The following is a 72089-nucleotide window of genomic DNA, read 5'->3' as shown; positions in this document are numbered from 1 at the left end:
CAACACATATGGCTCCTGCCGTGTTGCCGTACGCGTGACACGCAGGTCACGAATGAGTTACACACATGCATCACATACACAAGGGGGCCATACTGATCACAAGATATAAACATACATCCTGAAAAACAGAGTTAGGCGTCCTAACGTTCCAAACTTGGGAGGCCCGAAACTCCATCTTCCAAGCCGAATTTGGGAAATCTAATTTCGCCGAAAACGGCGAAGCGGTTGAATTTCATGTGTAACTTTTTCTGTAGATCAATTTTCGTATAAAAATCGCCCCGATCCGAGATCGTACCGAAAAGTTACGGCTGATTTACCGAAGCATATGCATACGGCAAAAATCCCGACCCCGGCAGTAGATCACATCTACTATTGCACATCTAATGCGCCTGGCGTATGACCCTGGATCTCGATTTGACCAATCATATTGATCTTCCCTCACTGCAACTGGGTTTACGTGTATCACTTAACTCCGATGGCGGAAACCGACCGGTAGGAGTATGTCGTTACACTACCAATGCAGCAAGGGCACGAAATCAGGACATAGATCAAACAGAGAACTCGCATATCTCCATATGCACACATCCCGAATCCAAAACTAAGCAGCTACGGCTCTGATACCACTGTTGGGATACGAGGTAGGCTACACTAGCGCAAATCAAAATTTCTACCGCGTATAACCAGGAAGAACTGCCGTATAAGGATCACGGGATTACCACTCGACGCACTACTGGTGCGGAAGATGTAGATATGCGTCGGTGCAGTGAAGACGATCACGTAGTCGTACGTAGTCGATCAACGTAGTCGTACGTAGTCGATCACGTCCAGCAGCTCCTCAGCAGCTCATCCACGTGCACAGCAAGATCGCCTCCGGTACCGCGGCTCGTCGTCGGCTCGTCGGCGGCTCGTCGGCGGCTCGTCCATGTGCTGCAGGCGCAACACCTCCAAGGTATCCACACGTGCAGGGAGGAAGCGTCGCAAGCCGGATTGCTAGATCCGCGAGTTGCAACAGGTGAGGGCGTGGGAGGCGCGGCAGGTGTGTTTCGCCAAAAGGTGTAAACCCTAGGGCGCCCCCACCCCTCTATTTATAGAGGTTCCTGATGGGCCTCTGGATCCGAGGCCCATTAGTACTCCTAAACCTAATCCAACTCGGATCAGATCCGAATTGGGCTTCCAGCCGCTTAAGTGTGTGACCCTATGGGTTCGGATACGTATAGACATGGCCCGAGTACTCCTACTCGGCCCAATAGTCGGTAGCGGCCTCTAGCAAGACGTGCCAACTCCTATACGCACACGAAGATCATATCAGACGAACCATCACAACATAATATACATGCTATTCCCTTTGCCTCACGATATTTGGTCTAGCTTCAAGCCGACCGCTCTTTCTCGATCCTGTGATTTGGAATCCCTTTGTAGGTTAACTGTTAACCGTACGTAGCATGGTCATGCATTTTCGGATCCGATCACTCGAGGGGCCCAGAGATATCACTCTCAATCAGAGAGGGGCAAATCCCATCTTGATTGACCATGTCTCATAGCATGCTTCTTGACAAACCCGAAAGCTACCTTTATAACTACCCTGTTACGGTGTAGCGTTTGATAGCCCCTAAGTAGGTCGATCCACATCTAGAATACATGCGACAATCTCAGGTCTAAGGACAAAGCGTATACGTTGTTTAAAGAGAGAACTACTTCTCGTGTTGGGTCAGTCCTAACACATGTCTCCACATGTGTCCACATTATTAGTTCAACATCTTCATGTCCATGACTTGTGAAACATAGTCATCAACTAATACATGTGCTAGTCTAATATTCATGTGTGTCCTCACATGAACTCCGACTAGGGACAACTTTAGAATAACCATACAAGTAAAGAGTTTCACATACAATTCACATAATTGCAAATCAATTCAAGTAGCCTTCAATGGATATTCAATGAACACAACATACAAATCATGGATACAAATGGAATACCATCATCTCTATGATTGCCTCTAGGGCATACCTCCAACAGCACTAATGTACGTCGGCCTTGGTTTGGTGCCATCACCTAAATCTATCATCTCTAATGAATCGGCTGACGTAAACCTGTGCCCCAGCTTCCCGTCTTCTCGGACGAATTGATCCATCTAATCTGAATCTTCAGAGCCGACTGCTCGGATCGGCTGTAGGCCAAAATTGGACACTTTCAGAAAATCGGTGTCCCAAGTTCTTCCGGATATGCACTTGACGTGTTCGCAGCTCCATTGTTGCATATCGACCGCAGCAACACTGTAGGCGGAATCGGCGGTGACTATTTTGATGTTGTCGCCAACCCATTGTACGAGGCATTGATGCATTGTGGACAGGATGCAACAATTTGCGTGTATCCAATTGTGACCGAGCAACATATTGTACGACCCTTTATCATTAATAATAAAGAAAGTGGTGGGAAGGGTGAGCTCGACGCAAAGCACGCCGCGGGCGGGAGACATGTTGCCTTCGAAGTCTTTAGCATCATGTCCGTCTTGGTCAGATCTTCGTCGCTTTTACCCAACTTTCAGAACATGGCGTACGGCATGATGTTGACTGCAGCGCCTCCATCTACCAATAGCCTGGTGATAGGTTGGCCGTTGACGTGCCCTTTGAGGAACAGTGCCTTGAGGGTTGTTGTTTTTCATCTTTGGGTTTCTCAAAAGTGGCTGTCATTGGCTCCAAAGCCAATTGCGCCATCTGTTTCTCCATCTTTGACGTGTCATACCGATCGGCGGGAGCCATGAACTCCATCGGCAAGATGAAAACCATGCTGACATCAGCTGCCGATTCCTGGTTGCCGTCGCCTTCCCTGTCGTTTCTTTTGGGGCACCAAACCCGACATATGTCGTTCTTCTTATCCACTATATGTCGCTGCTCTTCTTCCTGTTCCTCCCATTGGCGCAGACGTTGGATCCTTCTTTTTTGGGATTTGGTCAATCCATCAGGGCACCAGCTAGGGTTCACCAGTTTAGCTGGCGGTCTGGCGCATTCCCAGTCCGGTTCCCAACCTAGGGGGTTTTCATCTGACACCCGAGCATCGGCCAACTCCTCTAGCTGATCGTGTGTGCTGACTTTGCCCCCCGGGCGGTCGTGTTGGTCAGATCTGCCCCCCGGCCTATCATATTGCTCGCGTCTGCCCTTTGGCCAATCATATCGGTCACTTCTGCCCCCCAGCTAATCATGCACTGAAAGGCGCCGATTCTCTTGCTCGCGCCAGTTTCTGCTGATTGGCTCTGATCCTCTGTCCCTGGAGCGAGATCTCCTGAACAGGCGATTGTTGCGATATGGACCGCTGCACTCTGGGCAGTTATCGGCTGATGGCAGCCTGAGGTTATTTTCCCAGCAATGGATGAAGAACGGACATCGCCAATGATCTTCGTGCCGTCGCATCATTTCTTCGTGATATCTTGAACTTTCCTGCTACCGCTGGTATTTGTTGAGCAAGAATTGGGAAGTGATGGGTCTACGCGGTCCTTCCGATCCTTCGCCTTCATCATCCATCCGTCTCTTCCCTTTGACGTCTTCGAGCGTATCTTGATTCCTGGGGTCCACTGCGCCACTCTTTTTAGCCGATTCCGATGTCAGCACTTTGGTTTGAAGCACATTTCTTCCCGTATCAACCATGTTGGTGGGGAAAGGATGTTGATCAATCTTCATTGACTTTGCTGGCTTTGTTGGGACCTCGAACTTGAGCCTGCCTTGCTCGATGGCCGATTGTATCTGCTGACGAAAGATCTTGCACTCGTTTGTGTCGTGGGATGTGGCATTGTGCCATTTGCAATACTTCATCTTTTTTGGCTGCTCGGCCAATGGGATCGTATGATAGGGTGAGAGCTTGATTTGCCCTTCTTGGAGGAGTAGGTCAAAAATTTTGTCGGCCTTTGACGTGTCAAAACCGAAAGCCTCATGTTCCTTTTTCCTGAAAGGACACGATATCGGCTTCTTCCCCTTAACCCATTCTGCTAGGCCAATTTCCGCCTCCTCCTCGGATTCAGATCCCTCAAGATATGCCACCTTCTTCTAAAAATTTCTTCGTCGATCAAAGGGGCGTACTTCCTATCCGAGCAATCGGTGAATGATTTGACTCAAGCTTTCGAACTCCTGGGAAGCGTACTTCTCTTTGATGTGCGGCAGTAGACCTTGGAAGGCAATATCGGCTAGCTGCGCATCGGTCAGGACTAGGGTGTAGCACTTGTTTCGGACTTCTCTGAACCTCTGCACATAAGTGGACACTGGCTCGTCACTCCTTTGCCTGAGGCTGGTCAGATCTGAGAGTTTCATCTCATGCACTCCCACGTAGGAGTACTTATGGAACTGCTTCTCCAAGTCGGCCCAAGTAACTATTGAGTTGGGTGGCAGCGTAGTAAACCACTGAAAAGCCGACCAAGACAGGGACGATGAGAACAGCCGTATGCGCAAAGCATCCTGTGTAGCCGTTTCTCCACATTGGATGATGAATCTGTTCACGTGTTACACAGTGGAGGTGTCATCGAGCCCCGAAAACTTGGTGAAGTCGGAAACTTTGTACCGATAGGGAAACGGCAGTAGATCATAGGCGGGCAGGTATGGCGTTCTGTACGTGTAGGTCTGTACTTTTGGCTTTAAACCGAACTATTCTTGGATCACCTCTGCTATCCTTGCCATCCAGTCTACTTGCTGCTGATGAATTACCGGCTGGGGAACAGGTATATGTTGGTGGATCGGCGACGGGATGACCGGGTGATGAACGAAAGCGTGCGGCGGATTCTGCGGTAACGTGGCCGGCTGAGTGGTCAGCATCTGGTGGCGTAGAGAACCAGCCATCTCATCGTATAGTATTATCAGCGCCGCACCTCGGAGGATCTCAGCAGCGTCTGCCCCCTGCCGATTTCTAACGTGGTGGGTTGGTACTGCGGAACCATCGGCCGGGTGGCCGATTGGAGTGGTGCTTGGAGCGGAGAGCCCCCAAAGCCAGCCAGTTGATCCAGAATGGCCGCTGTCGATGGTGCCCCCCAAGGCTCTGAGTTTAATGGCTGAGGTGGCGCTTGTGGCTGGAAGCATGGCGCACCATTGTATCCTGGATGCATTGGTAGCAAAGAAACGTTGGGTCCTCCATGTTGAGTTTGCATCGGCTGGGGAGCCGAGTAAGATGTGCTTGGAAAACTCCTAACTGGGGCCATAATGGGTGGGGCGTATGCTGGCCCCTGATATCCTTGAGATACGTCATTGTCCAGGGAGCTGATGACGGCATTGTATACCGTGTTGGTTATCACCGGGGATTGATCGATGAAAGCCTGGTAGACGGACTGCTGAACCATATCGGACATTTTGTCCAAGTCCTTAGTGATGGTGATCTGATGGGGAGTTGGGAAAGGAGCCTTCTTGACGGTCTCCCCACTCCTGGTATGATTGAAAGATTGCAGGAATGTTTTTCTGTATTGTTCCACTTGCTTTGCCAACTCTTCTTTCTGGTCGTCCTTAAGATCTGCTTCCGTCACTTCGATGACGTTGTCTTCGAAGATTTCGGCAGCTTTTGACATAGTAGAGGTTGAAGTGGTCCCACCAGGCGTGCCAAAAGTGTGGTGGCGCTAAAAGTCAGCCGATTGACTCTCAGCGTCGAACACACGACTCGGAAGAATCTGCTTAGCTCGTGTTCGGGTAATCGCCCTGGTGCGGTTCGCGTGGCGTGCCAGCCAATCTGACCTGTTGATTGGCAAGGAAGAAATGTGTCAAATTCCAGGGGTTGCGATCGGCTAAGGTTCCGATCTCGAGGAAGCGTATCAGCGAATCAGCCGATTTGCTATAAAAATATAATCGGCTATGATACAGCCGACAACCACATAGCAATTATCAAGTAAACTAGATAACGCTACAACAGCAACACTTGAAATAGATCTAATCGGCTATATATGAAAATAATAAATAAAGAATAACAATAATAAAGCCGATAGCTCAAACCTCAAGCTGGATAACTGGTGATAAAACTAGAACTACAGGTAAAACCTATAATCTAGTAAATATCGATAACTGGTGAATAAATCTAAATGAAACGACAGCGATGCGCCCGAAGTTAAAGCTTAGATATTACTCGATAAACGGAACTTACAGAATCGGTCGGAGATCGTGTCGATGCAGCCCTGCCAACCCGTACGAACTCGTGAAAGAAGAAAAATATTGGTGAAGTCGCCGACTTAATAGTAAAGTACGAGGAAATAGTAGATTGTTGTATTGGTTGATGTGTTGTTTACAGATCTCTAAAGATGGCTATTTATAGCCTGTTACAACCAATTTCCTAACCGACTAGAATCTATCTCTAATTTTAAACAAAAATGAATATCTACAAGTACAACTCGTAATGGAGTTGGTTATTGTATTCCCGTGGGCCAATCCTCCTTCATCTTCTCTTTTTGATCCACTTTAAGCCCATATTGGACCAATTGCTCCAGCCTTTCAATCGACCAATCTCTACCAACTCCGTCCGCCAAAACACTGCAGCGCCAATCGGCTGATCTCTAACTGTAGCACCAATCGGCTGATTCCCAATCGTTACCTTTCAACTCGCCACATCGGCTAGTCCTTTCTCCTCTTTGATGCCGATTCCATATGTGTCAAAATCTAGCGTCAACAAACTGCATCTAATATTTTTATAGTGTATATCTAATCAACATCAAGCTAATTTTTTTTTTTGCAATTTTATGAATGTTATTTGACTTACTACGCAATAATGAATACAATAGCAATTGTAAGATAAAGAAAATAAAAAGATATTTAGGTGGGAAGCCAAACCAAATGCCTACTAATTTTTAGAATAATTCTTTTTATATTATATAATTTACAAGAAATTTTATGATGGTTGTGAATAACTAGCAATTCTCTAAAGAAATTTTTTTATACATTCATTGTAACAAATTGTATAAGTGTTTCATTCTTTTTTGTAGTCCTTTATTGTTGGAAAATGTATAACTATTAGTCATTCATTTTTGTAGTCATTTCTTGTAATTATATGTATAAGTTATAGTCATTCTTTTTATAATAATTGTGCATAAAATATTATAAAATTGTTGATGCCTACTAATTATTAGAATAATCCTTTTTATATTATATTAGTTACAAGAAATTTATGATGGTTGTGAATGTCGAGCAATTCAGTGTATCAAATTGTAACAAAATATTTTGATATTAGATAAGTTACAATGGCAATATCACACGATGAGCTGGCCCGATTGGATGAGGAATACCTGATGGACTTGATTGCTCAAGGTTGCACGAACGATCAGCCAAATGAAGAGGTCGATCATAGCAATACTGACATCTACCTCAACATGTCTGGTGATGGTAATGAGGAGGAACCAATTGCCGAGGGAGGCAATGATGGGCAACAAGGCGAGTAGCAATTATTATATATAAACATGATTTGAATTCTCTGCTTATCAAGATTATTAGGAATTAATAGTTCTTTCATTTTAAGCCATCTAGATCGAGCAGGCCTAAATGGAAATGAGGCAAGAAGAAAAAGCTAGAGGAATGTATCATCATCACAGAACTTAACGAAGAGGGTAAACTAATTGCTCGAGACAATGCTAAGACCAAATTGGTGAATCAAATTGGATTTCTTGTTAGGGATAACATCCCAATAAGCTTTTAGAATTGGAAAAGCCCTGAAAACGATGAGAGCGTGGTCCCCATAAGTGAGGTTCCCAAAAGCGTGGTCCTTGAGCAAGAGAATAAAATGATATGGGAGCAGATAAAAGAAAACTTCACATTCACAGGTGTAGATGAAGCACAGGTGAAAGATTGGGGATTTAGGAAGCCTGCAATTGCTTTTCAGATCTACAAGAAGAACCTGCACATGGACTACATAAAGAAGGGTCTAACACTAGATTCACGAAGCACCTGAAGTTAAGAGATCACTGGGATTCATTTGTGTAGTACAAGCAATCGTAAAAGACTGCAAAGGCAACTAAAACCAATACCGATAGTGCTCGTCGAAAGAAATACTTTCATCGCCTTGGGCTAGGATGTTACAAGAAGGGACTCATCAAATGGCACAGGATAGAAGATGACATTATTGCTATGGGAATCGTATTGACACCTCTCGAATGGCCGGATAGAGCAAAGCATTGGTATCATGCTCATGCCAACACACTCAATCCCGAAGATGGATCATTTGTGTTCGGCCAAGAATTAAGAGATGCGGCTCAACATGAAGCCACTTGATCTTGCCAAGGATGATGAGTCATGCCTTGTTGCCTACCTTGACACCCTCCCGTACTAGGAGGGAACCCCTCTAACACCCATCTAAGAAGTAGACGGCTCCATAGAGATCGTCATGCCAAGTTTGGTAAGTTATTCTCCGGAGCAGGAACTCCTCGCCATCATTGCTGCACAAGAAGGTGAAGGTGAAGATCCACTAGAAAGGAATCCGCAATGCGAACATCACCCAGATGATGTCTCACAAGATGAGCTCACCGCCAACATAGAAGGAGAAGAAACTGAAGCTCAAAGGAATCGACGGCGAGCAAGAAACGCTGCAAGAGCAGAAGATCGCCGCCGCCTTGCAGCTGACCTACCCATCATAAACTTGGATCACGCATTTGAAGCAGTTCAGACGTGTCAACATCATTCTCCTCTCGCCACTATCGCATCCATTGACCTCATTACCCGGGCAATGCCGCAAACCAAATACACTAGGCAATTGGCTCAGCTGGCGGAATGTGCATACGAGCAACTCAATCAACAAAGCCCAATACATTTGGTTCAACACACCTCATCCCAGCATGGCAGTAGCCATAGGTGACCAAGTCAAAATAAGGGTGCCAGACCAAGCCAAGTCAGAGTAGAGGGTAGTCGGGTAGAACCATCGAGAGGCCGTGGCCACCGTGGACCAGAGCCCGAATGCCTAGCACGTGACCTCCGTCAAAAGATCAACGCCAGCCACGATGCTCATACAGTCATTGATGGATGACATCATGAGCGCGATTAGGAAGTCGAGTACAAAAGGCAGTTCTTCCCGACAAGTTCAAACCTCCAGGTATCACCATGTACGATGGAAAGCAGGACCTAGTTCAATGGCTGCGGTGCTACTCACTATGAGTACAAGTAGTGGGAGGAAATGTCGACACAAAGGTCATTTACTTCCCCATCTGCATGGAGATAGCACCACTCACATGGCTTGAGTCATTATACAACAACTCCATCGACATGTGGAAGGACCTCAAGGCGGCATTCACAAACAACTTCGTAGGGGCAATGCAGCATCCTATCAACAACATCAACTTTTATCAAGTCAAGTAGCAACAAGGCAAGACCATGCGCAGTTATCTACGTCATTTCTTCGATAAGAAAGCCACTATTGTGGACATCATGGAGCATGACGCCATAGATTGCTTCCAGAACGGTCTCTATGACCATTAGCAAATGAAGTCAATATCAAAGCCATTGACCTTGAAACTGGTGATAGCTCTAAGACAGCCCTGATTGGATCAGGGCTGGATCCTAAATAGGAAACCGTGCTTGTCAGCTTCCTCCAGGCCAACCAAGACATCTTCACATGGAAACCATTAGATATGTCAGGGGTGCCCAGGAAGTTGATCGAGCACTCACTAAATGTGGATCCCAAAGCTACGCAAAAACAACAATGACTACATCGATTCACCTAAGATAGAAGAGAAGCAATAAAAAATGAGTTGGCCAAGCTACTCGCGGCTAGCTTCATAAAGAAAGTCTATCATCCAAAGTCATTGGCTAACCCCGTCTTGGTGCAAAAGAAAAATAACAATGAGTGGAGGATGTGTGTCAACTACACAAACCTCAACAAGCACTATCCTAAGGATCCCTTCGAGCTCCCTAGGAATGATCCAGTCATTGACTCAACGGCTAGATGCACTCTACTCTACTTCCTTGATTGCTACTCGGGGTATCACCAGATAGGTCTCAAGGAAGAAGACCAAATCAAGATCGCGTTCATCACCCCATACGGAGCTTTCTGCTACACTACAATGTCCTTCGGGTTGAAGAATGAGAGCGCCACCTATCAACGGAGAATCCATGAGTGCGTCAATAAACAACTACACCACAACTTAGAGGCGTACGTGGATGACGTGGTTGTAAGGACCAGAAATCCAGATGACTTGATTGCGGATCTGGAAGAAACTTTCGCAAGCTTGCGAGAATTCTAGTGGAAGTTAAACCCAAAAAAGTGAGTGTTCAGCGTACCCTCTAGAAAACTACTCGGGTTCATCATCAGTCACTGAGGGATTGAGACAATCCTTGAGAAGATCTTTGCCATCACCAACTTGCACGCCCCATCGTGCATCAAGGACGTGAAGAAGCTGACTGGATGCATGGCGGTCCTTAATAGATTCATCTCAAGGCTTGGAGAACGGGGACTACCCTTCTTCAAATTACTCAAGCGGCAAGATAAACTCCAGTGGACTGAGGAGGCAGATCATGCCCTACAACAGTTGTAGGACTTCTTATCAAAGCCATCGGTCCTCACGGCGCCAAATCCCAATGAAGACTTACTGCTCTACATCGCCACGACTACCAATATCTTCAGCACGGCGATAGTGGTCGAAACACTAGAATCAGGCCATGTATACAAAGTACGAAGGCACATCTACTTTGTCAGCGAGGTGTTGTCGGATTTCAAAGCCAGGTACCCGCTAGTTCAGAAGCTACCATATGCAATACTACTCACCTTGTGAAAGCTACAACACTACTTCCAGGAACACAACATCTCCGTCATCACAGACTACCCCTTGGGAGAAATTCTCCACAATCGAGATGAAATAGGAAGAATCTCCAAGTGGGTGGTAGAACTCGGAGCATTGTCTTGGAAATTCAAGTCAAGGACTGCCATCAAGTGACAAGCACTAGTTGATTTTATGGCAGAGTGCCGGGAAAATCAAGTACCAATGCCGGTAGAGCGCCTAGAGCATTGGATCATGTATTTTGATGGGTCACTCAAGCTCGAGGGCGCCGGCGTAGGAGTACTCTTAATCTCTTCCAAAGGCGAAAAACTCAAATATGTTTTGCAAATCATCTGGGAGGTGTCCAACAATGAAGCTGGATACAAAGTGCTTCTGCACGAGCTCCACCTGGCAATCTTGCTGGAAATCAAGTGATTGTTGGTCTGTGCGACTCAATGGTGGTCTCAGTGGTGGTCATCAATCAAGTCAACGACGAGTGGGATAGCCACAAGGGCAACATAGATGCGTACTGCCTGGAAGTCCGCAAGCTAGAGAACAAGTTCTCTGGTCTGGAGTTCCATCACATGGCTCGTGATAACAATGTAGCCGCAGATGTCTTATCCAAGCTTGGATCTACTCGTGCTCAAGTTCCAGCTGGGGTCTTTATTTATGAGCTACGCAAGCCATCCATAGTGGAGCCGGTGCCATCAAAAACCATCGATCAATGTCATGATACACCAGACCGGGAGTTGTGATGAACGATGGAGACTGCAGAACCCCCTTAATCGACTATATTAAGGAGCACAAGTTACCTCCAGACACGGAAGGGTTTTTTATAATAAAATGATGTTTTGTTAACCGTGAGTTAAGATGAAGACCCCTAAAATACTGATCGTCCATTATACTTGTGGACAAATTTTGAAAGTAAAGATTTGTTCATCCGTCCCAAATTGTAAGTCGTTTTGGTATTTTTAGTTTGATACATAGTTTTTACTATTGATCTAGATATACACTATGTCTAGATACATAGTGAAAATTATTAATCTAGAAATACCAAAACGATCTACAATTTGGGATGGAGGAAGTATTTCATAACGGACAGAGTACAATTATCAGGCACTGTGCAAGATAAGCAACTAAAGGTAAGTCCACGAAAAGTCAACGGCCATGACAAGCTAGAGAAAACGGCACTTGTTTTTGGAGAGGAAGTCAGACTCAGAAGAAGAATCCGCTGAGGAAATTTCTCACTGCCCAGATATATCCCCGCTCGGCGCTACCGCGAGGCACTACAACCAAGCCTGCGACCCTGGAAATTCCACGAATGAAATCCACTGCCGAAACCAAATTTTCCAGAAGACCTGACCTGACGTGCAGGTTGATTCGTTGAATGCATGGATGGTATCCCGACGCGGACGGCCGTTGATTTGTGATGAGTGCGTAGGTTGCCTAGTCAACGCTGCTGGATTATAGCATCGGTTAGGTACACCAATACTATTCACGCGTTGGCAAGTACTGCTCCGTTCCAAATTATAAGTCATATAATTTTATTAGATTCCTAGATTTTTTCTATGCACTTAGATGCATAATAATATCTATGCATTTAGCAAAGTCAAAACGCCCTATAATTTGGGATGGGAGGAGTATAATTTGGGATGGGAGTAGCTTTAGCATGATCACTAGATTGGCTAAGTACCCCTCAAATGATTATAATTTTTTTTTCAAACTAGTGTATATGTTCGCATAAACTTGGTTACGTATGCTGATGTGGCATGGTGACGTGGATTGCCAACTCTTCACTCTGCGCGCGCCTCTCTGTCACTCGGTCAGACTCTACTCATTCACCTCTCTCCATGTCTCTTCATCAACGATAACTACGCTGACTAAGGCCGTCCAAAATTGCAAGATATCAGTCCGATCAAGACCCTATATATGTATGTAGACGTGAAAAAGATGGCAACTTTTATCTCTCTCCTTCACTGACAAGGATGGCCCACACGTTATTGATGGAGCCACTGCTATGTCATTGTCAATGTAATGCACCACAACAGCAATAATATGTGGACTGATTCGTTCTGATGCCGATATTCTATCCATCGTCTTTAAAAAAATTGCACCACATTAACAAAACCACGCCCTCCAAAAAGCACCGAGGGTAGACATTTTCATTGTTACAGCATTTGCAAGAAACACAATTATACTCGAGACAAGAGTGGGCATGGAAAAGAGATGGAAGCCTTACCGGTGCGCTGGCAAGGATGGTGTCCGTATTGAGGCTATAATTTCAGTTGTGCCTCAGAATATTTCTAAAATCTAGCCGTTGGTAAAAGTAAAGCGTAATTGTATCTTGAGGCAGTTCAACTCCCTAAATAGAGGGTAACTATAACTGATGGGACACCTGATCCGAAATTAATACAAGCTATTTATTGCTTTTTGTCTCATGTTCATTTATTCTCTTGTCATAATTTCGAGCAGTTAAAGGAGAAGGTAGAAGTAGGTTAACTGCTTAAGATGAAATGGGATCGGGCCGAGGGGCTGGACTCATTTTTCCCTTAGGTCTTGATTCGGGGGCTGTTGTGATGGAGCCTGCTCAGGGCCATTGTACACCAACATGACCCACTTCAACGTGCATGGTTAAGTATGCAAGGCTATCCCATAAGCTGGGAATCGAGTGGTGCTCAGCTTGTATGATAACTTGGTTGTGGTGGACCTGCTTACTTGGGTCTAAGTTTTCAACTCGGCACGGGTGCTCGGTCACCCTTTGTTAGATATATTTCAGGAGTTAATCACACTTTTCTTTCAGTGGTGGACGACGAGCAACATCAAGGGTAAGGCGCATGTGGTGACTTTGTTGATCTCGAGATCTGCCATCTCAGTCTCTTGAAGGTGCTTATAGGGATAGAGTTGTTCGAGGTATGTCCTAGAGGCAATCATAGAGATGATGATATTCCATTTGTATCCATGATTTGTATATTGTGTTCATTGAATATCCATTAAAGGCTACTTGAATTGATTTGCAATTATGTGAATTGTATGTGAAACTCTTTACTTCTATGGTTATTCTAAAGTTGTCCCTAGTCGGAGTCCATGTGAGGACACACATGAATATTAGACTAGCACATGTATTAGTTGATGACTATGTTTCACAAGTCATGGACATGGAGATGTTGAACTAATAATATGGACACATGTGGAGACATGTGCTAGGACTGACCCAACACGAGAAGTAGTTCTCTCTTTAAACAACATATACGCTTTGTCCTTAGACCTGAGATTGTCGCATGTATTCAAGATGTGGATCGACATACTTAGGGGCTATCAAACGCTACGCCGTAACAGGGTAGTTATAAAGGTAGCTTTCGGGTTTGTCAAGAAGCATGCTATGAGACATGGTCAATCAAGATGGGATTTGCCCCTCTTTGATTGAGAGTGATATCTCTGGGCCCCTCGAGAAGAAGGGCAATTCTTGGAAGAAGAAGGGCAAGGCTGGAACGTCCAAGCCAAACCCAGCGCCCAAGGTTAAAGCTGAACCTGGACCTGCTCCAGACAAAGAGTGCTTTTACTGTCATGAACTTGGTCGCTGGAAGAGAAACTGCAAGCAGTACCTAGCTTCGTTGAAGAATGACGGAAGTAAGAGTACTTCTACCTCAGGTACGCTTGTTGTTAATGTTATAGACAACATTTTTCTCGCTGATACAATTATTAATTCTTGGGTATTTGATACCGGATCGGTTGCTCATATTTGCAATTCGATGCAGGGAATGATAAGAAGTAGAAGCGTGGAAAGAGGAGAAGTTGATTTTCGTGTGGGCAATAATGCAAGAGTTGCTGCGTTGATCGTCGGGACGATGCAACTCCACCTCCCGTCAGGATTTATTATGGAGTTGAATAATTGTTATTTCGTTCCTAGTTTAAGTCGAAACATTTTGTCTCCTTCATGCTTGATGAAGGATGAATATTCATTTGCGAGTGAAAACAATGGTTGTGTGATCTCTAAGAATGATATGTTTATGGCTTTTGCACCCATTGTGAATGGATTATTTGTTTTAAATCTTGATGGTTCACCTATCTGTAACGTAAGTGCTAAAAGGCCTTGGCCTAATGATTTGAGTCCTACCTACTTGTGGCATTGTCGTTTGGGTCATATAAGTGAAAAGCGCATGAAGAAGCTCCATTCTAATGGACTTCTAACTTCGTTTGATTTTGAATCATACGAGACATGTGAGGCTTGCTTGCTAGGCAAGATGACCAAGACGCCTTTCACAGGATTTCCTGAGAGAGCAGTAGACTTGTTGGAACTCGTACATAGTGATGTATGCGGACCAATGAGCACGACGGCTAGAGGAGGATTCCAATACTTCATAACTTTCACTGATGATTTTAGTAGATATGGCTATGTCTACTTGATGAGGCACAAGTCTGAAACCTTTGAAAAGTTCAAGGAATTTCATAATGAAGTTGAAAATCAGTGTGGCAAGAAAATTAAGGCCTTATGATCTGATCGTGGAGGCGAGTATTTGAGCCACGAGTTTAGCAATCATCTAAAGAGTTGCGGAATTGTTCCACAACTTACGCCGCCTGGAACACCTCAGAGAAACGGTGTATCCGAGCGACGTAATCGAACTTTGTTAGACATGGTTCGATCAATGATGAGCCAGTCGGACCTACCATTGTCATTTTGGGGATACGCTCTAGAAACAGCAGCTTTCACACTTAATAGGGTACCATCTAAATCCGTAGTCAAGACACCATATGAAATATGGACTGGAAAGGTTCCTAGTTTGTCTTTTCTAAAGATTTGGGGATGTGGAGTGTTTGTCAAGCGACTTCAGTCGGATAAGATCACACCCAAGTCGGATAAGTGCATTTTCATGGGATATCCAAAGGAAACTTTGGGATATTATTTCTACAACCGATCAGAAGGCAAAGTGTTTGTCACTCCGAATGGGGTTTTCCTAGAGAAAGAGTATCTCAAAGGAGAAAAGAGTGGAAAGACAGTGCATCTTGAAGAAGTTCAAGATGAGCCGATCGGGCAAGAATCAATGAGTGATGCTAACGTAGCAGAACAAATTGAAATACCCATGGCAAGAGAAGCACCGCCACAACCACGAAGGTCGGCAAGGCTTCGCCAAATGCGAGAAATATTATTGTTGGACAATGATGAGCCTGCGACATATGCAGAAGCAATGATGGACCTAGACTCCGAAAAATGGCAGAGTGCCATGCAATTCGAAATAGAGTTCATGGGAGACAATCAAGTTTGGAACTTGGTTGACCCGCCTGATGGTGTTAAAACCATAGAGTGCAAGTGGATCTATAAGAAGAAAAAGGACATGGATGGAAATGTTCACATCTATAAAGCATGACTTGTCGCAAAAGGTTTTCGACAAGTTCAAGGAGTTGACTATGACGAGACCTTCTCACCCGTAGTCATGCTTAAGTCCATTCAGATTATTCTAGCTATAGCTGCATATTTATGAGATATGTCAGATGGATGTCAAGACAGCTTTCCTGAATGGAAAGCTAGCTGAGGACGTGTATATGATACAGCCCGAGGGTTTTGTCGATCCAAAAAATGCTGGAAAGGTATGCAAGCTTCAGAGATCCATTTATGGATTGAAGCAAGCATCTAGGAGTTGGAACATTCGTTTTGATGAAGTGGTCAAAGGGTTTGACTTCACCAAGAACGAAGAAGAGTCTTGTGTTTACAAGAAGGTTTGTGGGAGCTCTGTAGTATTTCTAATCTTATATGTGGATGACATATTACTGATTGGAAATAACATGCCTATGCTTGAGTCCGTAAAGACTTCACTGAAAAATAGTTTTTCGATGAAGGACTTAGGGGAAGCGGCATATATTCTGGGCATTAAGATCTATAGAGATAGATCGAGAAGGCTTATAGGTTTAAGCCAAGATACTTACATTGACAAAGTGTTGAAGCAGTTTAGCATGGAAGAGGCAAAGAAAGGGTTCTTGCCTATGTCACATGGCATACATCTCAGCAAGACTCAGTGTCCTTCGACTGCTGATGAGCGGGATCGCATGAGTAGAGTGCCATATCCTTCGGGCTATTGTATCTATCATGTATGCAATGATAAGTACTCGCCCAGATGTTTCATATGCGCTAAGTATGACAAGCAGACACCAATCTGATCCAGGTGAGAGTCACTGGATAGCGGTGAAAAACATTCTTAAGTACTTGAGAAGGACTAAAGATATGTTCCTCATCTATGGAGGTGAGGAGGAGCTCGTTGTAACAGGTTACACCGATGCTAGTTTCCAAACCGACAGAGATGATTCAAAGTCACAATCAGGATTTGTGTTCACGCTAAATGGTGGTGCTGTTAGTTGGAAGAGTTCCAAGCAGGAGACGGTGGCCGATTCTACGACAGAAGCCGAGTACATCGCGGCTTCGGAAGCCGCGAAGGAAGGTGTTTGGATAAGGAATTTCTTCATTGCGCTTGGTGTGTTCCCGAATGCGTCCAGCCCATTGAATCTCTACTGTGATAATAATGGAGCAATTGCGCAAGCAAAGGAGCCAAGGGAATACCAGAAGAACAAACACGTAACGCGGCGATTTCATCTCATTCGAGACTTCGTTAACCGGGGTGAGATCAAGATATGCAAAATACACACGGATCTAAACATTTCTGATCCGTTGACAAAACCACTCCCGCAGGCTAAGCATGATGCGCATGTAAGAGCTATGGGTATTAGGTACCTTCTAGATTGAGTCTAGTGCAAGTGGGAGACTGTTGGAGGTATGCCCTAGAGGCAATCATAGAGATGATGATATTCCATTTGTATCCATGATTTGTATATTGTGTTCATTGAATATCCATTAAAGGCTACTTGAATTGATTTGCAATTATGTGAATTGTATGTGAAACTCTTTACTTGTATGGTTATTCTAAAGTTGTCCCTAGTCGGAGTTCATGTGAGGACACACATGAATATTAGACTAGCACATGTATTAGTTGATGACTATGTTTCACAAGTCATGGACATGGAGATGTTGAACTAATAATGTGGACACATGTGGAGACATGTGCTAGGACTGACCCAACACGAGAAGTAGTTCTCTCTTTAAACAACATATACGCTTTGTCCTTAGACCTGAGATTGTCGCATGTATTCAAGATGTGGATCGACATACTTAGGGGCTATCAAATGCTACGCCGTAACAGGGTAGTTATAAAGGTAGCTTTCGGGTTTGTCAAGAAGCATGCTATGAGACATGGTCAATCAAGATGGGATTTTGCCCCTCTCTGATTGAGAGTGATATCTCTGGGCCCCTCAAGTGATCGGATCCGAAAATGCATGGCCATGGTACGTACGGTTAAGAGTTAACTTACAAAGGGATTCCGAATCACAGGATCGAGAAAGAGCGGTCGGCTTGAAGCTAGACTAAATATCGTGAGGCAAAGGGAATAGCATGTATATTATGTTGTGATGGTTCATCTGATATGATCTTCGTGTGCGTATAGGAGTTGGCACGTCTTGCTAGAGGCCGCTACCGACTATTGGGCTGAGTAGGAGTACTCGGGCCATGTCTATACGTATCCGAACCCATAGGGTCACACACTTAAGGGGCTGGAAGCCCAATTCGGATGTGATCCGAGTTGGATTAGGTTTAGAAGTACTAATGGGCCTCGGACCTAGAGGCCCGTTAGGAACCTCTATAAATAGAGGGGTGGGGGCGCCCTAGGGTTTACACCTTTTGGCGAAAACACATCTGTCGCGCCTCCCACACCCTCGCCTGTTGCAACTCGCGGATCTAGCAGTCCGGTTTGTGACACTTCCTCCCTGCACGTGTGGATACCTTGGAGGTGTTTCTCCTGCAGCACTTGGACGAGCAGCCGACAAGCCACGACGAGCTGCCGATGAGCCACGACGAGCCACGACGAGCCGACGACGAGCCGCGGCATGAGGGCGATCTTGCTACACGTGGACGAGCTGCTGAGGAGTTGCTGGACGTTGACGTGATCGACTACGTACGACTACGTTGATCGTCTTCGCTGCATCGACGCAAATCTACATCTTCCGCACCAGTAGTGCGTCGAGTGGTAATCCCGTGATCCTTATACGGCAGTTCTTCCTGGTTTTATGCGGTAGAAATTTTGATTTGCGCTAGTGTAGCCTACCTCGTATCCTAACAAGAGTTACCTACACTACAGGAAAACTGAGCATTCGTCCCAATGATCAATACAGGTTGCATTTTGACATGGTACTAATGTGAGCATTAGTACCAGGCCTAACGGCTAGTCCCTCTGGAGGCCCCCATGAGGGCCTTTAGTACCAGATGGAGGCTTCACCAGGTACTAAAGGTAACTCATTAGTACCGATACTAATGTGCTTGGAGCCTTTAGTACTGGGTGGAGGCTTCACCCGGTACTAATTGGCAACCTTTAGTACCGGGTGAAGCCTCCACCCGGTACTAACATCCATCCTATAAATCCAGCTTCTTCCTACTCCTACCCGAGCCACCCACCACAACTCGGGCTTCGTCCATTCCATGGCAATAGGGGAGGTGCTACTGGATTTTTTACCATTTTGTGGGGATTTCACTCATTCAAGTGCTCTAAAGGTTAGAAACTTCATCCTCCCTTGTTACATGGTTAGTATACTAAGTTTTATGTTTACGTTGCAATGGATTGGATGCTATGTAAAGAAATTGATCAATATGAGCTTAGAAGAATAATAGATAGATTAATTTCATAGTTTAGTCCCTAACAAATATGATCTAAATAAATTGTGGCAAAAAATATAATTTGTTCATAGTTTAGCATTTGCAAATATGATCTAAATAAATTGTGGTACATTGTGATAATACGATTAAATAGAAGTTTGTGATTAGTCATTTTTAGAATAAGATACAATGGAGAAAATTTTCATTTATATGTTATGTTTGAGCTAAATAAATTGCGAGGAAAAATATAATTTGTTCATAGTTTAGTCATTTGCAAATATGAGCTAATAAATAACTTGTGGTACATAGAGATAATAAAATTTGGATGTTCGTAATACTAATTTATTATTGTCAAATTTAAAAAATAAAGTGTTGTCCAATCAACATGGCTACTGCTGCTGGAGGGAGTGGCGATGGTGGGGGTGATCATCGTTCCTCTTGTAGCAACGGGAAAACCACAGTTGGTCCTCATGAGAAGTTGAAGAAAATGGGAACGTTGTAGAGAACAATGCTTCATTATTTGGAAAGATGTCGTGAAGATGTTGTTGCGGCTGGTCAGGAACCTCCTTTTGGTGGTGGTTATGCCGCACCACAAGTCCCGGGGGTTTCAGGTCCACTAAGTACTACCAACATAGGAGGCATTAATAATCCACTAGATGAGGCTAGGTTAGCTAAACCTTCATCTTCGCCACCCAAGAATGCTTAAAGTCCTCCTAGATAGTACTCAGTGGATGGTTTGTCGTCGTGTATCATGTTGTTTGGGTTTGAAATCTAAATTTGCATATTTCTATCTATACTTTTAGCAACATTTGAGTTTTATGAAATTTGTATCATTTTTTTTATGCTTCATAATTCTATGGATGATGAGAATATCATTGGTTCAGTAATACTTTGTAAATGGATTGTCAATGGATGTACAACGCGGACAAATACTCCATGGAGTACATTATTGGCTTTCATGGTTTTCTCGATCTAGCAGAGTCCAACAAGCCTCTGTTTGATTTCATCTGTTGTCCATGCAAAAATTGCAAAAATGAGAAGGATTACTCGTCCAGAAAGACTATTCATGCCCACATATATAGTTTGGGATTCATGCCTAACTATTTTTTTTGGGCCACTCAAGGGGAAAGAGAAGTTATGATGGAATATTATGATGATGAAGAATATGATAACTACATTCCTCACTGAACTCAAGGAAGTGCCTTTGCAGATGCTGCAATGGGCGAGGCTGAAGAAGAGATAGTGTCGGAAGGTCCTATTGATGACCTAGGTTAGGTTTTGCAAGATGCAAAGGAAGACTGTGAGAATGCGAATGAGTCAAAGAAGCTCGAGCGTATATTAGATGATCATAAGAAATTGTTGTACCCAAATTGCAAATAGGGGCACAAAAAGTTGGAAATCACACTAGAAATGCTGCAATGGAAGGAAACAAATGGAGTTCTAAGAAGGGTTTTGATGAGTAATTAAAAATCATAAAGGACATGCTTCCCGAGGGGAACGAATTGCCATCCTCAACGTACGAAGCTAAAAAGGTTGTTTGCCCTCTAGGTTTGGATGTACGAGAAATTGGAGGCAGCCCAGTAAGAAGAAGGTTCCTGTGAAGGTAATGTGATATTTCCCTATAGTACTACACTTGAAATGTTTGTTCAGAAATAAGACACATACAAAGTTGATGTGTTGGCACAAAGAAGAATGTAAACAAGATGAAATGATGAGACACCCCACTGATGGGTCCCAGTGGAGAACAGTTGAAAGAGAAATTTTTGAGTTTGAAAAGGATGCGAGGAACATAAGGTTTGGTCTAAGTACGGATTAATTCAATCCATTTGGTGAGGTTAATAGTATTCATAGAACTTGGCCCGTGACCTTATGTATGTCTAACCTTCCGCTTGCATGAAGTAGAAGTTCATTATGAGGCCGATAATTATCCAAGGACCAAAACAACTTGACAATGACATTGACGTTTACTTAAGACCGTTGGTTGAAGAACTTTTACCATTATGGAAGGAACAAGGTGTACGTTTGTGTGATGAGGACAAAAAGGAGAATTTAAATCTACGAGCATTGTTGTTTGTAACCATCAATGATTGGCCCGCGCTTGGTAATCTGTCAGGACAGACAAAAAAGGGATATCAAGCCTGCATGCACTGTTTAGATAATATTGATAGCATGTACTTGAAACACTGTAGGAAGGTCGTGTATATGGGTCATCATTGATTTCTTCATGCTAACCACCCATTAAGAAATAAAGGGAAACATTTTGAAGGGAAGGAAGATAAATGTACTAAGCTCGTTCACCGTTATGGAAGTCTATATTCTGGGAGCAACCTTATTGGAAGTCCTTGAGGTCCCTAATGCAATTTATTTGATGCACACAATGAAAAATCTTTGCGTGAACGTGGTTGGCTTCTTGGGTACATATGAAAAGGCAAAAGATACAATTGATGCATGTCGGGACCTGAAATGTATGAAACAACGAGATGGCCTACATCCAGAAAAGAGAGATGATGGACATTACTTACATCCTGCTAGTTACACTCTCAGCAAGGAAGAGAAGGAAAGCATGTTTGATTACTTGAATAGTATCATGGTCCCATCGGGGCTACTCCTCAAATATACAGGGAATAATAAATATTAAAGAGAAGAAATTCGTAAATCTAATGGCCCATGGCTGCCACATCCTAATGACACAATTGCAACTTGTTGCGCTGAGGGGTATGCTACATGAGAATGTGAGAATGGCAATCATGAAGATATGTGCATTCCTCAACATGATTTCTCTGATGGCAATCCATCCAAATAATCTACTAAAGCTCCAGAATAACATGGTGCAATACCTTGTTAGCTTTGAGATGGTCTTTCCACCTTCCTTCTTTAATATCATGACCCACTTTTTAGTCCACCTTGTTGAAGAGATTTTTATTATCAGTCTTGTATTTCTACACAATATGTTCCCTTTCAAGAGGTTTATGGAAGTTCTGAAGAAGTATATCCGTAATCGTGCCCGTCCAGAAGGAAGCATCGCAAAGGGATATGGAACAGAGGAGGTCATTGAGTTTTGTGTTGACTTTATTGACGACCTGAGTTCGATTGGAGTCCCTGTATCACTCCATGAGGGGAGACTCAAGGGAAAGGGCACACTAGGGAGGAATGCTCGGATGGACATCGATGAGAGTACATTTCATAAACCACACTTCACGGTCCTGCTACAATCATTCCTGGTGGCTCTATATATGGAGGAGCATAAGAACATTGTATGGTCCTCAAACCAGGGGAAGACTGAGGCCTGGATTACACATCATCACATTGACACTTTGGCCTCTTGGTTGTGGCGATGACTGATGTGTGATGACACGATTGAAGAACAGCTAGCATGGTTGGTTAGGTGTTCATCTATCTCAGTATCAACATTCCTAGGATACAAGATAAATAGGTAAACATTTTACACAAGAGCCCAAGACTAAAAGAGCACAAACCAAAATAGTGGTGTCCCTACAGATGCAATAGACAATAATGGAAAAAAAGATAGATACTATGGTGTTATTGAGGAGATATGGGAAGTCCACTATGGACCTTTGAAAATCACTCTACTTTGGTGCCAATGGGTTTATTAACAATACTATCTGCAAAAATCTCACTCTATTAAACAAGAACTAATTTTTGCACGGTTAAAATATTAAATATTTCAAATTTTTTAGCACCATTAAGTATCAAACAATAAATTTAGATACAATTAAACAAGTACATAACTAAGTCATGGTAAACATGTTAATAACACTACAGACACTATTTTTTTAAATTTTTGCATGATCAAAATATCTATTTTTTTGAATTTTTAATTTAACATCAATATTATGACCATTATAACCTATTACTTACTTAAAATTAATAATTTTACTATGTTTGATATTTAGCTGCATCTAATATTTTTATAGTGTATATCTAATATTTTTATAGTTGTTTTTGCAATTTTATGAATGTTATTTGATTTACTACGCAATAAATTAATTTAATAGCAATTGTAAGATAAAGAAAATAAAAAGATGTTTAAGCGGGAAGCCAAAACAGAAGCCTACTAATTTTAAGAGTAATTCCTTTAATATTATATTAGTTACAAGAAATTTTATGATGGTTATGAATTACTAGCAATTCTCTGTAGATATTTTTTTAATCATTTATTATAACAAATAGTATAAGTGTTTCATTCCTTTTTGTAGTCCATTATTGTAGCAAACTGTATAACTATTAGTCATTCATTTTTGTAGTCATTTTTTGTAATTATATATATAAGTTATAGTCATTCTTTTTATAATAATTGTGAATAAAATATTAGAAAATTGTTGATGCCTGCTAATTATTAGATGGATTCTTTTTATATTATATTAGTTACAAGAAATTTTATGGTGGTTGTGAATGACGAGCAATTCACTGTAACAAATTGTAACAAATTATTTTTGTATTATATTTGTTAGTATGGCACAATTAGACGATGAGCAGGCCCGATTGGATGAGGAATAACTAAGGAACTTGATTGCTCAAGGTCGCACGAATGATCAACCAAATGAAGAGGTCCATCACAGTCAGACTGACATCTACCTCAACATGTTTGGTGATGGCAATGAGGAGGAACCAATTGCCGAGGGAGGCAATGATGGGCAACAAGGCGAGTAGCAATTATTATATATAAACATGATTTGAATTCTCTGCTTATCAAGATTATTGGGAATTAATAGTTTTTTTCATTTTCAGCCATCTAAATCGAGCAGGCCTAAACGGAAACGAGACAAGAAGAAAAAGCTAGAGGAACGTATCATAGTCACATACCTTAATGAGAAGGGTAAACTAATTGCTCCAGACAATGCTAAGACCAAATTGGTGAATCAAATCGGGCTAGTAAGCTTTCAGAATTGGAAAAGCCATGAAAACGATGAGAGCATGGTCCCCATAAGCGAGGTCCCCAAAAGCGTGGTCCTTGAGCAAGAGAATGAAATGATATGGGAGTACATAAAAGAAAACTTCACATTCACAGGTGTAGATGAAGCACAAGTGAAAGATTGGGGATTTAGGAAGGCTGCAATTGTTTTTCAGACGTACAAGAAGAACCTGCACATAGACTATATAAAGAAGGGTCTAACACAAGATTCACGAAGCACCAGAAGGTAAGAGATCACTAGGATTCATTTGTGCAATACAAGCAGTCAGAAAAGAGCTCTGAGGCAACTAAAACAAACATCGACAATGCTCATCGGAAGAAATACTTTCATCGTCCTAGGCTAGGATGTTACAAGAAGGGGCTCATCAAATGGCACAAGATAGAAAATGACATTATTGCTATGGGAATCGTATCGGCGCCTCTCGAATGGCCTGAGTGACCAAAGCATTGGTATGATGCTCATGGCAACACACTCAATCCTGAATATGGATCATTTGTGTCAGCCAAGAATTAAGAGATGCAGCTACAATGCTTGATGAGTTAATAAAGGTTATGGCCAAAGGAACTTTCATGCCTAATCGAGAGAAGGACGAGCTGACTATGGCACTAGGTAATCTAGAACACCCTAGACATTGCCGAGGCAAAGGCGTAATTCTATGGAAGTTTGCCTTTTGTGAGCACATTGATTCCTACACAAGTTGCTAAAGAAGTAAGGCCGAACACGCACGACAGCTGTGAGAGTTGCAAAAACATGTAGCTTTGATAGATGCATGAATGGAGGAAGAAATTGAATGGCGTGTGGTTGTAGCTCTTAGCAAACAAGCAGCTCCATCATCAGGGGCTAATGTCGACGTAAGCTCCTCTCAGCGTCGAAGCAGCATCGCTTCCACGGAAGTCCTAGTTGGAGGATCTTGTGACATGGTTGAGAACAACCAATGCCACCCCATAGACGACATCACTAGGGGAGCCCCTTGTGAGCTTGTTACTCCCGTGAAAAACAAGCTCATCGTGGTGGTTTATGGTGTGGCTGAACAACTGACACAAGGCCAAACAATTCACGACGTGGAGATTCTAGCTCGGGGTTATGCCAAAGTTGGGGTGGACTGAATGGTCGACACTTGCGATGACCTAGAACTAGAGATCTGAGGAATAAGGGTACCCACAAGTCCCCACCGACCAGGATACTCCCATGTCTGACAAGTAGGCCCCACCTGACCATGACGTGTAGGGCAAGGCATGAAGTTCCGTGAGGTACAAGCTTGGGGACCGGGTGAACTGATTCAGCTAGGATATCATGGGATACTTGTTGTAAACTGACTCAGATTGATTTCCTTGTAACAACTAACTAGGATTAGATCCTATCCGATTGTAACCCTAGGTCGTCAACATATATAAGGCAGCCAAGGGTGCCCCCCGAGTGCACGTTAACTCTTCTTACTTGCGATCAGCAATACAATTCTCCAGAACACAGGACATAGGGTATTACTCTCTGGAGGTCCAAACCTATCTAAATCTTGCGTCCTTGTGTTACTGCTGATGCTCATTATTGAAAAACTTTTAGTCACTTAAGTGGTGTTTTCATACATATTTTTATACTAACCCACGACTTGGCACCTGAAATAACCCCATTTTTGCATATGCAATGTATTTTGGAGTATATTATGTTTTGCGAGAAATTGGACTAAATGGAGCATAGTTGGATAAATCCCAAGACAAGTGACAAACCAGAGAAAGATGAAGGCCAACAGGCCCAAAAACGACCGAGTCAGCCTATGGAGGCCCTGGCCGGTCATCCTAGGGTCCTCTGGGCTCCTCTAATGCTCATTTTTGGCAAACACTCATAAAAGATTACTTAAGGGCTAATTTTGCAACGATTTGGCAAGATGATTTCGTGGTAAAGCTAAGGAAAACTCAAGATAGGAAGGTCAGAAGGCGGGGAGGGATTTTGGCATGGAGGATCTGACTTGCCTTGCGCGGTGAGTGGGTGAGATGATGCGCTCGTTAGGTTGCATCACCGGCGGGCATTGGCAGGGCGGTGATGGCCTGCGATGGGCGGTGATGTGGCGGCCACGGTAGCAGTGCAGGCAGCCATGCGGCTGGGGACTGGTCGAAGGAGATAGGCCGGTCGGGAGGGTGAGATGGCGCGTGCGTGCGGTTGGGCGAGCACCGGGAACGTGCTGTCCGATCGCCGGTGGCGACTGGCCGGCTGCGTTGTGCCAAGCGGGCGGCGCAACATGTTAAGCCACAACACGACGTGAGCGATCACCCTTGATCATGTGCACGAGCTGTTGCGATGGCGTGCGCAGGCAGCAGGTTAAGGGGCTGATTTTCTCCCTATTTCAAATTTAAACTTTAAATTTTTCAAATACAAAAGTTTGAGCTGGGTCTTTAGGATTCAACTATTACAAAAACAAACTGGTGATATTCGGGCTAGAATTGGAGATACAACTGGTTGAAAAGCGATGGAACGCTGGCTTAGGCTGAGTTTTTGAAATTTACCCTGATTTCGGCTGAACTTGGGTTCCATTTTTGAATGTCTTCCACTCAAAATCAGAGAAAGTTCAAATAACAAAAGTTTCTTTGTTTGAAAAGTTCTACAACTTTACATTGTACAAAAGTTGAGTTTACATATGAAATTTGATTTTAAAAACTACCCCAATTAAGTGCTTTTTACGGTGCTTTTCAATACTTACGGAATTTGAAAGGTTTTTGGGTTTGGTATTTTGCAATTTAGTTTGTTTCTAGTCTTTCCCCTTAATTTCTGTTGTTTTATCCTTTGAATTCTTGTTTTGCCCTTTTTGAATTCTATGGATGTCACACTTCGCTCATCGGCTCTTCATCTTACACACATTGTTAGTTGTTGTGCTAGGCGACCTACTTGGTTCTGCACCCTGTGAGAGGTGAGCTCATAGCTTCCGCATCTTGTTTATAAGTTACCATCATTGCTTAAGATCATTGGTTATTACTTTTAGTTCTGCTGGTAAGTGTCTGTAGGAGGATGGCTGGTCAAGTGAACAGCGCAGGACACTTCGATACTGTGCCACCTCCGTAGCAGCCAGGCTTCGATGATCCATATGATCTGTACGACATGGAAGAAGCGGACGAGGATGAAATAGAGGAGCTGAAGAAGTTTGTGTCCGCTTGGCTACAGGACCACAGTCACACTTGTGTGCACTGCCATGGATGCTTTGTCTGCCCTTTCTACCATCTTGTTCACCGGGTTTATGGTATTCATGACATCATGCAGCATGCGTCTAGCATTGGTCGCTCAGGTCATGTCACCATGGACTCAAGGGCTAGGCATCATGAATTGGAGGACTATCTCCGCAGTGACACTTATTTTACTGCATTTCGTGTTGCCGCAGGTATGCCGAAATAAGCTTATGCCATATTCATATCCATGACCGTGTCTATTGTCTCCGAATTGCCATGTCCATGTCCGATGCATTGCATCTGCATGTTGTGACACTTTCATGTAACAGAGATAATTGTATTTGTATCATCTGGATCAATGGATTTATCCTATCGGTGCTCGATGATAGTGCAGCAGTTTAGTATTCAAAATATGTATGGTTTCATTGTTGTGTTTGTGTGCACCTATGCCACTATACGAGTGAGGATCTGTGGGGATGTATCATGTATGTGTACTTAAGAATGTGACCTAATAAGAATGATCATGGTTTGTTCATTATTCCGTAACAGAGGAACTTACGTTGCGTATCTTCTTATATAAGCTGATAGTCCTCTATAATCTGCTCCCTATTCAAGGCACAAAAGAAATCCCCTGTTGTTCGCTGCCTCTGCTCTCTTCCCCGCATCTTTCCAATCTCCACCGTCGCCCAACGAGTTACTGGTCCTCGATGCCCAAATCAACCAACATGACTCAGAGCTAGACAACTTTCTCAGAGTGCACCTACACACTCTTCTCCATGGCAAAAGACCTCTAACAGGAGTTCGGCGCCCACGTCGCCATCATCATGTTCTCCCCCACTGACAAGCCCAAAGCCACAGAGCACGCACCGCCGACTCCGTCCTCCGCACCTACCTCCCTGATATTCATAGCTTGCCATCTCCAGCTTGTTCTGAAACAGCGGGGGAGGCCACCGCTAGGGCTGACGGAATGAAGCAGGTGGTGGAGGAGACTGCTCTCCTGGATGAGGTGGAAAGGGTGCGTTAGGCTACTGCATGATTGAAACCTTGGCAGCTCAGACAAGTGGGGGGAAACCAAATTGGTGGGAGGTGAACGTGGATGCTCTTAGGGCGGATGAGCGGCCGGTGTTGCTCACGGCTTTTGAATCATCCCGGAAGGAGAAGATGCAACCTTAATCCTTTTCTGTTAGTGCTCTCACTGCAAGATAGATCATGAAGATTTTGTGTGAACTTTTATGCTACCTTAATCCTTTTGTAATCCATTCAATAGAGATTTGTATGTTCTTCTTATGCATTATATTAGCATAAGTCAGATGTATGATCCATTCTCGGAAAATTGAATAGGCCAGACTACCATTTGCGATCCTTTATTGGGAAAAAGATGCTTGGTCTGAATTTTGGCAAGGCAAGCAAGGATTTCCTTGCTTTTGAGAGATAGCCAAATAGGATCACATTATTTCTTAATTATCATCCCATATTGATTTTCAATATCTCAAAAAACAGATGCACTATTCCAACTACATTCTCATTAAATGAAACATAAAATTCGATCCATCTTGGTTTCTAGGGGCATGCGAGTAGGAGAACGACCCATTGGGAATTTAATGAGGGAATAGCATAAATTAGTTTCAAGTAATCATGCCTACACGAGAACCAAGGAAGACCAGCTGCATGGACGTGGAGCATGTGACACTCCACGGCGATGGAACTTGGACGGTTGCCACGTTAATCCTCGGGTATAAATTAGAATTCGTTACAATTTTTAAGAAAAATATGTATAGACATATGATCTGTTAGAGGAAAAGTGAATAGGATGGACCAAAATGTTCGATCCTTTGTTGGAAAAATGGTTTAAATTTTGGCAAGGTGAGCAAGGATTTCCTTAGTTTTGAGATAGAGGCAAATAGGATTACATTATTTGTTAATGTTTGTCTCCTATTGATTTTCAACCTTCAAAAAAACTGATGCACTATTCCTACTACAATCACATTAAATGAAAAACATGGAATTTGAACCATCTCGGCCTCTCAAGCTATGTGAGTAGGAGAACCGCATAGCAAAGATAAACGATCTAATTAATCTCCCTAGGAAAAGTTTGGAACTCTTGGAAGCAACAAAATGAAATCATCCAATTTGAATGACAAAGTGACAATACATCATCAGCACAATGATCAAAAATAGCAATTCTTGGCGAGGTATAGACGTATGATCCATTGTCGGGAAAGTAAATAGGATGGACTAAACTTTTCATCACATATTGATTTTCAACCACTCAAAAAACTGATGAGGAAAGATAGTCATTTGTTTCTAAATACACAAGACAAGATAGCCATTGTTGCTAGTACACAGTATAATGCGGTACAAGATAGTCCGTTCATGAATATTCAACGGGAAACATTGACTTTTTTGCTATAATGCGGTACGGTAGGATAAGAACAAAAAAAAATCATATGACAAAACATGGCATGGCAAGCTATGATGCAGCATCATGACCATGAAAAGCGAAGCACCAAGGAAGATGAACAGATTCTTGCCAATATCCCATCAAAGAGGAAACAGAGCAGGAAAATAGGGAATTGATCTTCGGACTAGAAAACAGAGGATTTCCCTACTAGATTGACATGACAGGAAAACACGGGATCGATCTTTCCGTCCAAAAGGAAACAGTCCATTGATCTTTCCATCCAAAAGAACACCTATGTACATGCAAAAGAAAACCCCAAATCAGAGTAATCTACAACGACCCCTCCAAGTAGTTCCCCAATGACTCTGGCGCGGGACCGACAATGGTGGCAGCTGCGGGACCGGCATTAGAGCAAACAGCGTCGATGTCAAAGTTCACCCTCCTCCTCTTCTTCGTCATCTCCAAATCCACCTCCTCCTCGCCCCTTCACTTCTTGGCAGCCCATTTCTTGGCCTTCTCCTCCTCCCTTCTCTTATTGGCCCTGTCCTCCTCCCTTCTCTTCTTGGCAGCTTGCTTCTTGACCCTCTCTTTCGCCACAACCTCCGCCAATGCTGCTTCTGCTGCCCACGCCATAGCCGCCTCCACCCGCTTTGTCTTCTTGGCTTCCCATTTCGTGTGGTAGGCTACCACCATCGCTTGCTCTGCCACTGCTGCTTCCTCGACCCCCTCTTCCTCCTCGTTCAAGTTCTCCTCAACATAGGTCTCATCATCGTCATCCTCCTCCACCTTCTCATACTCAGTCTCTTCATCGTAGGAGTACCTGGGCGACTCAAGTACAATGGAGGGCTCGTATGAGGGGTAGTACTCATCATATGGCGGCCCACGATCCTTGACAGGGCCACCATCCTTGTTGGAGGAGTAGTTGGAAGGAAGAAAAGAAGCAATCAGAGAAGAAGCCATGGTAGTTTTCTGGAAGAAGGGAGTGGAGGCAAGGCAATGGAGGGGTTGGTTAGTATAGGAGGAGGGTACCGGTATATTAATGGCTCTCAGTTGCTAAGGGAAAGCTGAAGGGTCGCATCGGGAGTCGGGGGATGGAAACTAGCAAGAGGTGCGTCAATCTCTAATAATATAATGGTCTTTTGCAAGTGAATAACATTGAAATCTTAGTGATTTCTGGTAGACAAATAAAGAACTAAACTTAATTTGCAAGTACTAGAATATGTTGAGATTAAGAATCGATATCATTACAAAGATAAACGATCTACATAATCTCCCTAGGGTTGCCCAGGGACTCCCAGTCACCCTTGAAGATGTTGAAGCGACTGACACGATGGAAGATGACGACCTCTTTCAACCACTGCCAGGTGTGACCATGAAGGCGATCAACATCCTAGGAGGATGGAAGCATGACAAAGACAAGCTTGGAGGAAGTTTCGTGCACCATCCAGAAGTTGTGATGGCTCAGCGAAGCATCGATGTAGACCGACGCGATGAGCCAAGGAGCCTAGTGGTGCTGCCCGGTGACATAAGCTGCCACCACCCGGTCGGCAACACCATTCCAAACACCAAGGTGGAGCAGCACGGCCTAGGAGGTGATGAGTTCCAGTGGCGGAGTTGGAGCATCCATGTCGATGATCCTGAAATGCACATAGAAATTAGTTTGATCAAAGAGGGGGCAAGGTCGAACGCACATACAAATCGGTACAGAGACTAGGGAGAGAGCACTATAATTGTGCCGAGAGGAGGAGATGTAGAAGGGTTTTCTTGCGCCAAGAGGAGATGCAGAAGGGTTTTCCTATGCTTGAGGTCAGCTAAAGAAGAAGTGGAGGTCCATCGCATTTGTAACCAAACCACCGTTATTTCAACAAGCAAGTCTCCCAAAACAACGTTGCTAGAACGTGCATGGTTGCAATGTTGATTTTAGGGTAAAAATAAGAATTCGTTAAGAAATCTGATTTTCTGTGAATATATTTTGTACGAGATTGGATTTTTTCAGTCGCGTCTTACCGAAGTAGAAGAGACACTAGTGTTTCTTGATGAGGTGAGGATGTATTTTACAGTTTAGGAAAAGTGAATGGGCCAGACTAACATTTTCAATCCTTTGTTGGCAAAAAGACGCTTGGTTTGAATTTGGACAAGGTGAGCAAGAATTTCATAGCTTTTGAGAGAATGCCAAATAGGATCACATTATTTGTTAATAATCATCCCATATTGATTTTCAACCTCTCTAAAATTCGATCCACTATTCCAACTACAATCAGTAACGAAGCTAGAGCAAATTGAAGGGGTACACTTGCCTTGGGAATTAAATGAGGGAATAGGATAAATTGGTTTCAAGTAACCATGCCTACACGAAAACCAAGGAAGACCGGCTGCGTGGACGTGGAGGATGTGACATTACATGGCACTGGAATGTGGACGGTTGCCATGTTAATCCTCGGGTACAAATTAGAATTCATTACATTTTTTGGGAAAAATATGTATAGATGTATGATCCGTTATAGGAAAAGTGAATAGGATGGAACAAAGTGTTAGGTCCTTTGTGGGAAAAATGGTTTGAATTTTGGCAAGGTGAGCAAGGATTTCCATAGTTTTGAGAGAGAGCCAAATAGGATTGCATTATTTGTTAATATTCATCTCATATTGATTTTCAACCTCTAAAAAACTGATGCACCATTCCAACTACAATCACATTAAATGAAACAAAAAACATAACAGCAGAATAGGGGATTGGTCTTCCATCCAAAGGAAACAGTCCATTGATCTTACAAACAAAAGATAACAGCATAGCAAAGATGGCTAGTGTTCCAACGAAATCTAAAGTTACTAATTAACAGCATAGCAAAGATAAATGATCTAATTAATCACCTATGCCCTCCCAGAAGCAGGTCTTGAAGAGGTAGAAGCGGTTCATGTGACGAAAGATGATGACCTCATTCCACCACTGCTAGGTGTGACCGTGAAGGGGGTAGGTGTCATCGTTCGCCATCGAGAAGTTGTGGTGGCTAAGCAACAAGCTGATGCAGACCAATGTAGTGTACCAAGGATCATACTGGTGTTGGTCTCTGACACAAGCCGCCACCACCCGGTCGACCTCACCCTCCTGGAGACCAAGATGTTGCAGCACGAGCAAGGAGACGGTGGTGACCAGCGGTGAAGGTGCTGCAACCATGTCCATGATCCTGAAATGCTCATAGAAATTAGTTTGATCAAAGACGGGACAAGGTCGAATGCACATACAATTCTTGCACTTAGAGGAGATGCCAAAGGGTTTTCTTGTGCTTAAGGCCAGCCGAAGAAGAACAAGTGGAGGCATGTCGCATTTATAACAAAACCATCGTTCCTTCGCCAGCAAGCCTCCCAAAATAACCGGCTGAATGGACATGGAACGTGCATGATGTGACATTACACGTCGTTGGAATGTGGATGGTTGCCACGTTAATAATTAGGTAAAAGAAAGAATTCAATCCTTGGTAATGTGGAGACTATGATCCATTATCAGAAAATTGAATAGGCTGGACTAACATTTGCTATCCTTTATTGGGAAAATGATGCTTGGTCTGAATTTTTGCAAGGTGAGCAAGGATTTCCTTGCTTTTGAGAGAGAGCCAAATAGGATCACATTATTTGTTAATAATCATCCCATATTGATTTTCAACCTCTCCAAAATCTAATGCACTATTCCAACTACAATTAGTGGTAAATTGTAGCATCTATAGGTAGCAACCATTGTGGTACATGCTTTGCTAACAAAACCTCCGATCCATATTTTAAAATACGATGTTACAAACATCAAACGTGCACAGCAGTTTTGTTTAGGGCACATGAACAAAAGCATAAGTTAATACTCAGAAATCATAAATGATTATGGAGGTGAAGTACTACAGGAGGAATAATGCGGCTGGCCATCCAGTACGGCTCGTCGACGATCATGGGTGGCACCGGCCCGTTGAGCAGGAAAGGATCCAGCGCCTCCCTCATTAAGTGAGAAAGTGCGCTTGGCCTACTTTGCATTGCTAGGTGAGTTGCTTTGGTCTGCAACGACGGTGGTCGTGGTCTTCTGACAAAGGTGTGAGGCTTCCCCCACTGCTCCCCTGTGGCCTTGCGATGACCCCCACAGGTGCTGCAGATCAATCAGGGCCCCATCAGGCCCATCCTCCACTGCGATGCCTTGGTGGTCTTGCAGTCGCCACACCTTGGCACCGTCGTGGTGCCCGGCGGTAGCAGTATGACGCAGGGCATCAAGGACCTCCCTCACGACCCCTCGGCTTGGACGTGAGGGACGTGAGGAATAGCAGCGTCCATTGGAGGAGATGACGGCAGAGAGAACAAACAGGCAAGGTAAGCAAGGATTTCCTTGATTTTGAGAGAGAGCAAAATAGGATCACATTAGTATTTGTTAATAATCGTCCCATATTGATTTTCAACCTCTCAAAAAATAGATGCACTGTACCAATTATATTCTGATTAAATGAAACATAAAATTCGATCCATCTTGGTTTCTTGGGGCATGCAAGTAGGAGAACGACCCATCAGGAAATAAATAAGGGAAGACCAGAAATCGATTTCAAATAACCATGCCTACATGAGAACTAAGGAAGACTGGCTGCATGGACGTAGAGGATGTGACATTACACAGTGCTGGAACATGGACAGTTGTCATGTTAATCCTTGGGTACAAATTAGAGTTGATTACAATTTTTGGGAAAATATGTACAGACGTATGATCCGTTATAGGAAAAGTGAAAAGGACAGACCAATTTGTTCGATCCTTTGTGGGAAAAATAGTTCAAATTTTAGCAAGGTGAGCAAGGATTTCCTTGGTTTTGAGAGAGAGCCAAATAGTACTACATTATTTGTTAATATTCATCCCATATTAATTTTCAACCTCTAAAAAAACCGATGCACCATTCGAACTACTATCACATTAAATGAAACATAAAATAGAGCAGGAAAACAGGGATTTGGTCTACCATCCAAAGGAAACAATCCATTGATCTTACAAACAAAAGATAACAGCATAGCAAAGATGGCTAGGGTTCCACAAAATCTAAAGTTACTAATTAACAGCATAGCAAAGATAACTACATTGATCTTCCACTGGCGCGGCTCGCTAACCCGAGCCACCCCTTGTTTCGGGCCACGACACGGTGGTGGCTCCATTTCTTCTTGTTCTTGCCCCTCAGCGGCACAGATGTTGCCATCCCCACGACATGGTCCTTGACCTTATTCAGGATCTTCCACGGGTGCCTCATGCCATGTAGACAGGCAATGCAAATGTGATGTCAGCATGGCAGAAGACGCGCAGAGCATCGCCTCGGGGGAAGGCCGTGCGGTAGCCATGGCGACAGCCATCAGACGAGTCCCTCTAAGTCTGGGACTTGAAGTCGGAGTCAAATTTAGGGTGCGGGGGTGGACGAAACCACCCCCACCGCTAGAGGAGGTTGGGAGCACACTAGGGAGCCCCTAGTGGCTGCGGGGTGAGCATCCGCAAGTGATGGCGGTTGAGCATCCGCAAGCGACGGCGGGTTGAGCTCGGTGATGTTGATGCACAATCCCGACAACGAGCGCGACGGTGGGTTGAGGTTTGCATCGACGTAGTGTTGCTGAGAGGTTGCTACGGCTGGTGGCACAGTGGGAGAGCGACGAGAAACTACCATGGGAGTGTGACGAGGAGGAGGCGTCGTAGGATCGCTCGATGCGTGAGGGTGTGTCGGTGTGGGAGAGGCGGTGCGACAGGGAGCCGGAGTAGGTGGGGGCCGAGAGGGAGATGGATCAGTTCATGGCATCGACTGGGCTTCAGGGGTGAGCCGCGTGCGTCATGGATGAGATGGTAGTGGAACTGGTGATGATGCCGATGTTGGGGGAAATTGCAATTAAATAAGGAATTCCTCACCTTCCATGGGAAGTTGCGCCCGTTTCCCTAGGAAGCTAGGAAACCAGCGCCTCTTTAGGATGGCAACCAGCTCCTCGAAGAACGTGCGGGAATAGGAAACAGTACGGCAACCGCCAGAGGTCATGGAATCGAATAGTAAATCTGAATCATCGATGTGGAGATGAACGGCTATGAGGAGTAGGCAACGCCCGCCTCATTGGAACGTTTTCATTTCCATAAAGAACCATAAAGGCCAGTTCCTACGCAAGCGTGCAATTGGTCTCGTGGTATGGATTGCCCACCACAAACACGTGGTCTCGGGTTCGACTCCTAAGAAGCCACTTTTGTCTTGCCATATTTTCATCAATTTTTCACTAGAGTATTCCTGGAATATAAAACACTAACAACTTCACAAACAAGTTCTTTTTGCAAGTGCCTTAGGACCATCACAAATTGACAAATTTAGATAAAATATGGTTGGTTGATCATATATAGGAACATCACAAATACAGAAATAAGGAAACTATGTTAAGATTGTTCACCATAGCTAAGAACTTCACCATCTACTTAATCCTTGCCACCAAGCATCAATCCTGCAACAACAACAAATAAAGCAAGTTGCACGTGCACAAATTTGACATTGTGCCTATAATTTCCAATGAACTTCAGCTTGGCAGTAGCCTTCTGAAGTGATTGCCGCACCGTCTTGAGCTCATTTCTAATCTCTCTAAGCTCACTGCTAGCTTTTGCCAATTCTTCCTCCCACTTCTTTGCATCCTCCTCAGCTTGCACCTTCTTCTTCATGAGCTTCACCAGAACACCAAAGGCCCTATCATCCCATTTTGGATCAACCCAGGTCATGTAACCACATTGCTTCTTTTCATCCTACAAATTAAACACCCCTTTACAAATTGTTGTTGACAATAGTAACATGAAACCACAGAACCAATATCTATGTGAAGCAGGTAACCATTACCTTTGGGCAGCAAGCAAACCGATGGTCAGGGTTGACAAAGGTCCAAGAATACATCACCACTCCTCTCAACACGTGATTGCACTTACTTTTAGGATGCCAACGGGTAGTGTCATAGGAAGATGTCTCCGAGTAGTGATGGAATACTCGGAATCTTCAAAAAACTCAATGTAACTTGAAATCGAAGTTTAGTTTTGCACTTCATAAACTATATCCTATCAACTTCTAACACCAATCAAATGCAAACCTATGTGTAGGACGAAATCGGAATCTACTACCTTCAACCCAAATCTCCAATTCCAAAAAATCCCCTTCCCTCTGACGAAAGGGGAAAGTAGCAGCACAAAACAGGGGACTGACCTGACCATAGCTCCTACTCCTCCCTTCACTGCTAGGATGCGCCATTCCTGCTACTTGCATATCTGAGCACCAACGCCTCTAGGCTCAAGTATTTGCCACAACCAATAGGAACGTGCCGGCGAGTCCCATGCAGTGTACACCATTGCATATATATCTGTTGCTCCGGTCTGCAACTAGGAAGTGGACCACACTTATTGGAACTATAATATAAAGAAGCTGCCTTATTCAAAAATCATAAATTGCATTATATCTTAGTGGTAGTGCTGACTCGTCATAATCAAGAGGTCACAAGTTCGACCCCTGCTCTGGACACTCTTACCTTTTTATTTTCATCCCTTTTTTATCACACGCCAACTTGTGGGACCCTGTGACGAATTGGAACACTTTATTTCTCAATTCATGCTTGTGTGGGGGATCCTCCACGGTTTCTAAATTTTTTCACACCTTATTTTTCAACAAATGCTTACATGTGGGACCCTGTTTCGTTTATGATATTTTCGCAGACCTTATATTGTCACAAAATCACCATGTAACAACGAGTAACAATTTCTTTTTGTCTACAGTAGCAACTTTTATGATATTCTGTAACTTTATCACTAAATTTGCTCAAATGTGAAACTTTATGACGTTTTCAGCTAGAAATGTCATAGATCTATGACGAGAAAAATGTGTCATAAAATTTTCATCATAGATCAACACATTTCTTGTAGTGATATTAGTTCTAATTGTACAGATCCATTAATCTAATATAATAACCTTTGCTAATGACACAAATGATGCAAACGAAGGAAGCACTCCTGGAGACGGAAAAAATTATGGCAATTCAAGAACAACTTTGTGGTTTTGTTCTGGACGTGGTAGTAAATCTAGTAGAAGAGTTAGATAATGATGGATCAAATCTGCATCACCGTCAGGACTCGGGTTTAGATAGTTGATCCAAAATGTTGAACTTGGAAAGTTGATGCAATGTAATATTATTCACATATGTGTATGTGCAAGATTTCTATATAATATTATCTCAAATGTAATATTATAAATCAAATACAACTTTATATGTATTAGCGTATTAGAACTAGTATACGTAAAGGAAATAAATATGAAATACTAATACAGAATAAAGAAATAGAAAAGAAAATGAGAAAAGAAATTGAAAAGAAAAAACACCTTAGTACTGGTTGGTAATTACCAACCAATAATAAATTAGCCTAGCCTATGCGCGACGTGGCAGCCAATTTCTACCCAACCGGTACTAATGGACCCCCAGAGTATCGACCAGGAATACTGGTTGCACAACCGGTACTTCCCTAGCAGTGCTATATGTGAATTTATAGGGGCTGAGTATATGTGCATATACGTGAGTTCAGTTTGAAAAATATATATCACTACGGGAGACAGAACTTTTGCCGAGTGCCTGGGGCACTCGGCAAAGGCATGAAAACACTCGGCAAAGCCTTTGCCGAGTGTAACACTCGGCAAAGGGCACACGGCAAATATTGTGTCGGCAAAGCCTAGTTTGCCGAGTGTCAAAACTCGGACACTCGGCAAACATGTTGCCGACGGCCGAAAAACACTCGGCGAACAGATGGACTCGGCGAACCGCGGGCTGACGGCGTCGGGTAACGGCGAGTTTGCCGAGTGCCAAACGGGTGGCACTCGGCAAACACCTGGCCTTTGCCGAGTGCCAACACTCGGCAAAGACCAGGCGTTTGCCGAGTGCCACGCGACTGGCACTCGGCAACCACGGTCCCTTTGCCGAGTGCCGGCTCCTGGGTACTCGGCAAAGCCGGCTCTGTTTGCCGAGTGCCAGGCGCCTGGGCACTCGGCAAAGCCGCCCCCTTTGCCGAGTGTCTTGACCATAGCACTCGGCAAAGGACCTTTCCTACACCTGGGAAATGCCCCTTTGCCGAGTGCTATGGTCACGACACTCGGCAAAGGACCCTCTTTGCCGAGTGTAACACTCGGCAAAGTGACCAGAACCGCCCCTTTTTCGATATTTTGCCACGTATAACGGACCCCTCTCAATTCTCAATACACATATCACAGGCATTTGTAATAAACAACCACATGAATAATTCACAACCACAGGCATAATTCATAAACACCACAGGCATAGTTCATAAGCACGAAATAATCCATAAATCCAAGTTCTTCTCACAATTTAGTTTCCACATTGTTCACAATCAAGTCTACTTCCGTGGAGGCCAAGGAGACCACTGCGACAAATCTTGATCTTCATTATTCGAAGCCGCCGATTGATTCTGCACATAGGATAGGACATTCTGAGGTAACATCTAAAGTTGTCAAATTTAAACTATTGAATCTTAAACACAATGTGTCAAGTGACTCACAGGAGTAGTCGTGGGTGGCTGAGGCGGAGGGAACATCATCGGCGGTGGCGGAGGCAAAGTCTGTCCCATGCTCGTAGCAAAGTTCTGCATGTACTGGAACATCTGCTCCATCCTAATCCGGTTTTCCTCCTCCATCCTCCGCCGCATTTCCTCCATCTGCACCGCCATCTCCTCTTGTTTCTTCCTTGATTCTTCCACCTGGGCCTACAATATTTTATTGCAATGTTATAATGCAAAGCTAAAGTACAACAACAAACGAACGATGAATGGAAGAGAAAGAACCTGTAGAGCCTCCATCTGGAACTGTGCAGCGGTGTGTCGTGGGCGTACCGCCGGGCTTGAGTCCGTGCTCCTAGCTCGGATCTGGGAGAGAGTGGGAGTAGAGGCCGTGTCGAGGACGCCGTCGCCAATCCAATATCGGCCATGCTTCTTGCCTCCTCCCACCCTCATCACGATTTCTCCATCAATGTCCTCGGAGCTCGGATCGAAGTCTGGCCCGTGAACCTCCCTAGCCATCTTTGTATACTCGCTGACGCGGCTGTATATGCTAGGGTGGCTGTACGCCTCGGACGGGTCGTCTGGGTTGAAATCTATATCGGCCGTCGCCTTGCCCTTTTTGGAGAGGACCCATGCCTTGAGCTGGGAGCAAGGTCGGCCATCATGTGACGCCGACTGCGGCAAAATACAAAATCATTAAAAATTACGTAGAACTGAACGTTACAATAAAGAATTGAAGTTGCGTACCCATTTTTCTCTATATTCATCAAGGCTTAGGCTGCCTTGATGGTGTGATGCAGTCGGCATCTGCAAACGCCGCTGCCGGCAAGAAAGGTGGGTCTCCAACCACCCGGGCTCCAACCACACGTCGACCATCCTCTCCCAGCACGGCATATGCGCACGACACCACCACGGAGGCACCTACATCATCAAGCGTGTGACGTATGAAAAAGAAAATGAGCCTAATTAATCATAAATAGTAAGCATCAACGTTCTTTACTTACCCTCATGAATTGATCCTTAGTCAGGTTCATTGTTCTTGCCTCCTCTTTTCTAACCTTCGTATGATTGTATTGAGCGTTGAACTCTATGATGGCTTGGATGCGCGCCTCGTAATGCATGTCCCTCACGAGCTTCTTGGCGGCTACATCACAGACGGCCTTCGCCTTGGCCTCGAACCCCTCCTGGCATCTATAGAAGTCCTGCATATACACGCGTAAACAGTTATTATTTCAAGAATGTCGAAAGTAGCTGATGTATTGAGCAATTTAGTACGAGGAGTACTTACCCACAGCTCGGCCTTGACCCGCTCCGCTATGTTGGGGAATCTTCTCTGTTGACGATCAGGGATGTCGGGGGCGGCGACGTAGTGGTCCCACGTGTAGGCCGGCTGCTGCTGTCCGGCGTACACCACCAAGCCAGGGAAGTGAACCCTGCACAAAAGGCCAAGGATCCCGTTGGCCTTACGGTTGTGGTCACCCCCGCTGAGCTTAACCCAACTCCTGCACAAGTAATTAATATGAATTATTAGTTTTTGTAACTTACAACATAAGAACAATTTTAAGAATATTTAAAGTTACTTACTTGGTCCCAACCGGTTTAATGAGCGGGCGTAAATGCTCAGGTATCGGCCGCTTCGGGAGGGATGAGAGACCTCGCAACCATATCTTGGCCTGGGTATCCCCTTCCTCCCCGTCCCCCTCCTGCTCCTGCTGCTCCTCCTCCTCCGCCTCCTCGTCCCCAGAGGAGTGTGCGGAAGGTACCTCCTCCTCCTCCTCCTCCTCCTCCTCCACCTCAGGTTCAGGCGACGGGGGCCTCGCCGCTTTACCTTTCCCTCGAGGCCTCTGGACCACCTCCTGCTCCTCCTCCTCCTCCTCCTCCTCAACCCTACGTCGAGGCCTGCCTCGACGCCTCCCTCGACCACTCCCTGAACGTGACCCTGACCCTGAACCAGTCCCTGCCGCGGCCAGTCTCTCGCAAATCGACGTGAGCTTCCTGATACCGCCCACCATTGCTTAATGACCTGCAATTAAAACATAATTAGAAATATATGCAAATTACAAGTAATTATAGCTAAATTATTACGAATCATACATGTATTAGAAATAATCATCATGATCGGAATTAGCTGGATCATAAGTCTCATCATCACTATCACGCGTGTCGATATAGTCAAGCTCGTGCTCCGAAGAAAGTATGTCGTCATCACTGTCATTATCTAACTGTAATCGTTGAAGTAATTCTAAGTCCTTCACATTCTGAACCTCGTCTCCACCGTCTTCTGCAGCAACCCTCTCGTTGTCTACTTCCATTCCGATCGCTTCGGTTAAATCTATCACAAAACTCCCTTCGAGCCCATCTTCTTGGAATAACTCTCCTTCGTACGTGTCGGGGTCTATATTGTAATCTTCATTGTTTGGTACAGGTAGTTTGCCGTGTGGTGATACCTTGTACACAACATCCCAACCCTTAAGACGGCTGTCGGTTTGGCACGGGTATGACAAATAATAAACTTGCGTGGCCTGTTGAGCCACAATATAGACATCGTCTCCTGGTAACCTGGATGACTGTCGAATTTCGACTAGCCCAAGGTTAGGGGCCCGTCTCACGACAGATGGATCAAACCAATGGCATTTGAATATAACTGGATTAAGATGTTTGCACCCATGAAAAGTGAGTTCGTATATTTCTTCAATTCTTCCGTAGTACTCGACTCCATCGGAGCCTGGCGTGAAAACTCCGGTATTTGTGGTTCTTCGATTGGGCCGACTCTGCTCGTGCCTTGTTGTGTGAAACCTATATCCGTTGACGTCATAACCGGCAAACGACCTGACCCTATAGTCACAGCCATCGGCAACCTGTCTCAACTCGACATTCATAGACGCATCGGTTCGGCCCTGCAAGTACGAACAGGGCGGTTCGTTATATTAATCGTATGCACGAGTATCTAGAATGTTCGCGGAAATGAAATTTTACCTTCTGTTTGAACCAAGAAATGAAATCGGGCATTCCATTTCCCGCACCCTCTTTAAGAAGAGTCTCAGCTTCGTGCGGGGTCGGTTGCCTTGATTTACGCCAGAATTGACGATGAAATTGCCTATGCCAACGAGAAAGATACGTTTAGGCAAGAGATACCATTAATACGTCGAAATAAGTTTGTCGATGACTTACATCATGTATGGCTCCACTTCAGATAGGTTGGTCAACACATATAGCATGATAGAGCGCCACTCTTCATGATTAAGGGTCTTGCGGGTCGCACCACTTGCACTTCCGAGTTGCCCTCGGAAAATGCTAAGGCTTAATTCATCTTCGCTAGCATTGTAACGAGGAGGTGGATTATGCACACTAGGAAGGTTCTCAGCGTAGTATTTCGATGTGAAGTTTGACACCTCCTCCAGAATGTATGCCTCTGCAATGGATGCTTCAATTTTGCACTTATTCTTACATTTAGTTCGAAGAACCTTTTGACATCTCTCAATTGAGTAGCACCAACGACCCTGCACAGGCCCCCCCATTCGTGCTTCATACGGGAGGTGTAGAATCATATGCTGCATTGGATTGAAGAAGCCTGGAGGAAAGATCTTCTCCAACTTACAAAGCAACACAGGCGCCATTGTTTCCATTTCTACAACCACGGTACGAGATAACTCCTTCGCACAAAGCCGGCGGAAGAAATTGCTCAACTCCGCTAGCACCTGCCACACATGCTCAGGGACATAGCCTCGAACCATCACCGGAAGGAGGCGCTCAAGCCATATATGGTAATCATGACTCTTGAGCCCGTTGATTCGCATAGTTGCTAAATTCACTCCCCTCTTCAAGTTCGCTGCATAGCCATCAGGGAACATTAATGTTTGGAACCATTCTAGAACCTCCCTCCTTTGAGCCCTCGTCAGAACGAAATCGGCCTTAGGCTTCCTCCATGACTTGCCAGCTCTTGGAGGCGCCATGTTTAGCTGTGGTCTGTTGCACAATGTCGCTTGATCCACTCTAGCCTTAACGTTATCCTTTGTCTTGTCAGGAATGTCCATTATTGTACCAAAAATTGCCTCGGCGATATTTTTTTCCGTGTGCATTACATCAATGTTATGTGGAACAAGGAGATTATCAAAATATGGAAGCTTCCACAAGCACGACTTCTGCGTCCAAGCATGTTGCTCGCCATATCCCAAAAAACCACCTTCTTCATTATTGAACTCAAGAGCGTCTAACTGAGCACGAACTGCGGCCCCTGTCATCATCGGCGGTGCGGGGGCTGTAACTACAACATCTTTGGTAAAGTTCTTCATGTCTCGTCTAAATGGATGGTCAGGAGGGAGGAATTGTCGATGTTTGTCGAACGAGGAATATTTGCCCCCTTTCGACAACCAAATGAACTTCAAAGATGCTTTACATACTGGGCAAGGGAACTTCCCGTGAACACACCATCCGGAGAAAATCCCATATGCCGGCAAGTCATGCAGTGAGTACTGGTACCAAACATGCATCTTGAAGTTTGTCTTTGTGGATCGGTCATAGGTCCATACCCCTTCCTCCCAAGCACGGAGCAAATCATCAATCAGAGGCTCCATATACACACTCATATTATTCCCCGGATGCTCTGGAATTATCAACGACAAGAATATATTATGTCGTTGAAATAGGACGCCGGGTGGGAGATTCAGTGGGATAACGAAAATGGGCCAACAGGTGTACGGGGCGGCCGCCATTCCATAGGGATTGAACCCATCAGTTGCCAACGCAACGCGTACGTTACGGGCCTCTAGAGCTTTTGCAGGATAAATCGCATCAAAGCTTCTCCAGGCTTCAGCATCGGATGGGTGTACCAGCTTCTCTGGATTATAGCGACGGCCATTTTTGTGCCATGTCATCTGTTTCGCGGATTCTTCAGTCATGAAAAGCCGTTGGATCCTCGGTATGAAAGGAAGATACCGTAGAACCTTCACAGGAATTGCGAGCTGCTTTTTCTGACCGTCACCAGAATCAACCTCCAGAAATCTAGACGATTCACACTTCACACAGTATTTTGCTTCCGCATACTCTTTCCTAAATAAGATGCATCCCTTCGAGCATGCATGTATATGCTCGTATGGCATCTTAAGTGCACGAAGGAGTTTCTATGCCTCATACATGCTCTTTGGCAAGATGTGACCAACCGGGAGCAGGCTTCCAAAAACTGTCAACATAATATCAAACGCGTCTCGACTCAAACTAAACTGAGACTTCACAGCCATTAGGCGTGCAATGGCATCTAGCTGAGAAACCTTGGTATGGCCGTGAAGAGGTTGCTGTGCCGCAGACAACATTTCGTAATAAGCCTTAACGGTAGCCTCTGGCTCCTCCTCCCTACGTGCCTCTTCGAAGTGTGCTTCATGAAAGTCATTTAACATGTCTCCCACCCCGGCATCATCATCAAATTCCTCGATTCGTTGTCTCAAGACCTCCTCTCTCCCACGGTCACATTCACCATGGTAGATCCACCTGGTGTAGTCTGACGTAAATCCGTTCTTCACTAGATGTTTGCCCATCTCCAGCTTGGTTTGCCGACGCATGTTTCCACATTTGCTGCACGGACACCAAGTCGATCGAGCTCCATTGACACTTCCAAACGCCCGTTCCAAGAAAGCATCCGTCTTGTCAAGCCATTCATTGGTCAACGTATTCTGACTAGTGCGACCCGTGTACATCCACTGACGATCCTCCATCCTCTACCATTTAAATAAGTAATACAAAATTCACATGGCATATACACATTCCTATATTGTCTACTAGGTAAAGATAGGTCCTAATCCCACCCCAGGATGTGTAGGTGGGTTTAGTATCCATGGTCTGCTCCGTCCCGAGATAAAATTTCGGCAGCACCTCCCCGCTGTTCTCCAAATACACGTCCTTGATAGGAGATTGTGTATCTAGAGAACAACAGGGAGGTGCTGCCGAAATTTTATCTCGGGCCGGAGTAGACCATGGATACTAAACCCACCTACACATCCTCGGGCTGTCCAAAAAACGTAGACAATTCGAAACAGATACGATTATAGATATGCAAAGATCTGCATATTTCCAACTGTATCTCTTTTGAACGGGAGACAACTAACTAGGTTACGTGATATACGAACATTATACAGAAATAGAGCTGTAGCATGCCTCACCTTGCTATCCTGCAAAGTGACGAGTCGAGGACGGTCCTTGTAAGCCTCTCCTGCAACAAAAGAAACAAAGCATTGTTTAAGTCAAAATTTCGGCAGCATCTCCCCTGCACGGGGAGGTTTCCAAAACCTGCAACATAAGAAACGGCACGATGGCCGACAACCACAATCCCACTAAAGAGTTGGCACGATGGCCAACAAACACAACCACAACCACACATCTCTATTACCAACCACACCTCTCTTCCATTCATGCATTCTCTAATATTCTTCCTCTATTCTCTAATATTCTTCCTCTATTCTTCATCTATTCTCTAATATTTTTCCATTCAAGTAAGAATCAACATTTTCTAATTTCTACACTTCCTCTATTCTTTGCAATGTTATCCTGCATTCTCTAATATTTTCACTAATATTTTCAACTTACCGGAGGGGCGGCCGGGGGATGGTGCGGCGGCCGGGGGACGATGCGGCGGCCGGACGCCCGGACGAGGACGGCCGCGGGGGGCCGGCGCGGGAGGCCGGCCGGGGGCGCAGGGGAGGCCGGCCGGGGCCGCACGGGAGGCCGGGGCCTTATCCCGGCCCGGGCGGCGGCGGGCCGGCGGCAGCGGCGGCGGCGCGTGGCGCCCGGGCGGCGGCGGCGGGCGCGGGTCGGCGGCGGCGGCGGGGCGGGCACGGGGGGCCGGGCGGCGGCGGCGGCGGCGGGGCGGGCACGGGGGGCCGGGCGGCGGCGGCGGCGGCGCGGGCGCGGGGGCCGGGGCGGCTGCGGCGGCTAAGTGTTGCGTGCTAAGTGTGTGGCCGGGCGCCCGTGATTCGAAGTATAGATCAGGGGCTTTGCCGAGTGCCCTTGATCTAGCACTCGGCATACCCTTTGCCGAGTGCTAGATCCGGGGCACTCGGCAAAGGGTTTTTTTTCTCCGAATTTCGAACGGACACTGCGACGTGGACCCGGGGTGGCTTTGCCGAGTGCCCCGGATCTAGCACTCGGCATACCCTTTGCCGAGTGCTAGATCCGGGGCACTCGGCAAAGGGTTTTTTTTTCCCGAAGTCCGTACTGACACTGGGACGTGGACCCGGGGTAACTTCGCCGAGTGCCCTACGTAGCACTCGGCAAACACGTACCTATATTGCATGTACAACAACACTTTTAGTAATTAAAAGTACGTAAACTTTGTGTAAACCTAGTCCAATTCACTAAACATTGCGTATTCCATTTTTTAAGTAATATTGTACCATTATGTCATGGATTTATAGCTCATATTTAGTTTATATATATTAAATTCATATACGTCCAATTAATGAATAAAAATTACCAAACGGATCTGAAAATTTCCCAAAATTTAACATGAACCTATCTATGTTCTCTATAGCCTATAAAAAATAATTTGGACTCAATGAGAATTACATTTATCGATTCATCTCTAAATCTTCCCGGATCCTTTGAACTTCTCTGAAACCTCTCCGGAGATGCTTCGAATTGTAAACATCATATGTCAAAACTTGTGCAAAACCTTATCAATTTTTTACCACGGCCTCTGCATATGAAATCAAAGCATCTTGCAAAATCTCATGATTTTCAAACTTCGTTTTTATTTTTGAGAATTAAACAATCATTTGGCCACACGTTCGTAGTCGTGTTTCCTTAGCAAAATGTTCGAAATTTCTTTTCATTTTCTGGGTGAGACCTCAATTTAGACTCACTAACATGAATATGATTTTTTCACTCATATTATTCCATTATTCCAACCACCTGCAGTTCAAATTTGACTTAAATCAAAAAATTACTCTAAATAAAATTAATTGATTAAATATAGCAAACAGGTCAAAAAATAGTCCATCTTCTACCATGCAGTGCCAAATGCCATACATGTGGAGTGTAAAAAGTTTGGAGGGTGGAGGAGGGGAAAAAAAATTATGTTTGCCGAGTGTGTGAAAAGACACTCGACAAACCCTATAGTTTGCCGAGTGTACCCCCTAGCACTCGGCAAACTATAGGGTTTGCCGAGTGTCCCATCAAGACACTCGGCAAAGACTATAGTTTGCCGAGTGTCCCACCATGGCACTCGGCAAACTAGTGCCTTTGCCGAGTGCCCCATATTGACACTCGGCAAACACTAACGGCCGTCACGGAAGGGCGCCGCCGTCGGCACGGGAAGGTCAGTTTGCCGAGTGTCAACGTTTGCCGAGTGCCGCCTGGGTGTTTGCCGAGTGTTTTTTGGGTAACACTCGGCAAAACGGTCGTTCGCCGAGTGTTTTATTTTTGCCGTGTGTTTTTTATGTTACACTCGGCAAAACGTTGCTTCGCCGAGTGCCCGAAAAAAAGCACTCGGCGAAGTTATTACACTCGGCGACTTTATGCTTTCCCGTAGTGTATATCACATAAAAAGTATCCCAGCACGCTGTGTGATGGCTGAGCAGCGAAGTTGTTAGGCTAGCCTAAACAGAAGGTTTCATAGTAGTTTCATGAGCATTAAAATCTATGCCATATCCGCAATTTTGTTGACCTGGCATGATTTCATTCATTGTTGTTTCTTAGACTATATGCAAGATACAAGCTGTGTTGGAAACTGTGCATACATGGTTTTATCACCATGAAACTTATTTCATCCTCTCTTCACTCTTTACCACGTCATCAAAATTACTGACATGGCACCCTATTAATGAGAATGAAACTCCCTTAAGGGTGGCCTTATGAAGAGAATGAATGGGAAGTTTCGTAAGATGAAAAAAGTATTTCATCCATGTAACACCCAGCCGCCACAGTTGCTTAGTTCAATGAAAATGTGCTCCCGCCTCAGGTGGAGTTACTCGATTTATCATTATATCTGGTTTTGAGAAACGCCGTGGGTAACACGCTGCGCGTGCTGCTTTTTTCCCGGAAAGCACAGCTGCATACAGCTGGCGCGGGATTCTATATCTACATATACGGCAATTACATTGCCATCCCTCATCACAGCACGTATAGCAGCCCTTCGAAGTCCAAGAATGGCGCCAAGGCTATCCATCCTCGTTTTCTCGATCTTCTTCCTGCTCGCCGCTCCTCTGGCCTACTCGGAACGCCGCCAAAGCTTCCGTGCCACCATGACCCGCATCGAACCGGCCATAAACCTAACACGGGCTGCTCATAAGTCTCACCAACGGCTGTCGATGCTCGCCGACCGGCTCGACGCTACCTCGGGCGGCGCGCAGGCCCCGCTGCAGCTTGACGGTGACGGCGGCGCCTACGACATGAACTTCTCCATCGGCACACCGCCGCAGAAGCTGTCGGCGCTCGCCGACACCGGCAGCGACCTCATCTGGGTCAAGTGCGGTCCGTGCACCCAGTGCGCGCCGCAGGGCTCGCCATCCTACTACCCGAACACCTCCTCGTCTTTCTCCTTGCTATCGTGCTCCAGCGGCCTCTGCCGTAATCTGGAATCCCAGTCGCTCGCGTCGTGCGCCGTCGGCGGCGCCGAGTGCGACTACCGGTACCTCTACGGCCTCGCCGCCGACTCGCACCACTACACGCAGGGTTACCTCGGAAGCGAGATCTTCACGCTCGGCGGCGACGCCGCGCCGGGAATCGGCTTCGGCTGCACGAACATGTCGGAGGGCGGCTACGGCACCGGCTCCGGCCTCGTCGGGCTCGGCCGTGGGCCGCTATCCCTCGTCTCGCAGCTCAACGCCGGCGCCTTCTCGTACTGCCTCGCCAGCGACGCCTCCAAAGCGAGCCCTCTCCTGTTCGGCTCCGGCGCCTTGACGGGTGCCGGCGTCCAGTCCACGCCGCTTATCTCGGGCGCCAGCCCCAGCTTCTACACCGTCAACCTGAAGAGCATCTCGATCGGCGCGGCGACGTCGCCGGGGACCGGGAGTGGCGGCATCATCTTCGACTCCGGCACGACGGTGGCGTTCCTCGCGGAGCCGGCGTACTCGCTGGCGAAAGCGGCGCTCCTGTCGCAGACGACGAACCTCACCTTAGCGCCGGGCAGGGCCGGGTTCGAGGTCTGCTTCCTGACGCCCCCCAGCGGAGACGCCTTCCCGACCATGGTGCTGCACTTCGACGGCGGCGACATGGCCCTGCCGACGGAGAACTACTTCGGGGAGGTGGTTACTGGCGTGACCTGCTGGATCGTGCAGAGGTCGCCGAGCCTGTCTATTGTCGGCAACATCATGCAGATGAACTTCCACGTCCGGTACGACGTCGACAAGTCGGCGCTGTCCTTCCAGCCGGCTAACTGCAACAGCCTCTGATGAATTCAGGGATGGATCTCACTCGTCCTCTCATATTGATATTACGTGGTTCATCTTGCATCATGCATTTCCACCCATGGTACGTCCACGTGTAGTTAAGCAGAATAAACCAGTTTAGTACAAAAATGGTACAGAATGAAAATCATCGATTTGTGATGTCAGAATGACATGGATTGTAAAAGGTACGTAAAAGGGAAATGTTGTATTCAATATGTGCGAAAGTATTTTTTTTCAAGAACAGACGTCAAAGTTTAAATGATTTCAGCGTCACTTTGTTCGAATGAAATGATGCTTATTCTAACAAACATCATAGTTCAAATGATTTCTGGTTCACTCTGTACAAATGAAAGTATGTTTTTGAAACTTCCAAAACACCAAATTTGGATACATCTCCTCACATCATCACCTACTGTTGTGATGTGGGTAAGTGGGTTCAATACATTTAGGCTCTAGGGTGACATGGGTTCAGTACATTTTGGTCCTCCTAGGGCCCAAATAAAGCCTAGCCATAGAAGGTAATTGGGCTTAATGTGTACAAATCCTGTACTATCATCGGTTTCCGTATCTCGTGAGGTTATATATCCCTTTGTAACATGGTATTCCCTAGTGAAAAACTCGGAACAGATCTATCTATTCTATATAGATAAATGATTTATCGAGTTCATATTTTCTCTTGTACGTGAAAATTACATGAAAATGGCTATCATCCACTACGGGAAAGCTACAAATTGCCGAGTGCCTGGGGCACTCGGCGAAACCCTAAAAACACTCGGCAACGTGTTTGCCGAGTGTAACACTCGGCGACGAGCACACGGCAAAGTTTCACTCGGCAAAGTTGACATTGCCGAGTGTCTTTGGTCGGGCACTCGGCAAAGAGTGTGCCGAGTGGCACAAAACACTCGGCAAATAATATTTCCAGAAAAAATAAAAAAAAACATACTCGGCCACCGGCGGCAGCTCCAGCTGGCCGCCGCCGCCACGGCCACGGCCACCACGCCGCCCGCTGCCGCCACGCCCGCTGCCGCCCGCCGCTGCCGCCCGCCGCTGCCGCCACGCCGCTGCCGCCCGCCGCTGCCGCCCGCTGCCGCCACGCCCGCTGCCGCCCGCCGCTGCCGCCCGCCGCTGCCGCCACGCCGCTGCCGCCCGCCGCTGCCGCCACGCCCGCTGCCGCCCGCCGCCGCCGCCACGCCCGCTGCCGCCCGCCGCCGCCGCCACGCCCGCTGCCGCTACCGCCCGCCACGCGCCAGATCCGGATCCGCGCCGCCGGAGGTGGGGGCCGCCGGATCCGCGCCGGAGGGGGCGCGGATCCGGCGGAGGGGAGGGAGCCGGGGAAGGGGAAGAAGGGGGCGGCGGCGGGCGGGGTCGGGCGAAGGGCGGCGGGCGGCGGGCGGCCGGGCGTCGGGCGGCGGGCGGCGGGGCGGGGGGGGCGGCGGGCGGCGGGCCGGGGGGCGGCGGGCGGCGGGGCCGGGGGCGGGGGGGAGAGAGGAAGGTTGCGGGGGCGGCGGGTTCGGGGGCGGGGCCGGGGATAAGTTGCGGCCCGGCGGATATGTGGGGTGCGGGGGCGAATAAGTTGCGGGGGCGGTGCGGCCGGTGCGGGGTTGGGAAAAACAAAACTTCGCCGAGTGTCCTACGTGGACACTCGGTAAAGGGTCTCTTTGCCGAGTGTCCAACGTAGGACACTCGGCAAACTTATTTTGAAAAAAATTTAAAAAATATCCAACCATTTCAAAAAAATACCAAATTTTCACACGAACCAATATATATTCTCTATTGACTATATAAAAATTTTTGTAGTCAAATCAAAACTCGACCGTCATTTTGACTCCAAATCTTATGCAATCCTTCTCAACGTTACTAATCTTCTTCTGAGATGCTTCGGTTTGTAAACATTGTATGTGACGAAATGTGCAAAACATTCTCAATTTTTTTCCACAGCCTCCACCTATGATATCATCACATCATGACAAATCTCATGATTTTCAGACTTTCCTTGTTTTTTTTATAATTTAAAAATACCACTGCCACACGTTCGTGGTCGTGTTTCCTGAACAAGATGTTCGAAATTTCTTGTCATTTCATGGGTCAGGTCTCAAATAGGGCCGAATAATATGAATATCATTTTTCTACTCATTTTGTTCCATAATTTGAATCATTTGCAGTTCAAATTTGACTTATACCAAAAATTTCCTTGAAATTCAATTAATTAAATAAATATAGCAAATAAATCCAAAAATATACCAAATTTTAACATGGAGTACCACATGTTGTATGTGGGGAGTAGAAAAAATTTCATGGCGAAAAGCGGAAAAAAAATTATTTTTTTGCTGAGTGTCAAAAAAAAACACTAGGCAAACCCCCCTCTTTGCCGAGTGTTTTTTTTGACACTCGGCAAACTACCCTCTTTGCCGAGTGTTTTTTTGACACTCGGCAAAGAGGGGGCTTTGCCGAGTGTTTTTTATTTGACACTCGGTAAAGCCTCGATTTGCCGAGTGTTTTTTTTTTTGCCGAGTGTTTTTGGCTTGGCACTCGGCAAAGAGCTTCTTTGCCGAGTGTCCGAAAAAAAACACTCGGCAAAAAGAAAACACTCGGCGAATTTAAGGTTTCCCGTAGTGATCCAATAACTTTGTACATGCAGAACTGCTGATGCCTACCATTTTACTTGAACAGATTACAAGTGGCTGGTCAACGTCCCCTCATGTAGAACATGCCATGCAGAGTGCAATATAAATCCGTACACATACTTCTTGGATTGTCCAGAGTGCTAGCACTTTTTGCCGGTCTTAACACGTAGTTGGCATGTTGCCTTTATATAAATAAAGGAAATTCGTAACTTTGTGATATGGACTTCGCACGAAGACAAACTTTATATGAAAGTCCAAGGTTTTGACCTAGTCTACACCTTTGTAGTTGAAAGTTTTTCAATTTAAATCATTCATATGTCAAATAATATTAGCTCAATTTCCCCCTCTTTTCCCATCCTTGTAATTTCAATTTTTTACTGGATTTGGAATTTCGTAACTTTTGCATACGATCTTTGATGGAGACAAACTTTATATGAAACTGGTTCGTTTTGATAAGATCTACAACTCTATAGTTAAAAGTTTTTTAATTTGAAGTCATTTAGATACCTAAATAATGAATCAAATAGGAAGGGTAAAAAGAAATAGAGCTTCCCTTTGCATATATGTACCTGGTGTACGTGGGATGGTAAAGAGGTATTGCACGAAAGGGGTGGGCATAGCTCAGGGGTGTCCTACAGGCCTAGAAAAAATATTTTTGTTATTTCCATTTATATTTCTATTTTGACTATTCGTGCACGTATGATATCCCACCGGTACATACTGGCTTCAACGCCGGCATGTATAACAAGCCTAACAAGCCTCATTTGTATCGGCTTCGTGGTGCCGATGTGAATGAGGTAGTAGTGATTCTTTCCTTCAGCTCTGGATCTTTTTTTTTCAGCAGTTGTGACTTCTCCAATCTGTGTTCTTGCAAAACCAGACAGAGCTCGTACCTAATAACGTTACAGGGTGCACCAAACAAAGCATGTAATTGTATCCCTCCAACCAAATACACCGCAATCCCATTCCGATCCATCTGCAATTCCGTTACCATGTCAGCAACCAAATAGCACCATAGTTGCAGGTTGTAAACTGTAAAATGAACTTTTATTTATGATGCTATAAATTTACTAGAGATTTTTGTTTATGAACATCTGATAGAGTTCACACTAGTAAAATATACTTCCTCCGTTTTAAATTGTAGATTGTTTTTACTATTTTTCAAACATAGTTTTTGTTATGTACTTGGAAAAATATATATGTACGTGCGTAGCAAAAACTATGTATCCAAAAATACTAAAATGACCTACAATTTGGAACGGATGGAGTATTAAATAGTCACACAATACGCATTTTAGTGAAAGTTCAACCACATGCACGCCATTTATTCCTTTCCATTATGTACTAGCACGCGCATGTGATTGCTACAAACAGTAAACAAGGACTGCTATTAGTACACACGGGTAGAAAACTCACCTTTAGTCTCGGTTCGATAGGGTCATATATCCCTAAAATCCAACCGGGACTATCTATTCGGGACAAAAGGGAGCTGTCTTTAGTCCCAAGTCATTCACCTAGGACTAAAGACCCCCTTTAGTCCCGGTTGGTAAAACCAACCGGCACTAAAGGGGCCGCCACGCAAGCACAAGCATGCGTTTTAACAATCGGAACTAATGGGGTACGTGCATGCGTATGCAGGAGCATGCACGTACCCTCTTTAGTACTTAAGATTTTTTTTAAATTGTTTTTCATATTAATGCTAATTGTTTCTTCACATATATATACGTATACATCCTAGTGTACACTACTTACACGTATATGTTGTATATATATTTCATGATAGTACTATATATATATACAATTCTTAGTATATTATACACATCAAGCTAGTATTTATATAATTACTATATATACAATAATTTGTCCTCTTCCTTCTTAGAATCCTCCCATCATGATGTTGCTCGTTTCGTCTATTAAATGTCCATCATAATAAAATTCTCCATTGGGATTTATCACCTCGTGCACAAGAAATCCTATAAGAGCTTCTTGGATGACCAAAAGCCTCTCCTTCTCGAGAGTTCTTCTCTAATTTGCGTCATCTATAATTTGGAAATATGTGAATGTTACACGAACAATTAAATATAAGGAGCTAGGAAATAATTTATTATTAATAGTTTTATTTTACGTACAACTATTTTCCGACGATATCATCTTGTCCCGCACAAAATTGTTCATGTGCTCACAGACGTAGTATCCACATAAATTATTGCTTTGTTCCTATCTCAAGCACTTTAGTGGGGAAAAATAAGTTATGAAATATTCATGTTATAGAATGTAAAAATATGCAAACTTCATACGTACCGGAAATGTTGTATTGAATGTAGAATTCACCATGTGAGTCTTACGGAATTATTTCTATGCACTACGAATTAAAATAATAAATGATATAGTGTTAGGTGAAAAATTAGGAAAAAAAACTTTTGCATAGAGATGAAGTCCAGAATTATTATAAGTTTAGCATGTCTTAAATGTCTTTGTACTCCGCTGGTGGTTTCCTCAATGAATCGAACACAATAACTGTAACAACCTAGCTTAAATAAGCCATGTTTAAATCTTAAACAAAATCATGAGTGCATAAAGGGGAACTTTGAAAGTAGTGAAGGCAAGTGAAAGTACACTTTTGCCCCTCACAAGCTAAAGCGATTCTCAAACTAGTAACTTAAATTTTTGCTTATGAACATAAAAATCTGTCCAACTAAGAGTTGTAGAACTCAACTTTCCTAACAACTTTTATTTTTAGTGTTTTGCTTTGATCTAAGCAGAAGCCCTTCAAAATCCCAAAGTACAAATCTGTGTTAATTTGTTTTTAAAACAGGCAAAGTCCAAACTTTTGGGCTCTCTGTTTTAAAATTTCTAATATGAACTCAAGCTGAGCTCTATACCAAAGTTTTAGAGCTTCAGGATCTTAACAACTTTGATTGAAGGAGTAAGTTCTAAATCTTTCCCGAAAGCCTTCAAAATCCAGGTCAAAGTCAACTAGTTTGGTCAACCCAGCCTCTTCGGCAATCCAGGCTAAGTCTGGAAATCAGCGCGACCTGGCACCTTAGTGCAGGTTTATCTCTCAAAAGTTGAATAGAACATCAGAAAAATCCTTTATAAGAGTTTGAGAACTAAGTTTATACAACAACTTTGATAATTGGACTACTCTAGTCCAATTCACCTCCAAAGCTTTTCAAAACTGCAGCTCAAGTCAGCCAAACACCCTGAAAACAGCCAAGCCACTGTTTTTCTCTAAGTCTAGGAAACCGGCGTTCCTCCAAAATTTGGAGTTTTGAATCTCCGAATCCACCGCGAATTTGAACTCAGTTCAATTACAAAAGTTGGACTTTGTTCTGAGGACTACAACTTTCGTAAAAGGAGTTAATGTTGTGCGGTTCAAGAATCGGGAGATCTAGGTGCTTGAAGATAGGCCCGGCGAAGGGATCCCGCGAATCCGTCGGCTCAGGACGCGCTAGAGCACGCGCGCCCAGACCGCTGCCGCCACGTGGCTCGGCCTCACTGGCAGCGCCGCCTCGCCCTGTCGCCGGCTGCGATAGGATGGGTCGACATGCCCCACTCCCCGGTCCCGTGCGACGTCGCCCTGCCGCCTCTCTGCCCCGTCTCGTCTCGCTCGAGGCCTCGCTGGCTGCGCCAGGCAATCTGCCCGCAACCCTGCCGCTGCCTCGGCCACTCCGCGGCAAAGACGGCAGCCGCCACGCCCGGTGCTGCCTTGCACCCCGCGCGCAATCTGCCCCACCAGGATCTCCGACTGTGCCCCGACACCTCCTGTCCCTCCCGTCAAGACCGCCAGTTGCTTTGCCCGCTCACGCCCCGCAATGTCGCCGCCTCCACCAACTGTCGCACAGGTCACGACAACTCCCGCCCCCCACCTCGCCAGTAGCGTGCCTCGGCAAAGCCGCTCGTCCCGCACACGCTTGCGTCGCTTCGCCCGCACTGTTGCCTCACCTGCCGCGCCCCTCTTTCCCCTCTATCCGCCAATGGCGCCATCGCCATTAATGGCCGCCGCAGTGCCCCTGCTTCCCTCCGGTCCCGCCCACCAGAGCCACAACCCCGCCTCATCCACCACTCCGCCCTGGCCCTATAAATGGGAGCCCAACGCCACCGGTGCCCCCTTCCCCGCTCGCCTGATCCTCACCGTGCCCTCCTGCTTCTACTCTCAGCTTCGCTGCACACCCTCTCTATGGAGCTCCCCCTTCCACTCAACCCCGCACCTTGCCGACACCACTAGCCGCTTCGCCACCCTCTCGCGCAGCTCTAGAGCCTGCTTGTTGCCCGAGAAGAGCGCTACCACCACCGGAACACTGCCGGACTTCGCTGCCACCCGAAGCCTTCCGCCCTTCCGCCGTTCCGCCCCGACCGAGCCTTCCTGTCAGCCCCAACCGCTTCAAACCAGCCCAAGGTGAGCCCGTAAGCCCTCCCGACCACTCATCGTTCCAAAGCCACCAGCGCATCGCTGGGATTTTACCCACCCGCCGCCGTGCGCTGCCGAGGACCCAATTGCGATTGGAAAAGTTGAATCAAGGGCCTTAGTGTTAAAACTCAGGACCTTTGCACGATTAAACCCTAGACCTAGGAGGTAGCCTGTAAGTTTGCCGCGACTTATCTTTTTAAATTGGCAGAATATATGTTTAACTTTGGAAATTCACCAAAACTCGTAAAAAATTCAGAAAAATGTCGAACCAATTTTGCTAGACTCAATATAAAGTGTAGTTTCTAATAAAAATACTTTTGCATATGTCACTACTGGAATTAATGTAATAAATTTTAATTCTTGGTTAAGATATTTAAATCATAACAAATCATAGAAAAATGATAAACAGTTAAATCCAACTCTCAAGTGTTTGTTTCAAACAGTAGAAGCCTGGAAAAACGATTTGGAGCCAAGCTCAGATGTTAAATCTCTATTTTAGTTTTACCATGAGAATCTAAGCTTGTTTTTGCCATTTTTTTCATAACAGTTAAACCAGAACTGAGAAAAATATGAAACCTTTTGGTTTAAGTCAGTGGAGTAATGTAAATTGTGGAAAAAATATGGAAACCACCAGAACTAAATATATGTACCACTTTCCTATTTTAGGGAAGAATAAATAGGGTAAATGCATAGAAAAAGTTTCCTTTCGCTAAAAATTGTGAAAAATTCATCAAAGGCTCTGTATTATCCCTATAACTCACTGCTAAAATTTCATGACCAGTTTCATTATGGTTTCTGTTATAAAAAAGTTTAAGTATATGCTACCTTAAGGTAATAAAGGTAATTTTGGAAGAGGTACAGAAGAACATTCAGAAATAGGATAACTTTCCGATCTAAAGTCTAATAACGTGGAGATGTATATGTGTACACAATCACCATCAAACAAACCTCGGCTTGTACCACACCCCACCTTCCTCATGTAGAAAAAGGAAGTGTAAAATCTTGTTTAGGTGAATGTGGCCCTAATATAACTTGTTCTTCAGCACTAACACATGTTTATGTCCTTTCCCCTTCACCTCCCGAGAGGTCGAGCCCTACGCCTTCATATTGACTTGCACAAATCTGCTCTAGGCCAATGCTGGAGTAGCCAGGTGGAATCTAAATGCCATGGCTTGTCTACCCTGGTAGGATTGGTAAAGTACTTTCGTACACCACCTGTATATATAGGAGAAATAAAGAAGTTATGAAACTTCCAAGGTGTGGATCAATTGAGATAATTGCATAAATTATATATACGTATACCTTAATAGTGATGTTGCCAAATGGTCTATACAACTCACATGAGGTGTGCTGAGTGATGTCATCCATAGGGTACCGTTGGTTGTCCTGCGCAACCATGGGTAATCTTGGAATGTTCTCATCGGGGACCCCTATGGAAGCACAGCTGCTTCGACGCTGAGAAGTGCTGACAATGACGTTGGGATATGGCAGTGCTCCAGATTGCGCCATCTCACTAACTGCTAGGGCTACTCGCTGATTAATTTCTTTCTGCATTCTTACTTCTTGTGAATGCACTTTAGCTTCTAACATGCGCCACCAGCTCTCCTCTTATTGTTCCTTCCTTCTCTTCCGGCTTCTATATGTGTCGATGTCCCTACGGAAAGCAAACTTCCATGGAACGACCCCAAAGCCTCGGCAAGTGTTCGAGACTCCCGAGCGCCAAGTGAGCTCATCGTTCTCTCTATCAACCTTCAACTTTCCCGCTTAAGCATCTTCGATGTTTTGGATAAGCCTGAGAGCCTTTTGACGTATTGTTTCGTTGAAGATAAGTGTCCCAACCTCTTGGCTCAAATTGCCTCCGTGAGGGGTAATACCAATTCTTCGATCAATCGGGCAAGTCAACAGTCGCTGGTACGATACCTCGATCGAATATGTCTTGTTCCATGTTTTTTCCATTTGGGAATTGGACTCATGTAACCACCTCGCCCTTGACGATGATGGTACTCCTTCTTCTGGGCATTGGTTGACTTGACACAAATCTTGTTCGCACTACCTTCACTCATATTTTATTCCAGAAATGAGTTCCAGTGGTCCCTTAACTTGGGCCAGTCATTAAAATATGGAGTTTAGCCCATCTTGATAAAGTTGGCACCCAGATTCTTCTTGAATGTTTGGAATTGGGTTGCTATCTTCTTCAGCATCCAGTCTTTCACAACTTTTTCTTCAACACTATCAGGAAGTGTGAAGTGTTTATTGACATCTGCCCACAACATATCCTTCTGTGTTTGTGGGAGCATGTATGGATCATTTTGTTTACCCTTCCATTCTCTAATGCTGATGGGCATGTTGTGCCTTATAATAGCCCCGTATTGACTCATGAACTTTGTAGCCACATTTTCAGGAACAATTGGCTGGCCCTCTTCTGTCACTTTAGTGATCTGAAGTCTTCCCTCCATTATCTTTGTACAACCTCGCGGCTTATTTCGCTTCATCAATCTAGAGGGCTAACAGTTTAAGATTTGTTATCTAGTACATAGTAATAATGAATATGGAATTATAGATGGGGTAAAACAATGAAAATGATATATACCTCGCCAGAACCTTCCATCAGGACAAGGTTTTGTTCTGCATTGTCATCAATGCCGTGCTCGGTCTCATCATTGCCGTCACCGGACATGTTTAGGAACATGTCCGCCTGGCTACCCTTATCCTCGGTGTAGGTTCTTGGAACGTTGTAGCCACTACTGCTAGCAATAATCTACTCCATTATATGCCTTGCATCCTCTTCATCTCCCATCTCAGCTGTAAATGACATTAGTTAAACACACATGTAATCATAGATACATTAAATTAAAAATTATATCAAGTAGTACAATTAATGTATAAACATGAAATCATAGATCGTACAAAACAAACTTGTGAAATATACACACGAAATATAATTTAGACCCATTAATGAGGAAGGATAAATCTTCACAGTAAGCCTCTAATAAGATACTTGTGAAATATATCATTGCTTACATCCAAACATTAAAATTGCCTTACTTGCTCTTAAAATTTGAAATACAAGATACTGGGAATGGAAATGCCTCTAATAAGATTCCTTACAGTAAGCCCTCAGATCACTACAAGTGAAAGCATGTTACATACTGGAACTTTGATCGACCATAAATTCATAAAATACCTAATATTTGGACGTTGATGGCAAAAAAAAAGCCAAGTGCATGACTGTTCATTTTCTAAATGACCATTTGATCACATTAACAACCAACGAGTTCCAAAAATCAATATCACACTAATGGCATGTATATACAATTAAAAGAAACTTGTGAAATATACAATTTTTCTAAGTATCTCAAACTAATTTGTACAATTTTTCTATAAGTATTTAAACTAATTTGTACTAATTTCTCTAAGTATTTAAACTAATTTGTACAATTTTCCTAAGTATTTAAACTACTTATTTGCACTAATTTTTCTAAGTATTTAAACTAATTTGCAAACTTTTTCTACGTATTTAAACTAGTTCATACTAATTTTCTAAGGATTAAATATAATTTATACAAATTACACATTCAAAATAGTAAAAAAATTGGCGCTTGCTTTAGCAAGCCCTGTTGGGGGGGCGGGCACCTGTACCGTCGGGGTGGCGGACGGCGAGCGGACGACAGACGACGGGGTGAGCGCGGATGGCGGGACGGGCGCGGACGGCGGGATGACGGCCGGGGCGGACGGATGGCAAGGCTCGCGGTAGGGCGGTATGGCAGCGGCACATGAAGGGAGGCCGAGGGAGGGTGCGGGGGAGACGAGCTGACGAGGCACCGGATCAAGTGAAGTGAGGAAAGGACAAGGTAGGGGAGAAGGGGGTGGATGTTATAACCCTCCTAGTCCCGGGTTGACTTTGCAATTGGGACTAAAAGGCCTTTAGTGCCCTTTAGTCCCAGTTGCAAATTCAACCCGGGACTGGGGGGCCTTTAGTCCCAGTTGCAAATTCATCCTGGGACGAGGGGGCTTTAGTTCCGGTTGCAAATTCCAACCGGGACTAAGGGGTGCTTTTCGCGCCGGAGATGAAAAGGCACCTTCTAGTCCTTGTTGGAGTTTGCAACCTGGACTAAAGGTTCCCCCTTCATTTCCCCTCTGCTTTTGCAATTTTAATTTATAGATGTTTTAAGTTGTTTTGCACTAGTTTTGTTAAAGAAAACTTAAAACTTTACATATTTTGAACATGGAAAAATATATTAAATTAGCAAGTATATTTAAAATAAGTTTGAATCAGTCATTAATTCTATACTAGTTGATTGAGTTTCTAAAATAATTATTTAATGCATCACTATCATCAACAAACTCTTCAATTAAATAATTTCAACACGCAAAAAATGCAGTTCATGTATGTGGTTAAATTAACATTGTTTATATTGATCGAATAAAGGTTCACCGTAGAACATTCCAATATAATTGAAAGGTTCTGATGGCCATAGAGCATTACCTAAAGGTGCACCATATTTAGTGCATTACAATGTAACGTTAAAAAACTTCTTCTTGACAAAAGTTCCTTGGTCATGATCATGGCGTAAGTACGGAGCCTCTTCTTGGGCTAGCATGATGCTTGGGTCAACTTCGATAGCGAATGGAGGCATGCCATCAAACTGATCATAATCATCTAACTGCTCTGTTTTGTCCTCGACTCCCAAGATTTTTCTTTTACCTGGAAGAACTATGTGGCGCTTTGGCTCCCATAGTTTTTCTTTATCTTTTGAATTTTTCTTGGGTTTATCTTTTGAATTTTTCTTGGGTTTACTAGACATGTCCTTCACATAAAAAACCTGATGCACATTATTAGCAAGTATGAATGGTTCATAATTGTATCCAGTCTCGGTCAGGTCCCCTATTGTCATTCCATACTGATCTTTAGTTACGCCACCTCCAGTTAGCTTCACCCATTGGAACCGAAACAAAGGGATGTTCAGTGGTCCGTATTCGAGTTCCCAAATCTCCTCTATGAAACCAAAATACAAGTCCTTGCTCCTGTTGCTGTCTATGGCATGTATACAGACACTACTATTTTGGTTGGTGCTTTTTTTCTTGGGTTCTCATGTAAAATGTATAACCATTTATCTCGTAACCTTGTAATTTCATGATTGTGCTAGAAGGTCCCCTAGCTAACCAAGCGAGTTGTTCATGAATCACGGAGTTACCCATAAGGTATTGACGCAACCAAGAGGGAAAAGTATCCATGTACGACGTATAATCCAGCCATCAGATTTCGTCGGGTATTGGAAAAATAGAATCTTCTTGTGTTCCTCGATATACGGAGCCACAAAGGTTGATTGTTGCAAAAACATGAAGTGTGCTTTATGAAACAAATCACTATAATTGCTCAAACTTGATTTCCTTGCAAGGGTGCCCATTTGCCATAGCCTCCCCTTGTGGTGTGATGTTGAAACCCTAATCAAATTAATTGAGTCAATAAAATCAACACAAAACTTAATGACCTCCTCTGTTTCATATCCCTTGGCGATGCTTCCTTTTGGATGGGCACGATTAAGAACATAGTTTTTTAGAACTGACATTAACCTCTTGAAAGGCCACATATTGTACAGGAATACTGGACCGAGAATAGTAATCTCTTTAACTAGGTGAACCAGGAGGTGTGTCATAATATTGAAGAAGGATGGTGGAAATACCAACTCAAGGCCGACAAGACATCGTACCACATCATTGTGTAGCTTTAGTAGCTTAGTTGGATCGATTGCCTTATGCGAAATCACATAGAGAAACGTGCATAGCTTTATGAGCGCCAATCATACATTCTCTAGTAGAATACCCCTCAGTGCAACTGGAAGCAACTGGGTCATCAACATATGGAATTCATGGGCCTTTAGTTTTGTGAACTTCTTTTCTTTCATATTTATTATTCCCTTTATATTCGAGGAGTACCCAGAGGGAACCTTGATACTATTCATGCATTCAAACATGCTATCATTCTCTTCCTTACTGAGAGTGTAACTGGCAGAATGTAAGTACTGTTGTCCTTTATCTCTCTTTTCTAGATGTAGGTCATCTTGTTGCCTCATACATTTCAGGTCTTGTTATGCTTCCAGTGTATCTTTTGAGTTTCTATAAGAACTCATGAAGTCTAGCATGTTCATGCAAAGATTCTTCATCATGCGCATCACGTCTATTACGTTGCGGACCTCTAAGATTTCCCAATAAGGTAGCTCCCAATATATAGACTTCTTCTTCCACATGGGTGCACGTCCATTATCGTCGTTCGGAACAGGTTCGCTACCAAGATCCTTTCCAAAGACTACCCTTACATCCTTTATCATCTAAAATACACGCTTTCCATTATGGTGTGCACGTTTTTTATGATGGGCTAACGCTCCTTTGAAATGCATCCATTTCTTTATTAACGGGTGGTTAGCAGGAAGAAATCGACGATGGCCCATATACACGACCTTCCTACAGTGTTTCATATACATGTTGTTTGTGTCGTCTAAACTATGGGTGCAGGCCTAATATCCCTTGTTTGTTTGTCCTGAAAGGTTACTCAGCGTAGGCCAATCATTGATGGTTACGAACAACAATACTTGTAGGTGAAAGCTCTCTTGTTTATCCTCATCCCACACACGTACACCTTCTTTTTTCCAAAGCAGTAAAAGTTCATCAACCAACGGTCATAGATACACGCCAATGTCGTTGCCGGGTTGTTTTGGGCTTTGATAAGCACCGGCATCATAATGCTTTTGCTTCATGCACAGCCAAGGAGGAAGGTTGAACAGACATAAGGTCGCAGGCTAAGTTCCTTGCATCACTTTCAAAGTCTAGGAATGCTCTATCAATTGATCTCCACTGGACCACATCCGTGGGGTGTCTTAGTATCTCATCTTGCTTATGTTCTTCTTTGTTCCATCGCATCAACTTAGCATTCGTCTTGTTTCAGAACAAACGCTTCAAACGTGGTATTATAGGGAAATACCGTATCACCTTCGTGGGAACTCTCTTCTTGGGAGGCTGCCCCTCAACATCATCATGATGATCTTGCTTGATCTTATACCGCGGCGCTCTGCACACGCAAGCATCCAATTTCTCGTAATTATTAGGGCATACGTGTATCTTCTAAACCTCCAATCCCAGAGGGCAAACAACATGTTTAGCTTCATATGTTGTGGACAGCAATTCTTTATTCTCGGGAAGAATGTTCTTTACAATTTTCAATATCCCCTGAAATGCCTTATCGAATAAACCATGTTTTGTCTTCCATTGCAGCATTTCTAGTGTGGTACCAAGTTTTTTATGCCCCTGCTTGCAATTTGGGTACAATAATTTTTTGTGATCATCTATCATGTGCTACAATTTTTCTGATTCCTTCTCAGTTTCGCAGTCTTTCTATACATCACGTAGCACCTGACTAGGATCATCAATAGGGCCATCTTCTACAAACTCTTCTTCATCAGCCTCGTCCATTATAGTATGTGCAAAAGCTTGGCCTGCAGCCCAGTCTGGAATGTTGTTATCATCCTCCTCTTCCTCGTTGTTTTCCATTATAACCCCTCTTTCACCGTGCTTGGTCCAAACCAAATAGTTAGGCATGAAACCGTATCTAAACAAGTGGCTGTGAACAGTCCCCCAGAAAGAGTACTCCTTCTTGCTATTGCACTGGAAGAATGGACAACATATGAATCCCTTCTATGGCTTGTTGGTTTTGTCCACCTTGAGAAAATAATGCAAGCCATCAACAAACTCCTTTGTCCATCTATCCGCGGTATACATCCATTGCTGGTCCATCTACATCATATTACGTGAGAAATGGACATAGGTCTTCGTATTAGATAAAGGACTTGATCAATATTAGGTAGGGGAAAAATAGAGTAAATGTGTTTATAATATTTAGTCCTTACACTAAACATGAGATAAATAAATTACTACATAAGAAGTGGTCATAGGTCTTCGTATTAGATAAAGAACTTGATCAGTATTGATAATTTACACCAATCAACCTTCATAAAGATAAAAACAATTCACATGAAAATTACACCAATCAACATTCATAAAACTCACTAGGTTGACAAAAAGAAAAATGCTAGAATTCTGGAACATGGCAATAAAGATACATATACACTAAAGATTATAGACGCTCCATAATGGACTTCACGTAGTCAATTATCCTTAAATAATGGTACAATATTGCAGAATGTTTGCCCTTCAAGCCATCTCTGCACATAACTCAATATTCTACGAAGTATATGAAGAGCCACCTCTGCTCCTCCAGTACCAGAGAATAGTGTAAGCACATTTGTGCCATATGTAGACATTGTTATCTAGTATTGAAGGAGCGAAAGAACCAGCTCTTTAGAGTGTTCCTCTAATACCAGAGAACGGAGAGCCACCTCTGCTCCTAAAATACCAGAGAATAGTGTAAGCACATTTATGCCATGTGCAGAAACTGTTCTCTAGGATTGGAGGAGTGGAGGTGGTACATCCATTGCCAGTCCATCTGCATCGTATTACATGAAAAATGAACATAGGGCTTCCTATTAATAAAGAACATGATCAATATTAGGTAAGGGGAAAAATAGAGTAAATATGTTTATAATATTTAGCCCTTACAATAAACATGAGATAATAAATTATTGATCAAATAAATATAATTATTGTTAAATTACAGAGACTTGAAAAATTGTAGCAATGGCAAAATTCTATTACTTACACCTACAATTTATTTACCTTAATTTTATTGCAATAAATAAATATTTCAAGTTCTTTACCTAATACGAATCATATATATCCATCAAATTCTAGCTCAAAAATTTGTATAAATAAGAATCCTCTCCATTCTCTCTTATTCTAAAAAAACTCATTTTTTTCTAGCTCTAAAGCATAAAACAAAGCATAATAACAATAAATAAAGGGAGGATGAAGTAGCTTACCCTTTACAACACTTTGGATGAGTGAAATCCCCAAGGAAATGAGGGAAAAAAATTGGGCAGCACCTCCCTAAGGTTCCTTGCTCGCCATGGAGAAGAATGAAAAAGTTCTGGTGAGTGGAGTGGCTTGGGCTTGGGGAGGAAGAAGGTGAATTTATATGCGAGGAGATTTTATCCCGTTGGAAACACCAACCAGGATAAAAACCTGCCCCTTTAGTCCCTGTTGGTAATTCCAACCGGGATTAAAGATTTAGTCCCGGTTGGAATTCCCAACAGGCGTAAAGGGGTCTTTTGTCCCGGTTGGTGTTTCCAATCGGGACAAAAGCTCCCACAATCGGTAGCCAGATTTTTAGCCATTACAACCGGGACTAAAGCTCCCCCCGTCGGTGGCCGTCGGTGGTACATTTTTGACCCGAGACTAAAAGCTCTTTAATCCTGGGTCCAAAGTCAACCAGAAAAAAATACGTTGGATGGAAGGTGAGTTCTCTAACGTTTATTTGAGTGCGTTAGCGATGCTATTATGTACTGGCATCATTCGTCGAGCGTATCTTCCTATAGCTTCCTAGACTGGAGGAAGCTCTTTTGCTTGCCCTCGGCGGATGCGAGGAAGGCGAGGAAGGTGGCGTAGTCGGTGTCCATGTATCTTGGCGGGCTTGCCTCGTCGACCAGCTCCGCCGCCGGCCCGATCACTCGCTCCGCCGGCACGCTGTGGAAGGACGCCGCCGAGATGCGTGGGCGCGTCGAGTTCACTCGCACCCGGTGGAGCTTGCTCTTGTACCTCCCGTTGCTGTATATCTGCAACCATGCAGCAAATCATCAGCTGAGCAAATCAAATTTGATGGCCAAAACTTTGGCATGTCACGAGAATCTATAATCTTCCATCGGTCAGAGAAATAAAATCACACTCTCAGAAAACATGCATGAGCAACTTCAGAAATTTTTTTGGTGATTTTGCAATGCTCAAATTTAAAATCATTTGGAAGATGTGGTATTGGCTAACAGTTGGATAAGCTGAAGTGCATGACGACGCTTATTGTCTGGACAGCTCACTGTCTTGACTTGTAACTTATATAGTACTACTACATCATCAGCCGGCTGGGACATTTTGTAGTAGTGCAAGCAGTGTGGCACGAAAACTAGCTGAACCCTTATCCTTGTATACTTCACTGCTGACGATGGTTTGCTCATTTTTTTTCCCGTCTGCATTTGTTTAGTTAGTGGCAGATCCACTTGTCGTCACTTAGATCCCGACCGGCAGAAAAGTCAAAGTTAAACAGCAACAGCTACACTTGTAAGATCATTTTCATATTTACGGCAGCTAAATAATGAACTGTTGCTTGTATGCTGCGCGCATGTAACAATGCAAAATGTTGTTTATTATTAGTCCCTACGCTTGAAATTACAATAATTACATTACTAACACATGTTTTTTAGGAAACAAGATTGAAAGTAATTTGATTCATATTAAAAGTTACTACTTTATGGTTATTATAACTTTCTTTAGAATATTGAACAAAATAATGGAGTAATTGTTCAAAGCCCTGTACTAGCAAAATGGGCTACGTATAGTAGATGTCCACGCCGAGGGACAATGAAGAATGCAGACCTCAAGGTGGTCGCCCACGTTGGCAATGAAGGACCCTGGGACTGGATCGACGGTGAGCCAGCGGCCATGGTGCATGACCTGGAGGCCCTCGACCTGGTCCTGCAGCAGGAGCGTGAAGAGGCAGTAGTCGGAGTGCGGTGGCAGCCCCAGCGTGAGCTCAGGCTGCGGGCACGCCGGATAACAGTTCAGCATGATCTGGGAGTAACCCGCCGCCAGCTCACGCAGCAAGCCGCGCCGGCAGGCGATGCCCAGAGCCTCCAGTGCCGCCTCCATGAGCTCCATGAACAACTGATGGTTAGCCATGGCGTACCTTGCTGCCACTTCCCTACATCCATGCAACATGATGTGCACCATAGATAAGCTAAGCCCAATTTAGAGCATCTCCAGCAGTCTCAATTTTCCGAATCCAACTACCATATTGGGAGAATTGACAAGAAAATAGTGCTCTAGCAGTCTCCTTTTAACTTTCCCTTTTTCTAACAATTATTGGGACAACCCAATAATTCACCCTAACTCTCCGTGAATAAAGGAGGAGTTGTGACTCTCCTAATATGGTAGTTGGATTGGGATGTGATTATTGGGAAACTACAAAAGCAACTCTTCCAATAACGGTGAAAGTGATATTGAGATATCCCTATTAACTAGTTATTGGGAAACATTTATTGGGAGACTACTGAAGATGCTCTTACATGCGTACAAGATTAATCATTAACTATTTATTGGGAAACATTTATTGGGAGACTACTGAAGATGCTCTTACATGCGTACAAGATTAATCATTTACATGCGCTCTTGATTAATAAATACTCCCATAAAAGTTTTAGGCCATTTTTGATTTGTCTAAGTTAAAATTTAGTAATTTTGAACAAGTTTATTAAAAAATATGTTGGCATCTAGAACATCAAAAAATACATATTTCACGATGGATTTAATAGAACTAATTTTATGTTATAATGTTTGCATTTCTATGAAGTTAGTTAAAATTAGATAAGTTTCACTGAAACACAACAGAAACAACTTAAATTTTTGGCACGGCAGAAGCATTAGCTTTTAACTAGCATCGGGTGGAAAATCATCCAAACTTAGGTCGTTTGACTTTGTATCTACCATCGGGTGGTATATACTTGACATTATTTGACTAGCTATCAAACTTTTGTATATTTGTCCACAAAACATCTTTCATGCATTAAGTTAAGGTAACATAGAAAATAGTGGTCCAGCCAGCACATTGGTGTTGTTAATAAAAAAGTTAAAAAGTTAGTCGTTTGGTACCAAAGATACTGAGTCTTTTTGGAGTTCTTCGACTTAGAAGAGTCTCATCACATTATAACTACAGAATGACCAAAGTCGATCTAGTCACCTAGTCAATGTGACGCATGGATGAAGTTGACTACCACTTTCTTTATAGGGAAATTCTGAATGCTTGTCGCCACTTGTCGGCAGGTAATTGACATAATATCATGGTTTATAGCCTCCATTTTTTATCCAGACATAAGCACAAACATTTTCAACAGTTTTTTCACAGAATGGGATCAAATTAACAACACCCTCAATAAATAATATTGCTGGATGATGCAATCAATAGATAGATGATAAAGAATGATGGAATAAAATTAGCACAAATAATGCATAATCAACTACTTTAGATTTTAGAATAATTTCTGGTGGTCTGCTTGGATATATATCCTTAATAAGTCATGCTTGACGATTCCATTAAATTTTTTAAACCTCAATAAGTAAACTAACTAAAAATCTAAATTGGAAGGAGATCTTGTAAATGATGAATCATGTATGCATGTAGATCATGCCTATTTATGATGCATATCATCATACGTGCTTGTAGGTATAATAAATGATGAACGAATGGATGTGCATGGGCTACTTATTATTAATAGGTACTCCTTTTAAAATTGGTCGATTTAGTTTACCAAGTTCATACTGCCTCTATTTCTCTTTATAAGGCGTGATACGACATAGCATGGTCTTCCAAATTTGACTTTGACCATTCATTTAATTTATATTATATTGTTTATGGTTATAAACTTATAATTATTAATTGGAGAGTACATTTGATTACAAATCCAACAATATTAAGTTTGAATATTGATATGCGTGTGTGCCTTATAAACAGAAACAGAGTGACACATGCATGATGGACAATACCAAAGAATAAATACATATTTCATGATGGACTTAATGGAACTAATTTGATGTTATAGCTGTAAATATAGTTTTCTATAAGTTTAAATGCATATTTCATGATGGACGTAATGGAACTAAAATCAACCTACATAATGGACCAAAGGGATTGTTGAATTGGGTGGAAAAGCATTCAGGTCATTGTATTTTTTCAATGATACCAACTTGTGATAAATACTTGATTTTTACCAGCAGTGAAACATTTGTAATTTAGAAAAAAACATTTTGGTTTTCAGTTTGGGAAAATGGAAAAAGAGACGGGCATATATTTGTCTTCAAAACCTCGTTCATGCATTAGTCTTTTTCTGCAAAAGGTTTTGTTAAATAGTCTCTCGGTCCCTAAAAGAAAGTGATTTAGAAAAAAAAATCAAGACAAATTAGTTAAATTTTGAAATGACCATACTTTATCAAATTTATTAGTCATATTTTATGCTAATTGATTGTTGTATATGGACATGCATATAATAAATTTCATAACATGAAAGTTTTTGCGTGACAAATTTTTAACCATGAAATGACTTTGTTTCAGGGACAGAGGGAGTATATGGTAATAGAGAAAATAGTGGTCCAGCTGCGCATCTGTGTTACTGAAAAAAAGTTTATGGTTTGGTACGAAAGATACTACCCTACTGAACAGAAAGCACTTCTGCAGTTCCTCGACTTAGAAGAGTTCCATCACATTGTAACCATAGAAGTACCGAAGTCCAACACTTAGTAACAGTGACGCATGGCTGAAGTTGACTGCGACTTTCTTTATTAAGACATTCTGAATCCTTATTATCGGCACCTGCCGGCTGGTAATTGACATCATGGCAGGGATTATAGACTCCATTATTTGCCCGAATATAAGCATAAACATTTTCAACATTTTGTGCTTGATTGGGACTATTACAGAATGGAATCAAATTAACGACGACTGAATAAATAATATTGCTGAATTATGCAAGCAAGATAGACGATGACCAAGATTGACGCAATGAGATTAGCACAAATGAATAAATAAACTAACTTAGAATAATTTGTGGTGCTGTGTGCTCTTGGATAGATATCCTCAAGTCATGATTGAGGATTCCATCGAACATTTAACACTTAGTCTAATAAGTTAACTAAAAACAAATCTAACTGGAATTATTCCTAGAATTGGAAGGAGTAGGTGTACCTGAGGTCAGCCGGCTCGTCGGGCCACGAGGCGACGGCGGCATGGAGCGGCTGGCAGCAGCCGAGCTTGAGGAAGTCCCGCCAGAAGAGCACGGCGTCCTTGGCCTGGTTGAAGCTGGTGCCGTACCTCACCGGCGCCCTCACGTCCGGCGACATGTACCGCGCCCGCGCCGCCAGCGGGAGCTCGAAGAACCGCCGCGCCACGTTCAGCAACCCGGAGATCACCTCGCGCTCCACCCCGTGGTTCACCACCTGTGTACACATGCGCTTAGCTATGCAATGCTTGGAGATAACTAATTAAGATGCAAAGCTGCAGGCAGAGCCTGTGCTGTGTACTGGCCTGAAAGAATCCGTAGTCACGGCACGCGGCGTCGAGCGTCTCGATCACGGCGGCGCGGTTGCAGGGGTCGCGGAGGTGCGCGAGGTCGACGACGGGGAGCTTTACACGGCCGGAACCATCACCGGCGCGTTCGGAAGCCGGCAGGACGTACCTGTCCGGCAGCCTGGTGAATCCACGGTCACTGAGGTGTCTCACGCTTTTAATCAGACAGTACGAGCCTTCCTGTTCGCTGCTGCTGTCATCGGCAGCACCTCCGGCGCCACTCTCCATGCTGAACATGGGTGACGCCTTCGCAGGGTTTCTCTGGGCAACTTGCTGCAGCTGGCGGTCATCTGCAGTGATAGTTGCCATGGTGAGGGAGAGGAATGAGGAGACAGCAGAGGACTCCCGGATAGGTCTCTGATCGCATCTAGTTGACATGCTCGAATGGAATCCGTTGCTTACGTATTTCTCTCAGTGGCAATCCCGAATGGAATTGTTTGTTAGCACAGGGACGGACGGCTATTCTATATGTTGCCACGTCAACAAATCGTCATGGGCTGCCACGTGGGTACGTGTGCGTGCACCATGAGCTGATCACTCGGTTGTTAATTCTCAAGCGTGCTACTAGAGAAGCAAAGATGTTGACTGCACACAAAAGAAAAAGTAAAAATGTTGACAACGTAAACTGCAACATGTTCGGGAAAATATAAGTAATCTGGGTAGTTGGCCTTATATATTGAAAAAACAATCCTTGGTTTTTTCTTTTTTGCTGTTAAAAATGCGATCTTTTGAACTTTGTTCCCATTATTGAGCGAACACCGATATCTCACGACAAGAATAAGTGTTAACAAAATATGAAATTAACAGTATTACATCAAGTTACAAGAAGATCTACAACAACTTGTATAAAGTTAGTAGTATTACATAAAAAGTTTCCATGTGCCCAGCAGTTGTTAACCTTGAAAAATTATGCTATTGATGCTTCTGCAACTGCCATGTCATGATGGCACCGTTTCCACTAGTATGATGTTGGAAAGTTAAATCTAAGAAAA

At 44.1% G+C, this 72089-nt stretch overlaps 2 protein-coding genes across 2 annotated transcripts; one reads left to right on the top strand and one right to left on the bottom strand.

The window, feature by feature from the left end:
* The first annotated feature begins 48495 nt into the window (after positions 1-48495).
* LOC117834296 (aspartic proteinase nepenthesin-1) lies at positions 48496-50057 on the top strand. Its single transcript, XM_034713903.2, has one exon. It carries the CDS (start codon positions 48549-48551, stop codon positions 49791-49793), a length of 1245 nt encoding a protein of 414 aa, XP_034569794.2. The 5' UTR covers positions 48496-48548; the 3' UTR covers positions 49794-50057.
* A 16060-nt stretch (positions 50058-66117) lies between these two features.
* On the bottom strand, positions 66118-71736 carry LOC117866948 (probable 2-oxoglutarate-dependent dioxygenase SLC1). Its single transcript, XM_034751253.2, has 4 exons — positions 71056-71736; positions 70717-70967; positions 67359-67683; positions 66118-66547 (listed from the first exon to the last, which is right to left on the bottom strand). Exons 1-4 carry the CDS (start codon positions 71473-71475, stop codon positions 66305-66307), a joined length of 1239 nt encoding a protein of 412 aa, XP_034607144.1. The 5' UTR covers positions 71476-71736; the 3' UTR covers positions 66118-66304.
* Positions 71737-72089: the final 353 nt, after the last annotated feature.

This window comes from Setaria viridis, chromosome 8, assembly GCF_005286985.2.
Source record: "Setaria viridis chromosome 8, Setaria_viridis_v4.0, whole genome shotgun sequence".
In the NCBI taxonomy this organism is placed as follows: domain Eukaryota; kingdom Viridiplantae; phylum Streptophyta; class Magnoliopsida; order Poales; family Poaceae; genus Setaria; species Setaria viridis.
This window is presented reverse-complemented; position numbering and strand designations above follow the sequence as displayed.

Bases quoted from the DNA above. Each gene is read 5' to 3' on its own strand.
- LOC117834296 (XM_034713903.2), top strand. From the start codon at position 48,549: ATGGCGCCAAGGCTATCCATCCTCGTTTTCTCGATCTTCTTCCTGCTC.
- LOC117866948 (XM_034751253.2), bottom strand. From the start codon at position 71,475: ATGTCAACTAGATGCGATCAGAGACCTATCCGGGAGTCCTCTGCTGTC. The intron at 67,684-70,716 runs GTACACCTACTC...GCATGGATGTAG, and splicing joins GACGAGCCGGCTGACCTCAG to GGAAGTGGCAGCAAGGTACG. The intron at 66,548-67,358 runs GTCTGCATTCTT...GCATGGTTGCAG, and splicing joins ACGTGGGCGACCACCTTGAG to ATATACAGCAACGGGAGGTA.